This window comes from Octopus bimaculoides, chromosome 5, assembly GCF_046866305.1.
Source record: "Octopus bimaculoides isolate indiv1 chromosome 5, ASM4686630v1, whole genome shotgun sequence".
NCBI lineage: Eukaryota > Metazoa > Mollusca > Cephalopoda > Octopoda > Octopodidae > Octopus > Octopus bimaculoides.
In genome coordinates, this window is record NC_142932.1 from 22944182 (window position 1) to 23016270 (window position 72089).

Sequence of the window (72089 nt, forward strand, 5' to 3'; positions counted from 1 at the left end):
CTTCATTTGTAAAGGCATAGCACAGCGAGTTTAGTATTTTAAGATACTTTGCCCTTTGAACACATTCTGATATAGCTTTTAAAGCAGACATGTACATTGTTAGATAACAGCAAATAATAATGGTGATAATAGTTAATTTTGTAGTTAAATAAAAGTGCTTTATACACTATTCAGTTAAAGGTAATATACGTGTTTTTAATGTAAACAGAATTATATTATACTAAGCAAGGTTTTGTTCACTTGGCTTTTTTGAGGACATGTATATCAGTTGATAAAAAGCTGAGATGTACAGTCAAGAAAAGCCAAATGAAATCTTGGTCTGAATATTATAATCATGTTTACCTTACATTATAATAAAAATGTGTGTTAACCTAATCCATTTGGGTTTCTCTATTTAATGCTAAGTGTTCTCTAAAAAAAATTGTAATTGTGATAATTTGACCTAATTTGTCAAAATATGTGAATGGAAAAATTATATCTAATATGTTAGTATATTTTCAACTTGGTCTAATTCACTATCTACTGCATGTTTTGTATTTATAAAATTTAATTTAAGAAAAATTGCTATGTTATAAATAAATCCTTTTAACTGGAGGATGGGTAACTCTGTATATCTATGTATGTGTGGTTAAGTTCACTTTGTAACAATGTGGTTTTGAATTTAGTCTCCCTGCACAGCATTTTAGACAAGTGTCATCTGCTATGACCTCAGACCAGCAAATACTTTGAGTGAATTTAGTTGATAAAAACTAAAATCTTTTGTATAATGAGATATACGAGTCTGCTTCCACTCTGTGGTTATCTGAAAAATTGTTCAGCTGCGGATGATGTTTATTGGCATTTCTTGGTCAATAAATTTGGCAGGTCTACTCTTTGGAAAGCAAGTGGAATAAGTTTTTGAAAACTAAGTAACAATTAATGACAAGTGCAGCTTACCAGCCCTGGTCTATCCGTCCAACCCATGCCAGCATGGACAATGGACATTAAATGATGATGATGATGATATCCTGCCGATAACAAAAAGTACAAAAAATGCTTTAACATTTATTGATCTTAATTCAGTCTAACAGAAATGGATGCAAAACAAGCAAACAAAATATATTTGGCACAGAAGTAACTTCACATTGAATTCATGAGAGGGAGTGATGCCAAAATATTGATTTGTTTTATCTTTGTATTAAACTCATAATGTTTTTTTGTTTTGTTTTTTTTTCCTGGTTTCAGTCTTTGGACTGCAACCATTCTGGGGCACTGCCTCAAAGGGGTTTTCGTCAAACATTTTTAAGCTTGGTGCTTACTCTATCAGTTCTCTTTTTGCTGAACCACAAAGTTATGGTAAACAAACCAACACCAACTGTCAAGCAGTTGTGGGCAATATAGGCACACGAAGGGCTTTCAATTCCCATCGACCAGATTTGCTCATAGGACTTTGGTTGCCCCAGGCCTATAGAAGAACTTGCCCAAAGTGGCATGCAGTTGGACTAAATCCCAGCTAGACCATGTGGTTGGGAAGCAAGACTGACCTTGTCGCACAGCCATGACTTTTTTTTTTTTTCGCTCCCCTGTATAAATGAATACTCTGCCCTTGAACTAAATTTGGTTCCTCCAGCGATTTTTAGGACATTAAACTGATGATTTTCTCTGAAACTGTTACGAATGTATTGCTTTTAGATTTCTCTTTCGTGGGAGGAAACAACTTTTCAGTGTGGGTATTGGTAGTTGAGTTTTTGTTTTCTCCTGGTTTAGATACTAACATATGAATCACTGGAACAGACTTAGGTATGGTTGTGTGATTAAGAAGTTTGCTTCCCATCCACACGGTTTCTGGTTCAGTCCCAGTGTGTGGCACCTTAGGCAGGTATCTTCTATAGTCTCAAGCTAATCAAAGCCTTGTTAGATTTGGTAGATGGTGGGGAAAAGGAAGCCCATTTTTTTATATATACACACACACGTGTGTGTGTGTGTATACATGAGTATGCTTGTTTCTTTGTCTTGACCTCACTTGGTATTTTAAATGAACAATTTGCAAGTGTTATTCTTTTTTTTTTTCAATCTTCCATAGAAGCTTTTCAAACCATGGGGGAAAATATCCTGCTTGGAAATAGGATGGGCATCCATCTGTAGAAATCTGCCTCAACAAGTTTCATCCAACTATGTCAGTATAGAAAAATGAACATTATAATGATTTGACTGACCTTTCAATTACAAGTCACTCAGCTAGGAACAAACATTGACTATTTCCAGTCAGATAGACTGAAATGGTAATCTGCCAACCAAAAGACAATACAATGGCTGTAGCAAACTTTGATTTTTCTGGCTTTAAGTTTTATACCAAACAGGCAGTATGCTATTTAGAAACAAAGAAGCAAGATAGTCAATATTTTCCCCTAAAATTCTGGCCTGATTGTGAATATAGTATACATACAACTTTGAAGTTACTTCATATATCTGTAATTTGCTCATCTTCATTTTCAAGTGATTGCACCATGTTCTGAATAACAATCCTTTCTCCATCTTTCATATACTTCTAATATATTATAATTGTTATTCATTTAGCTATCTATTCTAGTATATTATAATTATTATTCATTAAGCTATCTATGTACCCTCACAGTATTGTTTATTCCATGCCATATGTTGTAGTAAAATTAAGAAATCCAATGTTCAATTCTCTCATCTATTTTATCTCAAAGTTTTGCTTACTCCAGGCTGTATGTTATAGTTAAAGTTAAGAATGCAAATGTTCAATTCTGTTTCACTCTATAGCACTCATTATAATTATTATTGCTATTCATTTAGCTATCTATTCAGCAGTATTTTATAGCAAAGTTAAGAAATCCAAAGGTAGGTCTGGTGAGATTGCTGAGATGTTTGAACAGATACGTGTAGATTTGTACTGCATTCAAGAAGTAAGATGGAGAGGAGGTTCGCTAGGTTCCACATAGGTATACTCCTTGCTGAAAAATGGGTTGATAAGGTAATCAAGGTAGTCATAGTCTGTGATAGAACACTAAAGCTTAAACTAGTGCTGCAATGTGGATTAGCAACCATTATCTCAGCCAGAGCTACCTGATGAACAGAAAGACCGATTTTTATGACACCCTCTTGCAGACTAACTCGTTGACGAATGATGGGCCTTCTCTTTGTGGCTGGCAACTTCAATGGGCATGTTGGACAACATCCAGGAAGCGTGCATGGCGGCAATGGATTTGGTTCCCACAATGTGGAACGGACCAGGCTCCTGGAGTTCTGTGATGTAAATGATCTTATGATCTGTAATGCTAACTTCAGGAAACCTGTCCGTTGCCTGTTCACCTACCAGTCTGGTGGGTATACTAGACAGATTGACTACATTCTTGTAAGGAAATGAGAAAGATAACTACTTATAAATGCCAAAACATTCCTAGGTGAAAACTCCGCCCCACAACATAGTAGTTAGCGACTTCAGGATCAGGACTAAATGGGTGCCCAGAAGGCAACCAGTGTGGAAAAGAAGGGTCCTCTGAATTGATTGAGATTTAGAGGCATTTGACGAAAAAGTGGAGGATGTAGCATCACAATGTGGAGGACAACTGGAGGTTCCTATGAGACCACCTGTTGTGGGCTACTGACCAGATCGATGGCTGCTGCAAAGTGACTCAAAGGCTGAGGGGTTTTGTGCATTGGCACTTATCAAACTTGTATATTAGAGAGTTCAGAAAGTAATTGCATTCTTTTTCACCACTATGAAATATGAATCAACCAATCACATCAGAACCTAGGTCAAATGGGTGGGAACTGTCTAGAAATAGTAAGTCATCTCTTCTATTTAACAGAGTGTCATTCATAGTTATTTTGGAAATTAACCCCATGAAGGATAAGAACTTTATGAAATAACATAGTCATCATTGCTTGCTGTATGAGTTTCAAAAGAAAAGTACTGCTACAGAAGCAATGGAAAACATTTGTGAAGTGTATCTGGATGCAGTGAAAGCTTCTACATGTCAGCTGTGGTTTAAAAGGTTTAAAAATGGTGATTGTGACATATTCAATAAGCCTTGTTCTGGAAGACAACCTTTTGAATGAGACTGTTGTATCAGATACAGGTCAAAGCACCAGAGATCTGGTGCAAAACTACCCACGAATCCCCTCATGCAAATTGGGAAAACATTCCATCGTTTGCAGCAGTTTTCTAACCTACAATAATAACCTGTCATTTCTGCAGCACATTGTTACAGATGGTGGAAAATGGGTTTTGCATCACAACAGAAAACAAAAGATAGTGGTTATCACGTGATGAGAGCCAACATCAAAACTAGAACTCCATCCACAAAAATCCTTTGTGTTTGGTGGAACAAGAAAGATATTGTCCATTACGAGCTACTGGAACATGGAAGGACCATCAATGCAGATGTCTATTGCCAACAGCTTGATTGTGTAAATGAAAAATTACATTGAAAGTAGTCAGCTTTGGTAAACAGAAAAGGTGTTATTCTCCACATCATCATCATCGTCGTTTAACGTCCGCTTTCCATGCTAGCATGGATTGGACGATTTGACTGAGGACTGCTGAAACCAGATGGTTACACCAGGCTCCAATCTGTATATGGCTAGATGCACTTCCTAACACCAACAGAGTGCACTGGGTGCTTTTTTCACACTACCAACACTAATGAGGTTGCCAAGTCACTTGCAAAACAAGAAAAGAACAAGAAGGGAAAAAGGGGGAAAAGGAAAATGTCTCTTTGACTAAATAATTTGAGAGGAGGAAGAGGGCCAATGGTTCTATGCTAGGTGTTGAGAAACTAAAGTATGACAGACACATGCATGGGTGTCTTGCTATAGAAAAGATACAGGGTTACCTTGCTCTATATAAGGATGGGTGGGAGTAGGTGGAAAGAAGATAAGAGATGGTTGGTGGCAGGATGCCAGAGCATCTCAAGGTATAAGAAGAAGAATTTATAAAACAACTCGAGCTAGAAATTCCAGACATGAAAACAAAACTTGGAACTGAAGGGTCTTAAAACAAAGTTTTAGAGAGAAGGAAGACAGGACTTTTATAGCATTGGGGAAATAGCCATGCTGTTTCTGCAGAAAAGGAGTCAGTTGAAATTCTATAAGATATGCTCAGTGTAAACATTGGACACATAAGAGGTGCAGTGGGACTGCAGGCAGGCTAACAGAGAAGGGCAGATTTCATATGCAGCTGGGGCACCAGGGCATTAAGCACTAAGAGCTCTCGAAAGTAAATTGCCTTAAATTTTCAGATGGCTCCTTTGCAGTAGTTACCTAGGTAACAAAATTAGCTGTGGCGAAAAGTGTGGTAGTCTCTACTGGCAACAATGGTCTTCCTCCATACATTCAAGAGCAGATTATATGGAGCTTTTGTGAAGTACACTGCTGTATTGGCCATGAAACACAGGCTTTGAATGCTGAAAACATGCAGAGACGAGAAAGAAATGAGTTGAGCATACTTTGTTGGATGAACCAGTTTTTGTATATGAATGACAAATTATAAATAAACTTGAGAAACAACCTGGATATAAGAAGAATCAGATGTAGTAAGAAAAGAAGTCTTTGCTGGTATAAACATACAATGTGAATGGAGAATGACATCTCTATAAGTGAATGGTACTTAAGGAAGAGGGAGACCAAGAAAGATTGGGAATGAGATGGTGAAAGATATTCTCAAGACACCACATCTGACAAAAGGGATGACAGAGGACTATGTTGACTGACAGAAGATTTGACCTTGCCCCATAAGCTTGTTAAAATGCCTGATAAAATGGTGAGATAATGTACACTCCTTTCCACTTTCTGCCTATTCTATAGCACTATACCTCCCCACCATGTCTTCTCATATCCACAGCACTTATTCTGTACTCTTTCATTTTCTCAGAATCTCTTCTACTCATCATACACGCCACACTTAATTGGGAAGAAAGAATTCGATCTCTGTATATTGAATCACTCACTTTCCCTTTCCCTATCTTACACTCTTCTATCCCCCCAGCATCTCTTCTCTCCCTCATTGTGCCACGTTGCACAACCTTCCTACCTCGACCACTCATCCTACTACTTCTCTTTCTCCCTTCCTTCAGAATCATGGATGAGGCTGAAAGAAATTAGGACAAAGACATTCCTCTTTGGTAAAGCCTCATCAAGTTTTTCAAGTTTCACTTGAAAAGGAAGGTGAGTGTGGAGAGGGAGTTGCTGTCTTTGAGTGAATCTATCAAAAGGTGGGTGAAAGGTGTGAAAATGGCAAGAGTGGATGGTACTGCTTTAAGTGCAGATCTGTGAGATGGAGGAAAGAAGTTGGAGAGGGCACTTGTCCTTGGTATTCAAGGAGATCTTGGATAGTGCGGTTCCTTCATTGTCCCTATTGGTCCTCCTGTATCAGAAGGACGCCATCATTATCACATTTTTTTCCTTCTTAGTGTTGTATATTATGTATACTACCCTTCTTTTAATATATACCATATATGTTTTTTCTCTTTTTTTTTATCATTCCATTATATGCAACCCCCCACACTTTATGTCTGTCTATGTATTACCCCTGCCTCATTTGCCTAGTGGCAAGTAAAAGAAATCATTATTATTATTAATGTTGGATTTGCAGAATACATCAACTCCCCCCCCTCACTTTCTGGAAGAGAAGCACAAGCACATACACAGACGTATACACACACGGCAGTAACTTCCGCCTACCAAATTCAATCACAAGGATTCGGTCAGCCCTGGGCTATAGCAGAAGACACATGCCCAAGGTGCCACGCGGTGGGACTGAACCCGAAACCATGTAGCTGGGAAGCAAGCTTCCTAACTACACAGCCATGCCCGCGCCTACAACGACCCATAGATATTGAAATCAACCATATATTCAATCATCTGGAAAGGCTTGCCAAATGATACAAACATGTTGTCTGTTGTTTGGTTTTAGGATGGAATTAGTGGAGACGTATAATGATCAAAGACAATACAACCATCACTACTAGTCTTTCAGGCATTACGTATCCAGGCAGACATTATCTAGTCTATCCCTCGATTTTCAAGTCTGTGGGGAATAATTCAAAGCAATTTATTTGCTCTTTGTTGCAAATCGAGCGACTATGTAAAGGTTCCTTTGATGTATGACGTGTATGTATATGTTCCAGTGTATCAATAAAATACTGATGGTTTAAAGATGACAGATATATAAAGATAATTTATGTGAAAACTCAAATATATGATGAATCCGGAATTCGGTTAAATGTTATGGGAATGAATCATAACGTTTCTTTTGATGATAGACTGCTAGAATGATTCAAGGAATGAATTATTTCAGTTGTACTTACAAATGTTAAGTACGTGAATATTCACTTAAATAGAATCCCCGGCTCTTTTATAAGATTGAAAGTTTTAAAATTAACCGTAATCATTTCGTATAGGAAGTTTCCTGAAAACTCACAGATAATTTTTATTGAATTATGGATACGCCCCAGTGTCTCAAAAAAGGTAGAACAGGTTTTCAATGCATCGTACAAGATCTGTTTTCAAAGAACCGAGTTATTGATACTGCGTTAAACCAAGTTAACAAGTTGTAAGAACGACCGTGCGAACTCAAAAAAGAGAAATGGTGACGAATGGAAAAAACAGAGGACTCCTTTTATTTAAACGCGTCACACGGTCGAACACACAAAATATTATATCACATGATGATATACATGATATGTTATACTACGATAACATAGATGACCAGTAATGAAAGACCACAACCGTATAAGATGAATAACAGAGATATTTATTATAGCATTAAAGATGTATGTCTGTGTGAGAGTGTGAATGCGACATATAAGAACATAATAAAAGACAGGCCGTCATGCAAAGAAAAGTGTGTATGTGAGTGATACATGTATGTGTATGTGAGTTATTACAGCAGATAGAAAGAGAGTCAATAACACGTGAGCATTTATACCAGTTCTTGAGTACACAATTGGAAGAGTCTGTATGTGAAGGGAGTTGAGGCTGTGTGTGGCAGAGCTGATCACTAGTTGTGATGTGGTGGCTTCCATGCCGGGCCGTGATTCTTGTTATACAGATGTTCGTCGTTCGTCGCTGGCTGAAATCTCTTGTCTGTTTATTATCGTGGTGAAGCTGAGTCACCTAACAGAATCGAAGAGAGAGATGTGCCGCAGTGGTTTAGTTTGGTGTACATAGTAAGTCGTGTTGACGCTGGTGGTGATTGATGCTGGTTAGTAGTAATCGTAGAATCGTGTTGGTCATGACGATGATGCTGGTTAGTAGTCGTAGATTCGTGTTGCTGAATGTGGCGGCGTCATTGGTGGTCATCTTTGGACGAAGCTGTTGAAGTGGTCGCTGGCTGATTGTTGCTGCTGCTGTCGTGTGGTACACGGAACAGATCTCAAAGAGAACTGAACCGAGACCAATTTGCTGGGTATGAGTTGCTCTATTTAAAACGTTAAGGGGGCTCCAAGACGGTAGTAGAAAAACACTATCACGTGACCTTATTAAGGGCTGTGATTGGTCAGTTTTCGTTCTGGCGGGAACGGTTTGAAGAAGTTGCCGCTTCGAATATTAATCAGTCACGTGATGACAAGGAATGGGTTCTCCGCTACGCCCGCGCTTGTTTATATTTAAATGAGAAGATTGTATGTAATGGTGATAGTAGTTTTGTATCTAATGGCGATAGGTAGTTTCACTACACTAGCCTCGCACCAGTCGGTTTGTCGAAGACAAACAGACGAAATAAAAAAAAAGATGTAGTGAAAAAGACTTAAAGAACTTTTGTTCTATTACTGGCATTTAGTCACCGTTTTTAAGTGAAACTGTGTGAACAGGATCACGTAGGCTGTACAGATCAGAAGGGCTGTATGAACGAATCACGTCGGGGTCACCAATTGTAAGAACGACCGTGCGAACTCAAAAAGGAGAAATGGTGACGAATGGAAAAAACAGAGGACTCCTTTTATTTATACGCGTCACACGGTCGAACACAAAATATATATCAAAGATGATATAAGAAAATATGGTAGTTTCACTATAAAGTTATCAATAAAACATATTGATAGTAAATATGACTAAGAAAAATTCCAACTATAAATGGATCCATGTCAGTAGGGAAAAAGTAAAATGAAACGTCAAACATTTTAGTCTGCAGAATATGGTTTTAGTTTCTGTGCTCTGCAGCATGGAGCTTAGAGTTGGATTTTCATAAGCGTAAAAGACTTTAAACTTCCAAATATGAAGTTTAGAATTAGATCTGAATCAAAAGTAAAAGACTTTACACTGCAGCATAAGGGTTTTGGAAGTGGATTTGCATAAGACATAAATTAAAAGATAACGCAGTTTTAAATATATGTTATTATTTCGTATGTACCACGAATTTCATTTCTATAAAAACAAAGATTCAGTTAATCAATGTAAAGTTTCAACTCGACCCTAAGTAAAAGATATTTCCAATAATATATCATATTTGTATGTATGTGGTTCAGCAGGCGTTCAACAGCCGATAGCCTGTATGACCTCTTGGAAACTGCGTGTGTTTTGCCTCATAAAAGATAACGCAGTTTTAAATATATGTTATTATTTCGTATTTCCCAAGAATTTCATTTCTATAAAAACAAAGATTCAGTTATTCAATGTAAAGTTTCGACTCGACCCAAAGTAAAAGACATTTCCAATAATATATCACATTTGTGTGTATGTGGTTCAGCAGGCGTTCAACAGCCGATAGCCTGTATGACCTCTTGGAAACCGCGTGTGTTTTGCCTCATTTCCCACGTGCTTTTTGTGCTAGTCACATGACCGCCATCATGGCGACATTCTACTTTTGCCAGTGGAGACTATAAAAATGTTACAACAGAATGTCACATACGCTGTAGCTACCAGATAAATCGTTGTTCCGACAGAAACCTATCTCTATGACGTTATATTCGGGATAATAACGTAAAGATACTTAACACTTCACTTGCTAACAAAATTTCAGTAATATTTTGTGTTAGCCTTTCTCGTAAGTCGAATCTCGCCCATCAACCGTTCAGGACAGACTTGTGTCAAGTCTTGGAGGACTTGTGTCATGTTTTGAAGATGTTTTCGTTTTTGTTGTTTAACAAAAACAAATGTTTGGCAGAAATATGTTAAGCTGGTAGCCTATATTCTTCTGCACAAGCCAGAAGTATTTTGTTTTACTGAGTGCCTTCGTCTTAAAGTAGTCGCATTGTGGTTCTACTTAATATGGAACTTCGCTCCACGGAAATATTTACAAAAGAATTAATGTTAACAGAGAAACTATAATACTCGTTTAACTACATTATTCATCAATGTAGGTATTTTTTCTTTAGAAACGCGGTCATTGAACGTTTTTTCTCCCTAATTAGCAAATTTAAACAAATTGGCCATAAAACCTAACAGTTTTATGTTTGCTTTCTTCGGTTTTAAAAACTGATGAAAAGCGAAAACAATTTTTCAGTCGCTCTGAACGCTCCGGTTTGTTTAGAGGTGTTCCATGTTGCTATCAAATAGTTTGTCGACATTAGAGAAGGGGAAGAGGTGCTGCCGTCTGTGTCGACACTATAAATGTCAACATAACGACACGGTCTCCACTAACCGAACAACCAAATTATTACAACAGTATTTCTGCACTGTCGCCTCCAGCCGAACCATCAATTCATCACATCAACAACAGCCCTTCAAACTACCAAGATAGTTGCTACCGGGCGGATATATTTTTCTTACAAATTTTTCCATTCATGATGATTTATCTTATCGTGTTTTCTACTGTTGCTGGTGCCATGGGCCTGGTCGTCTTCATACTGTTAATGATGCAATATCGGTCTTTACAAGCTTGGAGAATTGACCACAATGTGGACCTCAAGAAGGTAAGTTATTATTTTTTTGTTGATATATTAACTTAAAAAGATAAAACAGGCCGAAACTTTTAAAGAATTCTATAAAACCTGTTATACTTCCTCTTACAGTTCTTTGGTATTTCAACTATTCATTTGAAAAAGTTTATAAAAAATAAGACTGTTATGTCGCTTGCTAATTTGTTTCTATTTATGTATATATATTCTCTCAGAATAATTTATGAATTATAAACTGTTGAAACAACCCCTAAAGTTTTTCGTACTGAAAAATAGAACATGGAAAAGTGTTTACTAAATCAACTTCTATTTTTTTCTCGAAGTAACTTCGGTTATTTTCTAGAATTAAAAAAAAAATTAGTTTTCTCTTGTATTTTAAGATAGGCACACACAATCTCTTTCGGCCAATTAATTGTATAAGTTTTAAAGCTACGTATTTTTTTTTTATGTTAGCAGGCATTCAAGCCATGAGAATTTTTCTTTTTTTCTAATGTACCCGGGAATATATTATCCATTGTTTGTACTTTTTTAATGATGGTAGGGTGTGGGTTGAGAGATTTGGCTGCTATTTTTTTTTTTTTTGCAGAGTTCAGCTAAAATGAGCAACATAGGTTGATGCAGCGATATCCTTTACTACACACACACACACTGATGAGACATTCCTATCTGAATATCTTTATTTTTCTTTCCTCGCTTGGATTATTCCTCTTATTGCTTTCATCATTGATGATGGGTGTGTGTGAAAATGCTGTTTCTTTTTTTTTGGGGGGGGGGGGATTTAAATACAGAATTACTCTATGCGCACATCCCCGGGTGATGAAGCGACTGTAATTCTTGGAATTTGTCAAAATATGGTACTAGTTAACGCAAATGGTAGATCAAATGAGTGATATTAATTTTGTGTGTAATTAGTTACGTCTAATAAAATACCAGGAAATAATGCATACTATATCAAAGTATTTTCTTATGACAAAAAAAAAAAAAAAAAAAGCAGAAGCGAGGTTGTACGAATAAACCTGCTTCTCAACCATGTGGTCTTGGGTTCGGTCCCACTGTGCTGCGCTTTAGGTAAGTGTCTTCCACTATAAACCTGGGCTAACCAAAGCCTTGTGAGTGGATTTGGTAGACGGGACTTGATAGAAACTCGTCGTGTCTCCCACCGCCGCTTGACAACCGGTGTTAGTTTACGAGCCTGTAACATAGCAGTTCGGCAAAAGAGATAAAATAAGCACATCTTTAAATAAATACTGGGGTTAATTTCTTTGACTCTTCAAGGTGGTGCTCCAGCATGGTCGCAGTCTAGATTGAAACCAGTAAAAAATAAAAGGTAGCATGTACCGAAATGTCAATTTCTCAAAACTTTTATAGTTACAAAGTGTGTGTTTACTAAATTCTCTGTATTTGAACGATACATTTATTGGGTGATAATCGGTTTCTCTGACTTTTGGTCCTGTTATTTACCATGTTTAGACAAAAAGCACAATCTTCAACGCTTCCTTTCATTGTGTATGTTCAGGAGTTGGCCTCGGTTTCTCTATTTAGCTTTTGTCCTTGTCTCCCAACATTCGAACTCGGAGCAGAGGAAGTCGAAACGAATACCGTAAGATATGCTATCCGACGCGCTAACGATTCTGCCAATTCGTTCGTTGCCTATTTTATGTTTCCACTCAGAATAGTATTTTCCTTAATTTAAAGTATTGCTTTATTTGTTGGCATTGTATTTAGTTATAATTCTTTTCCTTTTTTTCCATTCCGTACTGCACATCTTGTCCGCAGACGGTTCTCCTGAGGAAACCTTGTTAGCACCTCATTCAGCTCTGGAGAAAGGGACGTTGGCAGTAATCTTCCCCCACTCGCGTACCCTATTACTACTGCCCTACGTATCCGATTCAGAGAGAAAGCGAGAATCGACCTTCATACTTAGTCGATATCGACTCTGGGAATGATGACTCTCTACGGAATTTGAACTCTAGTACAGAAGGTGGGAACATGCTGTAAGACATTCCAGCCGTCTCTTAATGACTTCCGGTTCACCGTTTGTAGTCTCCATTGCTTGGTGTTTGCGTTATATTGTAGTGTTGCTATCCATTTGGCAACTAATTTTTTGTATGTGGAGTCCTTTTTCATCCATTTATCCACCATTCCAGACACCATTGATAAAGGGAAGAAAGGCTTGTTCTATAAAAACTAGTAAAATTACATGTTTGGTGGATCGCATTTCTCTTTATATACTGAGTCAACTGCTAACTACTACTGTTCATCTCTTGCATACAAAGGTTTCCTCTCTATCAACCCTGTTGTGAAATAATTTCTTTGCACCTGTATTTTACATTGGATACATAGTTTCTATTCCTTTTCTGCTTATGGAACGTGGCCACATTCCATTAGACAGCTGTATTTTTTTTTTCTTTCGTTTTACTTTTAGACTTCAAAATTCCACGTTAGGAATGTTTCCTTTAATTCATCGACTGATTTATCTGTGAGGACTAGGTCATTGGCATTCTGAAGACACCTGGTCTTAAATTCCTCTGTTATTGATGGAAACTAATAACAGGAGGGTGTTGAGAACCGATCTTGGACACGAGCATGCATGCTAAATATCTAACTGTACTCATTGCTAACTCTTGCATTACTGAGAACTTCTATAGCTCTCAGAACCATTCATTTGCACTAGCTTTCTCAGTGGTCACTAGACTACCTTGACAAAAACCTTCTCCAGTTCAATGAATGCTTGATATATTGGCTTACTCTTGGCAAAGAACTTCTGCAGTTGTCCCACTAAGCAAACATCAATGGCTACTTGCCCTAGGTCTAAACCCAAACTGATTTTTAATTAGCTATGCTGTAGCTCTTTCTACCACTTTTTTTTTAGCTTGGTCCATCAATTTAATGTTTCTATTGTTGCTTCCCAGAGCAGGTGATGCTGTTACCACTATGCCATTTTTTCAGAAAGCACCATCTTGTACTATCTGATTAACTTTGCAAAAGCCAGCACATCCAGCTTCACCAGATATTTTCAATATCTTAGCTACTATTTCTGAAAGTAGAGCTGTCAGCCTAAATAGTTGGTTTCATATTGGGTCTGTTTGGGTGTAGTCCCTCTTTCTCCTGCATATTCCCCTCAATTCAGGAATCTCTCGAAATAACATTTCCCTGCTTCTTTTTGTCATTATGCAGAACATTGGTAAAGCTCATAACTTTCAATTACTCTTTGCTCAATATACTTGACACCTGGCTTTTTTTTTTTTTAGCTACCCAGTATCATTCCCTTACTCGTTTTTCTTCATTCTTTCTTACCTTGTGGCTTTTATAGCTCTATCATATGCCACCAGCCTGTTATTTTTTTTTGTGGTTGGAACTTTGCTCCATTCAAACATATGGTCTGTGGTTCTCTGCTGGTTGTTTCTTAGAAACTCATTTGTCATTTGGTTCATAGCCATCTCCACCTATGGAACTTTGAGTTTACATATGACAAGGGATTTTATCTGCCATATGAGGGTTGTCTGAAAAGGTCATAGACTGACCAAGATACTCCCATGGAATGTGACTGAATGAGGACTCCCTTATGGTCCACTGACTTCTTTTGGGGTTGCAGTGCTTTGATCAATTTGGTGGAAAAGCTTTTCATCCTGTTAGTCAAAAAAGACATCAACAGTAGATGTCATCATCATTGCAATACTGGTTGCCAGCCAAGTTTTTTTTATGTTGGGGAATAGATGAGTTGAACAGGGCCAAATGAGAATAGAGAGCAATTAACATGATCAGAGCCAGTCATACACGGCACAAGGACTTATGTGCTAGAGCATTGTCCCAATGTAATAAGACCTCTTTCATCAGTTTTCCTGGGCTTTTGATCTTAATAGCCAGCTGCATCAGCAAGTTGACATAGTACTCTTCATTGATGGTGTGGCCTTTCTGAAGATAGTCAACAAACACAATGCCTTTTACATCTAAAAAAAGAGGCCATCACACCCCTTGCAAATAAAAACAACATTGGCCTTCTTAGAGCAGGTGAAGAGGGGGGGGTCCACTTCATGGAACTCTTTGGCTGAAAATGAAGAAGCCAGCCCTCATTCTGGCTTAGGAAAATGTTCAAGCGGGATCTACCTCAGACAATGTCAGATTTTCTCATGTGATCAGCCTGGTGTGCTTTTGATCAGGTGTCAGAAAACGTGGCACCTGCTGAACAAAAACCTTTGTCATGCTAAGTTCATTGTGGAGAATATCCTCAATTCTCTCATGGGATATGTTAATAGCATTGTCTATTTGATTTATTGCCAATCACCTGTCATACATTACCATGTGGTAAACATGTTCAGTGTATTTTTGACAGTTGCAGGATGCCCAGACGTCGGGTCATTTTCAAGATTCTCCCTTCCTTACCTAAATTCAGCTGCCCACTTTATGCACTAGTGATAAAACTGGAGTAATGTAACTGTCAGCTTGAATGCCCTTGGGGGCTAAACCCTTTTTCTGCAGGTAGTTAACACTACAATCCCAAATTTTGTCCATTTTGAAGAGAAGTTGCTACTAGTTACTTTTGAAGTCTTCCTTGACAATCAAATGTCAGTTTACCTAGAAAGAAACAATGCAGTTATTAAAAGTTGAAGTTACTGCAAGGTTTCACAGCCTATGAACTTTTCAGCTCACCCTCATACACTCTGTCCCAGTTTATCTTCTATCCCTGAGTACATATTAACTATTATACTCTGCTCACTCAACACTGCTCTATGTACATTCATTCACCAGAGAATGACTTAGTATTCCTAGCCAGTTGTTTGTCCCATTTTCTGGCAAGCATGAAGTCTTTGCCAGAGTGGTACCAATCAGGTGGCTGGCTGGTTTTCTAAAATTTGTTTTGCAAAAGATTGTCATTTGTATCACAGAATACCAGCATCCTTGATTTTTCTTTATTCCTTATATCCAAACCATAGCCTCCATGTACACACGAACTTAGACTCATCATGATATTAGTTATAACAAAGTCACTGTAGTCTTTTATTAGTCTGCAAGAGGACCCTATAGAAATGTTTCTTTTGCTTATGTCAGCTTGACTGTGACTCATTTTCAAAAATCATTGTTACTGCTGTGTTGCCTATGACTGTCCTAATCTTAATCTTTTTAATACTTCTTAAATACCCTTTTGAAAATGTAAACAAATATCCTGTAAAGGATTTAAGAAATTTCTTGGATTATATTTGAGATTTTGACTCTGGGATTTCAATGTTCAAACCCCACCAGGCACTTTACAGTATGGACTGGGTGCATTTTATAATATCAGCATCAGATTGTTCTCGCTATTGTTTTAATTTACAATTACTGCCCTCCTAGATGAGTTGTTTTCTGCAGTTCATAGAATCTTTATTTCCATTATACAATTAAAGCAGAACCATTTTCATGTAATGTTGGGTTTGTTTTGATTGTCCAGTTTTCTAGATAGGTCACTTTCACTACTTGGTGGGAAGGAGAAAGGTCATTGGTAACTGAAAGGAGGCCTTTGCTGGAGGTCTGAGCCTAATGAGTATAAATTTACCTGTTATGGGAGGAAGCAGGGATTCCTTCTAGTAGTAATTTAAGGCTGTCTTCATAGCATTTGTAGATCACAATACAAAAGCCAGTGAGTATGTCGCTATAGGATTGATCCTGCTAGCAATAGAAGCCAAACACTCTTTAAGTAGCCTACTATCTTAAAAGTGAAAAAAACATTCATCATAATTACTTTTCCAAGTTTGCATGGGTCTGACAAAATTCATTGAGACAGAATTTCTACAGCTAGAAACCTTTGTCACCCATCCTCACCTGATTTCAAATGAATAATACTGCTTGTATGACAGTGATACTTATTTACAACTATTATATGATGTCAAACCCATGAAACGTGCATGCACAACAGGTTTTGTTGAGTTTCTGTCTACCACCTGCACTCAGGGCTTTGATTGGCCTGAGGCTGTATTTGAAGACACTTACGCAAGGACTGAACCTAAAACAAACTTCTTTGTGACACAGTTACCTGAAACAGCATTTTTGAAAAGATGTGTTGATCTCAAATGTTTCATGAAAGGATTAAAAATACATTGGATGCAAAAGTGGATTGAGAAAGTGGTTAAACTCCTTTTAAGAGAATAAGCTCTTACAGCTGAGGTGATGCAGGATTGAGATGCATACAAAAGAGTTGTATTACAGATCTGCAATGATGTAAAAATTGATTGTATTGCAGACTGTTTTTGTGTGCAGATAATTTTGTATTATTCTCTTTTGATTCGACTACCACACAACTAGCCTTATGGAGTATAAAAGATTTTGGTAATCTATGTCATATTCATTTCCATATTATTATTATGAATGAGCTCAGGAAGTCTCTATTTTCAGTTGATTAATTACATTGTGGTAATGAGTCATAAACATTTTTAAAGCAGTAGGCTTCATTTTATTATCTAAATTGTAATTGTTGTCTATTGGCAATCACAAAGGCAAGTTTGAATAACTTGTCAGAATGAACTCTTGTTTAACTGGACATTCAGCTGTTTCTGTCTATTTCGAAGTGTTTAGTGGATGGTTTTGAATTAGGTTTTGTTTTTGTTGTCTAGACATTTTAACTGCCAACAAAGAAATGTCCTGTCCCTGTGTAACAGTGGTAACTCTACTTGATTCATTTTACATAGGTTCCTATTTGTTTTATTGACCACTTTTCCATACTTGCATGAATCAAATGGAATTCATTGAGGCAAGTTCTGTGTGGCTGGATGTCGTTCCTGTTGCCAGTCTGCACCAGTTTACATGGAAGATTGGAAATGAATGACACTGCTTGTATGATGGTGTTGCTTGTTTACAACCATCATGTGATGGTAAGACAAAAGGACAGACTCAAACATGCATACACCATATTTCTCTCAATTTTGAAAATGTAAAAGTTAAAATAACTTTGTCCTTATTAATCTGGTGCTTGGATCATAAAATTTTGCTGGAAGGTTTTAATTTCAATTTCTTTAAAACAGGAAGTTTGGATTTGGTAGATGGAAACTGAAAGAAACTTGTGTGTTTGTGTCTGAGTGTTGAATCTCGAAAGTCAGCTTAGGTAAATTGCATGTGTAACCAAGCATGAAGAATAAATCAGCACTACAAAGAAATAAAATGCCAATCCCTTTAAAACAGCAACCACTTTAACAGTACCAGAATTACCATCCTACTACATCTACACATTCAAAGCAGTTTGTGAACGGCCCTTGAGCAGCAACATACTCTGATAAGCTCAGTGACTACTTCTAAATTCAGGCCACAATAGAGGGGATGTTCTTGAAGCTGAGAATTTCAAACTTACGTTGTCAATATTTACATTTCGCCTGAGGAAACGCAACTAGATCTCATAATGCAGGGAAACAGTTTCATAATCAAGTACCTGCACTCCTGGAGAACTACATTGTGTGGAAACAATTGTAGTGATTAAGAAATTCCAATCTTACACCTTCTTGTTGACTCCAATCTTTTCATTTATAACAGATGCCCAAAAATGTTTTCATTTAAAACAGATACCCAAACTCAAACCTGGAAGTATATATAATTCTATTACTGGATAGCACAAGGTAAATCTGAAGGTGGACCAGCTTTATACTGTTTTCGACGACATTATTAACAGAATATATAACTAATATATATATATATATATTATAGGCGTGGGAGTGGCTGTGTGGTAAGTAGCTTGCTTACCAACCACATGGTCCCGGGTTCAGTCCCACTGCGTGGCATCTTGGGCAAGTGTCTTCTACTATAGCCTCGGGCCGACCAAAGCTTTGTGAGTGGATTTGGTAGACGGAAACTGAAAGAAGCCCGTTGTATATATGTATGTGTTTGTGTGTCTGTGTTTGTCCCCTCAACATCGCTTGACAACCGATGCTGGTGTGTTTATGTTCCCGTAACTTAGCGGTTCGGCAAAAGAGACCGATAGAATAAGTCCTGGGGTCGATTTGCTCGACTAAAGGCGGTGCTCCAGCATGGCCACAATCAGAAGACTGAAACGAGTAAAAGAGTATATATCTGTGTGTTTTTGACTCTGGCCATCACCATCGCTTGACAATCAATGTTGCTGTGTTTATGTCCCTGTAAATTGGTGGCTCAGCCAAAAGACTAATAGAATAAGTGCTAGGCTTAAAAAAAAGGCCTGGGGTTGATTTGCTTGACTAAAACCCTTCAAGGCAGTGCCCCAGCATGACTGAAACAAAAGATTGTCATATTTACTAAACAAATAGGCTAGTTTGAGCCAGGTGGCTTCCATGTGTATATTAACAATTATTAGTTATGAGTAGAAATGAAATATAGATAAGTACTGAACTTACTTTGAGATTTACAAGTATATATTTTGGAGATGTACTTGCCTAACAGGTGATGTGTTGAAAGTAAAACAATTACAGCAGGGAAGATGGTCATTAGTTACTCAGAAACAAACTTCACTTCACTTAAAAATTTGTTAATTTGGTGTTACAAATATGCTTCTTTGAAAATATAACCATACCTAAATTTCTCAGACTTTTTTTTTCTTTCAAACTCTGTTTTACACACAATACTCAAGTTTATTTCCTTATTAAAGTCATGATTTATTTCAATTATTTTGTTTATTTATTTTATATCATATATTTGTGAACAGTGATATCATTGTTTCTAACTGGCTAGTCACTTTTGATGGGAAATTGGCAAAGGAGTGTCTGAACAGCTTAAGTGGATTAAATACAGATTCTTAGCAGTAATTTGATGCTTCTACATGCTCATAGTTGTGTGTGTGGGTGGTGTGTGTCATTACCATTAAACATCTTTTACATGCTTGTGTGGATCAGATGAAGCTTATTGAAGCCAATTTTCTATGACTGGATACCCTTCCTGTTGCCAACCCTTGCCTGTTTCCAAGCAAGGCAGCATTTTCCCAAGGTCAAAGACGTTTTTGCAGAATATTGGAAATGATTCATTCACAACATTACATGATGTCAAGTAGACACACGCACGCACGCATACTTCAGTTTTCACCCAAATTCACTTTTGGCACAAAAAATAGCATCCAGTACACTGTAAAGTGCTGGGTATATTTTTACAATAGAGAAAACATTCAGCCATAGAGACTGTTAAAGCTGAGATTGGAGCTTGATGTGTCCCCGTGGCTTGCTGGATCCTGTTAAGCCATCCAACCCAGGCCAGCAAGGAAATTAGATGTTAAATGATGACTGTGTGTGTGTGTGTGTGTGTGTATACATATCGATCATCATTTGTATTGACTAAACTATTGAATATTTCCTCAATTCACTTCCAATTCTTTCTTGATTGCACCCTTCTGTACCATCTTGTCCCAAGTTGTTTAACTAAATCATCTTACTGGTATGGAGTCCTTCTGAGTGGCCTTTCCCGATCTCTTGGATACCACTTGGCCACTTTCACTGGTCCACTTGTTTGAATCTTGGGTATGTCTGATGCAGAATCTTTGTTTTTGGTATTCTGCAATCACAGCAGTCACTTCACTCAATTTTCATCTGACCTCATTTCTGATATTCTGAGCATGGATCTTTCCATGGCTCCTTTGTATTACAGCCAATCAAAGTTCTTTCTCTTCATAGTAGCCCATGTCTTACTTGCATATAAGAGTGCAGGTAGGATGGTACTATTGAAGAAACTGGCATATTGGGTCTTGTACAGTTTTGCTTTGGGCACATCTTTTATTTCAGTGTATATGCACATACAATTTGCCATATTTAGTTCACAAGGCATTGGTTTATCCCAGAGTGTATGGCAGAAGATGCTAACCTAAGATGCTGTGCAGTGAGATGACTCCAGAATTGTATGGCTGTGAGGTGCATTTATTAACACAGCTATCCATGTTCTCTTGCACTTCATTGCATATCTTAGATGCAAAATAGCTAAATCAATATGGTATTCGACTTTCAGATATTATTTCACTTAGCTGATCTAGCTATGTTATCTATAAGGTTGGCATCCTATCAAAGAGGAAATTTACCATTTGTTTTTAACACCTTAACCTTTCTGTTACTATATTTCTGTTAAAATACACCAATCTTTGTTTTAAATAATTTTGAAAATGATTTTGTAAGCTGGTGTTTGGAACACCATAGCATGCAATTTTGATGGAAAGTTTTAATTATTACTTTAAAACATGGAACTAGGGTGTGGTTTTAGGTATGTTGGTATCAGAAGGATTAAGAAAAAATCAAAAACCCAACTTATGGTATTTAATCCTCCCAAATTGCACACACTCCCATTGTCATTTTCACCAGCACGAATTTAGACTTGTGACTAGCCTGTAAGAAATCTATAACTGATGACACCATTATACACAGAAAATAAAGTAAATATCATGAATCGACCAAGTCTTCTTTCTCAAGCTCAGTGCATGTATTGATTTCAGTCAACAGCTTGAAATGATTTTTAAATTTCAGATGCATGAAAGTGAAAACAATCTTGATGATATCACTGCCTTGTATGTTGATAGAAACAAGTATAAATTGATTTATAAGTGTAGCTCTAGTGTATGTAAACATATGCTATCAAAGTGTCCTGTGTTTAGTAAAGCTTGTGTAAAATGTGGGAAAAGGATCCTTTTTACCTCTTAACATATTATCTCTGTTGAATGCATTACTTTTCAGTTAATATTACTCTTTTACTTGTTTCAGTCATTTGACTGTGGCCATGCTGGAGCACCACTTTTAGTCGAGAAAATCGACCCCAGGACTTATTCTTTGTAAGTCCGAACCGCTAAGTTACGGGGATATAAACACACCAGCATTGGATGTCAAGCGATGGTGGGGGACAAACACACGCACATACATATATACATACATATATATATATATATGTACACACACACACATACATATATACGACGGGCTTCTTTCAGTTTCCGTCTACCGAATCCACTCACAAGGATTTGGTCGGCCCGAGGCTATAGTAGAAGACACTTGCCCAAGGTACCACGCAGTGGGACTGAACTCTGAACCATGTGGTTGGTAAGCAAGCTACTTACCACACAGCCACTCCTGCGCCTATATTGTGAAATGATTTTATAAAAAATTTTGATGCAAATTTGAAGCAATTTTAATTTAAATTGCTTGAAATCATGAAATTTGTATCGTAGACTCAGGAGCAGTTTCAGGAGGGCTTACATCAAAGGGCATAAATATTGTGACTTTGACAAGCATGTGTATTTTGTGTGAGCATAAAACCACCTAAGAAATAAAACTGATAAAAGGCAAAACTCCAAAATGAAGTCCTGTTGATTTGATATGTTTTATTAGACTACAGCGGTGCTGGGACACCACCTTGAGCAATTTTTTTAGTCAAATGAATTGACCCTAGTACTTTTTTTTTTTTTTTGTTAAGCCTGGTACTTATTCTATCAATATCTTTTGCCAAACCACTGTTATGGAGATGGAAACAACACCAGTTGTCAAGCAGTGTTTGGGGACAAACACATACTTGCACATATACGATGGTTTTCTTTCAGTTTCCATCTGTCAAATCCACTCACAAGGCTTTGGTCGGCCTGAGGTTATAGTAGGAGACACTTGCCCAAGGTACCACACAGTGGGACTGAACCCGGAGCCATGTGGTTGGGAAGCAAACTTCTTACTACACAACCTCGCAGCATATTTTTATTGGCAAAGTCTGAGAAGACATGATGAATAGTTTTTGTTCATCTTGAACTTGCTTGTTGTTTGTGACGTACTTTGAATATGTGTCATAATCTGATGATGTAAAAATTGCTCATAAGCACAAGATAAAGCACTCCTCATGTATGCTTATACTTGTATATACATGTTTGCTTAAGAGTGTACTTGTAAATGAGTATGTAGACTTGCATTTGTGTGTGCGTTTTCAGATATAAATGTATGTGTTTCAGTGCACGCGTTTGTATATGCTTTGGTTTACTACAGAAGACTGAAAAAAATAAGTGGGAGAGTAGATAAGGTTTGGTCATTGATCCAGTAGTTAGTTATGGTTAAAGAATTCAGGTTTGGAGAGATGAGATAACATTTGTGGACCTTGATGGATGAAACTACAACTGATGACAGTATGCAAACACAATAGCAGCGTCTAACATATTTTCTTCCTTTTGGGAACATGGAATGTTACTTGAAAGAGAAACTGAATGCTGTTGGTTAATTAAATGCATAAAATAATGTTCTTGTGTCTATTTGGTTTTGAAATTACCAACTTTTTTTTGCCATTTAAAGTTGCCAATGGATAATTTCAGCACACTTGATGAGATGGAGGTCAGTGTTTTGTGAGACACTTCAGAAGTAATATTCTGAGCAGTTAGTTGGCAAAGAGGATGGTATTTTGGTGATGGTTAACTAGTTGTGTGGGTTCATGTAGTCATTATATGTTGTTAGGTGTAGTTAAAGAATTAAATTTGTATATTGAGAAAGACGGTGGATAGTCATTTGCCTTTTGTATTTTAGATATTTTGTTTCCTTGGAGGGTTAAAGATTTTTCGAGTTTTTGAATTTAATGTTATGTTTGTAAATGTGTGTACGTATACACACACACACACACACTGTCTGTTTGTCTGTCTCTTCTGACCTGGATTTGGCATGGGGGGCAGAGCTGTGAGAATGTAATTCATTTGACTGTGTGGCACACTGAAAAATTCATATAAAAGGTTTAAAAAGAATCTACAAAGTTAAAAATTTGAAAAGAAATGTATCTTGGTAGTGTGTATGTGGTTCTGTTTTGTAGTCTTGATATTGTACACCAACTGTAAATAATCACCATCATGCAAACAGTGTTGTTTGTTTGTAGTCTTGTATGGAAACCTGTCCAGACTATGGGAAGGCATTATCATTAATGGGAAATAGTGAGGGCTTCTGACAGCAAGAGCATCTGGCCATCAGAAATCTGCTTCAGTGAGCCGTTTGATCTATGGGAGTGGGAACTATTGCTGACCATTATTAATCATTTTAGCCTCCACTCCTTCATGTTAGCTTTTTTGCCTTCTTGAGCTTTATGCTCTTGCTTATGTCGTGTCTCTTCATGAAATGGCAGCACCAAGATGAAGATCCAGCAGATTCATCTTGTACATTCCTTTGTCTGCTAATCTCAAATATTTTCATCTTTGTTGAGACTGTACCTCTTACTTTATGTATCCATAATTTTATGGTTTTCCCCAGTGAGAATTTAATGATTGTATGATGAAGACTTTATTGTTCCATTTCCGTTTTCTTTAATGTTTTCTCCACTCATAAATCATTTTTTATTCTTTTTACTTGGCAGTGGTCCAGACTGTTGCTTAGTTGTCATATTGTTTGGTATATTCTACAACTTATAAATTGTAACTAATTATGTATGTTTGCCTTCTGTTTAACTGCCAATGTGTAGTGTTGTAGAGTAGTAGTGTCATCTGAATTACTAAAATAGTTAGCTTTACATCAGAGGTACTGTCTGCGTGTAACTTACTGACTCACACACACAATGGTGTGTGTGAGTCAGTAAGTTTGGATTTATCTTGCCTTCATGTGTGCTTGTTGGTTGTAAATAATGGCTTCGATGATGGTGCTGCTCACTTGCTGTCCACTGCAAAAGTATGTCCCAGCTTTGTAAACAAGTGCTTCATTCATATGGTTTTTGCTTGTTTCCAATTCTCCATGTAAACATGTCTGGGCTGTTTTTGATAGATTATTACCTTGGTTGGCAATAGGAAGGGTATCTTGTTGTAAATAAAACTCTGCCCCAACATACTCTCATGCAAGCATGAAAAAATACTTAGAAATGACATTACAAACCAATATGATGATCATAGTTCTGGGATATATTGTGTGTGAATTCTAAATGTTGACTTACAAGACTGGGCTTCCAGATAAGACTGGACTTAGTTGTCAAACTTCAGTCTGCTTATTAATAAGGTGTGGAATAACTTTAGGTTTTTTTTTTTTTTCTGCCCCCAAGGTAAAAAATGTCTTGTAAGTCAAGAAATGCGGGAGCCTATAGATATTTAGTCATTTACATTATCGTTTTGGTAAATCAGTGATTTACTTCAGTGACTTTTGCAGGAAGTGTAGTCAGTTAATTGAAGAGACATATTTGCACACGTGTATTAGATAACACATCACAGCAATGATTAAAATTTGTATTGTTTCTAATTAGATATACCATAATGTACATTTGAAATTGTCATATATATATATATATATATATATATATATATATATATATATATATACATAGATATATGTGTGTGTGTGTCCTCTTTTAATGCCCATTTTCCATACTGGCATGGGCTGGATGGTTTGGCCAAAACTAGCAAGCTGGAGAGCTGCACCAGCTTCCAGTCTGATTTGGTTTGGTTCCTAATGCCAACCACTTTAGTGTGTGGTGGGTGCTTTTGTGGCACTGGCACAGGATTCTTGCAAGTCAATCCTCTTTACCAGCAGTTCTGCTGTGGAGGATAGGTCTTCCTGATTACAGCAAGGCATCAAGTATCTTGGTCTTTTGTTTGCAACACACACACAAACACATTTATGTATTTGTTTTGCAAAATTCTTGATGTGAAATCGTTTATTGAAACAGATATTGTTATATTTTGTGATGGTCATTTTTTTTCTTGCCAAATAAACACACGCACTATATAGTCATTCTTATTCTTTTTATGTCTGTTTGGAAGAGGTCAGTTATGTGACAAAAGATTTCCGGACAGTGGACATAAAATAACAAACAAATGTAGAATTAATATATGGTGTGTTTATTTGGTAAGAAGAAAAGAATTCAGGTTCAGTTCTGTTGCTTGGCAACTTGGGCAAACATAGCCCAGGCCAACTAGGAAACTGAAAGCAGCTCTGTGTGTGTGTGTGTGTGTTAGTAGTAGGTTACGTATTTGTCTCCTGTTGACATCATGCAATAGTTCTCAACTAACATTACCACCATACTGTCATTCGTTTGCAACATAATGGAATGTCTGTCCTGCTATTGTACTGTTCATATTCAAAGGATGGGGGAAATATTACCTTGCTTTGAAACGGCTCATCTCATGAGTGTTAATAGTATATTCACTAATCCTTTAGTAAAGAAGAAATTGGACATTCAGTTTGGCATTGGATCCCAAGGTAAACATGTTTATCAACATATCAAAGCTAGGAGCAGTAATCAGACTGTTGTCAAACGAGTATTTTCAGTTAGTCAACACGAATATTGACTCCTCCATTTGTTTCTTGATTGAATATATTGAGAGGATAGAGGGGGATATAAAAGAACATATGAGTATCAGGAGTTAGCAGGAGAGTGCTGCAAGAATGGGTGGACAATGAGGTGTTTACCTGTGGAAGTTGGTATTTGAGGGGTTGCAGGTCATATCCTCGGTGAGGCCTATGAAACACTAGGCATTACATGAATGAACAGAAGAGCCTCAAGACAGAAGTTTCAACTGGAAAGTGGTGATTAGTGGGGTGAGAATGCTGCTTGGACACAGACCTAGATTTGATCAGCTTATGTTCAGGGCACCTGGATGAGGGTGTCCATTATAAGACCCAAAACGCCCATTACCGAGGATATAACACTAACAATGTGTCCAAGTATTACATCTTGAGATATTGAACTGAATGTATTTCTAGTTAAATTTACCACTTTGGAATAAGCTAGTTAATTCATCATACTAGGTCTGATCAAAAAGTATCAGGACTGTTGCTATGGTAATGGAGCTAAAGTATGCCAAGTGAAGCTGCTTGGTACAGATTGACCTTGAACTCTGTTACTCATTCACACTAAGTTATAACATTCTCACTCACTCCCATTGTTTATAGAAGTGCTTAGAAATAAAGTGTGTAGAGTGCAGTAGTATCAAAAAGACTGGGTTACAGCTGGGCAGGATCTCTTTGATTATGTCGAGGAAAATAAAAACTTTTTGAAAATGGTCACAACAGGAAATGGGTATATGGCTATGGCCCTGAAACCAGGCAAAAATCAAATTCCACTTGAAAGGAACAAGATTTCAAGATGTTGAAATTCGAGAGAATGTGACGAGGCAGCTGCCCGCTGTCCACAAAAAGGAGTTCCAGGAATGCTTTCATCAATGGAAACAATATTGTCTAAGTGTGTGGCTTCAGAAGGGGACTACTTCAAAGGAAATTGAATACTGAATTGATATGTATTGTAGTTTTCTTTCTTAGTGCCAGTTCAAATACACTTTGATCAGACCTTGTAGTTCTAAGATTTTTCATCTAAATTGGTTAGATATATGCAATTTAAAATTGAAAAGAGAAATAAGTCTACTGTCAAGATGTTTTCTGTATTGTAAACACAGTAAAGTACTGACTATTTCCAGTGAAATTTTTTTTTAGTAAGAGAAATTTTTAGTTTCTTTAAAGGTGTTACAATGGCTTAATCAAATTGACTTAAAGGCTTGAATGATTAATATATTTGTATTGAAAGACCAGAGCTAGCCCCTCTAGTATGGTATCTGAGTGTTCTAAATTCCAATCTGCCATTATTCAACTTTGTTCAAGTTTCAACATCTCTTTTGTCAGTGAAATAAATACCAGTATGCTAATGAGATAAATTTAATAAAGTCTTATTCCCCTAGCATAAGTAGTCTTGTACTCAAAATAGAAATGATTTCATGCATTTAGAAATTTTTCACAAGTTACTGAGAACTTCACTAAATGTGCATATTATCCATTTAAAGGTTAATTATTTAACATCTGTGGTATGGATTTGGGCATTAAATGTGTATAATTAGAATAAGCTCTTACAGTTAGAGGCTGCTTCTCTGCTGCACCAAACTCTATATGAACCTCCAAATCATAGTTTACTGAAATAGGAACAAAATAATTACAAAATATTGCTGATGATTTCTTGAGTCCAAACATACAAATAATAAAGTACATGTATAGTAAATAAAATGTCCAAGTACACAACTGGTACTAAATCTTTTCACTTCCCCTGTATCTAATGAACTGTTTCAATCAGTTTTTGAAAACAATTTGTAAGGATTCAAGCTGGTATTTAATCTTGTCATAAAATATTCTTCCATAAAAAATTATACTGGAGCCAGTGGGTGAAACTTGAGCAGGTTGGTATCGAACAGTTAAGCCATTTTCTTGATGATTCTCATTACATTTCTGTGGAAAATACAGCTTTTATTTCAATTAATTTTGAAAATAATGAAAAATTTGGTAAAATAACTTTGTCATTATTTAAGTGGTGTGGAACATGAATTAGTATGAAAATCTGGGTTTTTATGATACAAACTTCCTGTGTGGTTGACAAGGTTGCTTCCTAATCATGTGTTATTGGTTGAGTCTCGCTGTGCAGCACTTTGGGCAAGTGTTTTCTATCAGTCTTGGGTTGACCAAACCCTTGTGAGTGGATTTTGGTAAATGGAAACTGAAATAAGCCTGTTGTGTATACATGTCTGTGCATGTGTGTATACCCTTCTCCTGACATCATGTGATTGTGAAACAAGCATCAGTCATAAGTATTATTGTTTTCCAGTCTTCTGTGGAAAAAACATGACTGGCTATGAGAAATACTACCTTGCTTGGAAACTGAAGGTTCACAACAGGAAGGGCATCTGGTCAGAGAAAACCTGTCTCAGTAAACTCCATCTGGCCCATAGCAAAGCGGATGTTAAAAATAGTGACTTTGATCTATTCTTATTCTAGCATATTTTCTGTAATTCTCTGATTTTTCATACATCACTTTTTATTATTGCCGCATGTGCCAGTCACTCATTAACTTTTATTTGAATCGTCTAAGCTATCTTATTTCATCTTCTTTAAATAGGTGTCTTTAATCCTTTAATGGCAGATATTTCCAATGTGTTTCATTTTCAATATAATAAAAATCTTGAGGGGTTTAGTAAAATAGCTGTAATTTTATAAATTAATATACCGTTATTAACGAACTGAAATTTCATGTTCTAATGAGATTGTGATTTAAATAAGATTACTTTATTAAAGGAAATCACAGGCAAATTGGTATTGAGTTAAAGGAAAAATCTCATTCCTTTTAGAATATTGATATTTTGTTTTGACATCTTTTAAATTTTCACTCCTAATCCAACCATTTACGGAGTCAAACCTTTTACAAAGCATTGAAAAGAGACTCGTCTTTCATCCCCTGTGGTAAATCATTATTATTGGTTGAACTTGGGGCATCAAGCAAAATACCTTGTGGTTTCAGCTCTTTACAATCTGAGCTCAAATCTCACTGAGATCAATTTTGCCATACATCTGGAACTTGGGTCTAGTGTAGGCTTTGAGATATGACATGGTACGAGTGACAAAAGAAGGAGGGATTAGTTGGTGGAGGGCATGTTGTAGCAGTGATAGACTAGTTAGATGGAGAAAACAGCATCTGTAGACCAGAGATTGCTGTGTGAGTGAGTCTTTGCTGATCAGATTGGATGTCCTTTATTGTTATGCTTTCTGGAAACTTGTGTATTTAACAGCAGCCCGATTTTAGCTGTAGGGTCAGTATTACATTGTTCGTCGTACTTTAGCTTTGTGGATAATCAGTAGCAGCTGATCAGACTGTTCCCACCAGTCAAATATCCCTGTAATTCTTTTGAAAATTGTTAGTTTAATCATCATAATGAAGGGCCACTCTCAGTTGGAGTGGTTCATATCTACAAACAATGACCACCCCCACCTTTCCCTGTTGCTGCTATTGTTTTATTTGGTGAATATTTGTACTGCAATCTTTTATCATTCGAAAGGTAAAAATTATAGTTTTCTTCCTGTTGCTAATTCTCACACCTTTCCAAATAAGGTAATATTTTTCTATGACCAGGCATGCTTTCATGGAAGATTAGAAACAATTACAACTATCACGTGATGGACACACACATGCACAAAATTCTTTATAATTTTGACAATTTACTGTATCAAATTTGAGATCCATCAATCAATTTCTTTGCATGTTAGGCAAACAAATTAAAAGCTGAGTTATCCTTATTTTTCATGTTTTTCTGAATTTTTCAAATGGTAAATATATTTTATGGACATCCTGTACATATACAAAAGTGGATTCTTTCAGTTTACATCTACCAAGTCCACTCAAAGACTTAGATTGACCTGGGGCTATAATAGAAGACAGTTGCCTGAGGTGCCACATTGTGGGACTGAACTGGAAACCTTGTGGTTGGAAATCAAACTTCATTACACAACCATTCCTGTTTTTGCAAATATTATATATATTGACTTGATTTGAAGTAATATAACAGTCACAAGAAAGCTGGTAATTAGAATTAGCAGCAAACTCATATTCGCTTGATATTGGCAGTCATCCTATAATCCTGTGAAGATTGTTTTAGCCAAAAGTCTTATATCTGATTTAACCCTTTAGCATTCAGATTATTCTGTCGAATGCAGTGCTTAATTATTCACATTGACTTAATTGTACATTATCTTGTAGCTTTGAGATTTTGGTGATGTTGTTGTTTATTTCTTGAATGACATTGTAGGATAAGTGTGAGAGGTTGGATCTGGCTGGTTGAACACAAAATAAGTAGGATATTTGGGCCAGATGTGGCCAGTTTAAATGTGAAAGTGTTGATTCATCAATGTCAATGTATAGGGTGGTCTCAAAGTCTTGTCACCCACAACCGAAAAGTAATAAGAACAATAGAGGAATCTGAAATAGGAAATGGAAACAATATTTACATTTCAGATTCCTCTATTGTTCTTACTTTTCGGTAGTGGGTGACAAGACTTTTGGACCACCATGTAGCTTCCACAATGAAATCATTAAGTATATTTTTTAAATATATTTGTTGTCTGAGAATTTACAAAATGGTTATTAAAGAGAACTGTCTAGTTCAGACTTCAGATAATTTAGCAATGCATTCAGAAAGAATGTTTAACCCTTACAGGCACAACACATAGAGAAGTCTTTAACCTCACCTAAACACTGTTTATAACTTTTTTTTCTTTTTTTTCACCAAGACGCTAATATTGTTTTAACCTTTTAGCTTTCATATTACTCTGTCAAATGTAATGCTTATTCATTCACTTTGTTTTAAATTAATCATACATTATCTTGTGGCTTTATGACTTTCATCATGTGATTACATATTTTCTCGAATGACAGAGTAGGTGTGAGAGGCAGGATCTGGCTTGTTTGAACATAAAATAGGTAAAATATTTATGCTGGATATTGCTGACTTAAATGCTAAAGGGTTAAGGTAGTGTGAAAATTGAGCTTTTGATCTCTGAGAGAACCTTTGAAAACAATGTTGATACCCTTAAAACCAGCAAAATTTTCAAGTATATCTAGTACAAAAACCTCGTGAGTTGGATGTTAATGAGATCCAACTTTCTCTTGCAGCATGCACTGATGGGGCTCTCCCTAATTTAATTCTATCATTTCTGGTCTGCTTTATTCCCTTTCTGTACATCAGTGTCCTGCTTGCTCTTACCTATAATTATGCACACTTTTATGCAAATGATACTGCTAATCACTCCTTGAACTTCCTCATGCATCTCATTTACATGTAGCCTAGACATTATTAGCTCCATAAAATAAAGAGCTCTTTAATAGGGAGATATCAACCTTGTGTTACTCAACATCCTCAAAAGTCACTACACCTATCAAGAACACACTCCTATAATACTTGTACTCCCTAATCACAAACAAGACATCCTTCAAAACTTTCATATTCTTTACAAAAACAAACCTTGAATCTTTCCTGTTGATTACATATTCTATATCCAAGACTGCAATCAAAATATTAGCTTTCTTCTTTGAGGCTAGAAGATACTTCACTTTGTGAGCCTACATTAAGCTAGTGATCGCATAACTACAATGAAACAATGACTTACAACTCTAAAAAGAAAAAAAGCCTCAAACCTTTATTCACCAATATGCTGTATCCCTTTGTCTTTTCTACTATACCCTATAATAGTTTCTATTTCTGAACTAACAAGCTGTGTACTGTTGTTGCTCAAACACACCTAGTGTATGCACCACTCTTTTTATCATTCTTACTGTTTCACAAAGCAGATATTTCACTTACCAGAACTCAAAAACTCTCTCTGGAACATTTTTGCTATCCATGCTTTCCTCAGACCTTGACCTGCAGTCATGCTTATGATTACATATTTCAAGAGTTGACATTTCCTTGTTTTAAGCATGTTTGCTTTTAAAAAATCTTGAAATAGGTTTTGTAGTCAAATATTTCTACTATTTGGTGGAATATTTACTATTGTTTCATTTTCCAGATTTTAGACGGAGAATAAAAAAAAACAATCTCCTCCACCACTTGACAACCAGTGGTGGTGTGTTTATTGTCCCTGTAACACTTAGCAGTTCAGCCAAATAAACTGATAGAATAAGATTGAACCCAGAATCATGTGGTTGGGAAGCAAGCTTCCTACCACACAGCCACATCTGTGCATATATATTCTTACGTTTCAGATCTGGAGTTTGATCAGTTTTCAAATTATAAACAACTTTTATTTTGTATCGACTGTAAAAAGTACAGTAATTAAACACTCAGTATGTCAGCTTTATTTTGGTCATTTCTAACAGATGCTACCAGCATTGATTATATAATTTGATAACTCCCTGTAGTTGATATTGTGGCAATATAGCATCAGTTTACAGACAAGATATAGACAAAAGTCCAAAATCTCTCAACCTTAGTGTAAACTGATAACGAGACCTGTTTATGAAATAGTTTCTAAATATGTTTGTTAATCCAGTTTTATATTATATAACCTTGTCCTACCAAGGGTTTCACTTGTATAGATTTAATCTTAGTGTTAACATCATTGATAATAAATATTTCTAAATTTCTGAAAGAAATTATCTATTTCATTCTCTTGGTAGGAAATGTACTGTCTATATTTATCTTTGATTGAATTGAAGAGGATTTTTATAGAATTATTTTCACATCAGACTTCTCATAAATGCTGATGCATCGAAAGTGTCTATTAAAATATTAGCTCTTTCTTTGTATCAGTCATAAGTTTTTTATTGTGGTGCCATACATCCCACTTAAAAAATGTATTTATCATATAACTGTTTTTTTTAACAAAGAAAATTGGATTTTTGTTGCCAACCTAGCCAGATATTCGTGTTAATTTATCCTGTCATTGGTGAGGCTGCTTTTGTGATGAATTTTCATTTTTTGTGTAAGTTCTTACGTTGTCAGTACTCTGTATTGTTGTCATTAGTTTACTAATAGTTTTTTTATACTGCCTACACATTGAGATTGTTTTTGTTTGTTTCTAGACAGGGCATTTTCTCTTAATACTTCATAATGAAAATGTAGATAATTTCACTTGAGTATGTTTACCAAGTTGTGATGTAATTGCTGTACATAGTATCCACATGTTTACTGAAGCCACACCCTTGAAGTATTTGAAATTAATGTACATTACTATGTAATTTATGTGTGATATTTAATGTGTAAACCATTTTCTGTTGATGTGACCCAGATATACAGTTATTTACAAATGTTTTCTTTTTGAAAACGCTAGCTTGTTACATTATACTAGAGACATACTCTCTACTGTAGAGTACTACGAGTATTTGAAATTCAAAACTACTAGTTTTGTTTCTGGTTGTGTAAACAAACTGTAAGGTGTAGGTGGCACTGACAGCACTAATTTTGGAATTCATTGCATATGATAATTTTCTTTGATATACATAAATTTTATATCTTTTTATAAATGTAGTTTATAAAAAGATTTAGATATTTAAAGTTTTTTTTTAACCAGTGTTTTTTTCTTTTTATTAAAAAAATTTTTTTTTAAAGAACTCAATGTACACATTCTTTATGAATAAATTGGGGTTGGGGAGCATCTTTATTACATATTTACATGAATATAGCACAACACTTTGTGGAAACTTAGTACTATTATTTTGAGCAGCAGGGGTGAAATTAATTTTGAGGAACCTTAAACCCTCAAAATTAATTTCACCCCTTTTCATGGAGTTGTGTAAACAATTTTGGCCTTCTTTAGAAAAGTGGACATGCAAGGGCATAGGCACATGTTTACATATCTAAAATTTTGTCATGAATCCATTTCTGACTTCTAAATTGGTCCATCTTGAAGACATACTTATTTTGATAATCTAACTCCTGATTGAATACCATAATTTGGCAAATTAAGGAGAAATTGAACTGTGAAATATACTGCGATTTCACCTTGGTGAAACTTAAGTTCAGTAATTTAATCCCAAAGCATACTCTGTAATAGGTGTGCACTCTTGGCACCCATGCTGGTGGCATGCCATTACACTCTTGGAGTGGTTAGTATTAGGAAGGGCATCCAGCTATAGAAACCATGCCATATGAGCAGCCCTGGTCAAACTGTCCAACCCATGCCAGCATGGACGTTAAATGATGTAATAACAAAAACAGGCCCATACAGGAAGGTAGAAAATGATAATCTGTATGTTTCAATCTTTTTAAGTGAAAGAAATTCAAATGTATCTCTTTAGTAATTTGGAAAGAATGTTGCAATGGGATGATTGTCATTTCTAGCAATTTTGACGAAAAGAATACTCAAATTGTAGCATTAAACTGCAAATAGAATGTTGAAGTGGAATGTTTATTATAGTTATTGCAGAAAAGGATTTCTGAAAACAAACTTGGATATTTTATTTTCTAATGGTACAGATGATGATGATTGCTCACTTAATATTGGTAAAATGCCTCAATTCTTTATAATTCAAGAGCAAAACTTGAGTTGGTTTTTCATGAATAATAGTCATGTGTACACAGTATAAGAAATTGATCTTCATCTTAATTATTAGACTAATATAATCACGGATTATTTGTCTAATTTTTTTTATGATGGTACAAAACTTATTTACATTTGACGGATATTTGTCCTCATCTTGTTTGTTGTTAACACGTTTCGGCTGATATACCCTCCAGCCTTCATCAGGTGTCTTGGAAAAATTTTGAACCTGGGGTCCCATTCCTAAGGTATTTTTTGATATTATTATTCAGGTTACTGCCTGGAAGTAGCCCGTGCTCTTAACCCCAAGATTTCGATTTCAGGCAGTGGAAAAAGAATGTTATCCAGTAAAATGTTACTTCACTGTCTTAGTGTTCTGTAGTTACATCAAGTATCTGCTTAGCTTGATTCTATTGAAGTGTTGCAATTTAATATTTTTAATTTTTGTTGACTCAAAATGCTGTATTGGGGGGGAAAAAAAAAAAAAAAGTTCAGACTTGTTTTAATTTTTTTTCTTCTGCTATTTTTAATTTTAGGGTACAACACTTACTGCAGTGGAAGTAATGGAACTGCTACAGAAGTCTCGGGTAAGTATCTTCTGTCTATTTGTTTTTAAAATAATTCTTAAAATCAATTGTCCATTTCTTAAATAGCTTTAATTTTAAATGTTAAGGATACCTGTAGATTTTGATAAACCTTTGACATACCCCTTTTGCCATATCCTCAAATTTAGAGGCTCTTCACACTTTACAGTGTGTGTTGGATACATAACTATGCTACAGAAAGTATGTTTTGCACCTATATTGACTACATTTTGTTTTGCTTGAACTTTGTATGTGTACATTTTGCTGTTTCCAATATTATCAATTCTAGGAGTGTCTGTTTTTCCATGTTGGTTACTTCTATAGTAAACTACAGTAAAGGACATTTTACACTGTTTTAATGAGACCACATCGAATGAAGTAGGCATTCTTATGGTAGGTGATCCCCATGAAAATCATATTCTCATTCGTGCTTGTGATAACAACCTAAACGTATTCCAGAGACTCCTCCCTCTTATGATGCTCTCCAGTTTCCTTCTATTCTGTGGAATGGTCAAGATGGGTATCATTTCAATATCCCACATATTGAATTTGCAACAGGAGAGCCAATTACAAACAAAAAAGGTATCGTCAAATGACTTCTAGTCTTACCAACTGATGCTAAGACCAGTGCAATCAAATCAATAACACATGTATCCTGATCTATTTCAGCTATACCTGGTTGATATGTATGCTAAAGTTGAGTCAGCGTCTCCTCTACATTCATAACAATCAAAAGAAGTTAAGGGCTAAAAACTATGTTCATGGCCAAGATAGCCTCAGGACAGATGGTAATATTCAGAACATAGGGCAACTTATAATCCTATCATTCAAAGGTGGTCCTTGATGTATTCACGAAATGAACACAAGATGCTATAACATGTCAAGACCTGGAAAACCAGATTGTTTTGTCACTTTCACTTGCAATCCTAAATAGAAGGAAATAAAATCTAACCTCCTTCCAGTGTTGCATCTTCTGGTATTGCAGCTACTCTTCTTAATGGGTGAAGAACTGCTCATTCCATGTTCAAGCTCTCTCTAATTCTTGCAATGAAAGAATCTCAAATTTGCAACATTTTCCAAAACTCTGCAATGGCAACATTTCTCAACAAACTTGCCTCAGTTTGGGAGAAGTGCACTGTCACATCGTGGAGCTCCAGAGATACTTGACTGTACCCTCCAAGACATAAAAAAACAGCATGCTCATGGGAGGAGTAACGGTTCTTCTTGCAGGAGATTTTCATCAAATGTTGCCTCAGTTATCCCCAAAGGCTCAAAAGCTGATGAGGTCAATGCATACTTCAAAAAATTGTACCTTTGGAGACATGAAAAATCTTCATCTTACAAGCAACATCAGAGTACTATGAGCTTCTTAAGGTTGGTAATGGGATATCATTCAGCTCAAGACGTCAGCTACATGAAATTACATGCAGTCAAATGATACTTTCTCTTAGGGATCTTATGGATAAAGTATTCCCTAATTTATGTCAATTACACTGATGTAAACTAGCTATGTGAAATGGCTATACTAGCTCCAACTAATGAAATAGTTGATAAACTCCATCATGAGCTTCAAAAGTTGATGCATCAGAAATGACTTTTTGATCAATTGACAACAGTCGATCAAGATCTGGTTGTTCAATACCCTGTTGAATTTCTGAACACACTTAAACCCACTGGGATGCCACTGCATAACTTGACACTAAAACTGGGTGCTCTCACTATGTTGCTTAAGAATCTTGGCCCATCTCACCTGTGTAATGGAACTCGATTGTTACTTCCATGAAGCCCCATGTTTTACAGGCAACAATCACAACAGGTAGTCACAAAGGAGAAAATGTCTTTATTCCAAAAATTCCTCTCATACCTACAGATGTTCCATTTGAATTTAAGACACTTCAATTTCCAGTTGAACTATGTTTTAGTATTTCAGTTAACAAATTTCAGGGTCAACCCCTCTCGGTAGTTGGACTTCATTTCTCTACTACATGCTTCTCCCATGGCCAACTCTATCATTATAATTTGGATATTTTAATAAAATATAGGTATTTTGAAATAACTGAGAATATATCTTTATATTGTCTACTAATCTGAATAAGAACAGCAGTAACCCAGGCAACGCTGCGTCATTCAGCTAATGTATATATATATATATATATATATATTTTTTTTTTTTTTCCTTTAAGCCTCTTCCTGTTGATACACTTCAAGGATGGACGCTGTATTCTTTTGATAATGGTACTAGAATATGGTGGCACAACTTTACCATATCTGGTGCTAGCATTACAGTCTTTGCTTCTTTTGGTGGAGTTGCAGTATCATCAATGGTAAGTACAATACTGTCAGCTTAAAAACTGATTGGTTAGGGAAAAAAGAAGAAAAAAAAATTCTGGAAACAAATCTTGTATTCCTTCAGCAAGCTAAACTCTATTGTAAACTTAAGATATTTTCTTGCTTGCATGATTGGAAGATTTTGAAAATTCGGGTGTTATATATTGTTGGAACAATTTGAATTTACATTCAGAGCAAGTTCTCATCCTACTTTCCACCTGTGTTTGGGACTGGATGTCTTTAACAGTTTTAATGCATTCAGGAGTAGTGATGTTCAATTTTGAAGTCGTGTTGCATTATTTAAACTTGGCTCAAACTTACAAGACTTGCATCCATCGTATAACTAATGAAGCATTCACTATTATATTGCTACTACTAATTATTGCAGTGAGCCATTCTATTGTCCACTATCTACTAACAAATAGATAGCAAGCTATTAAAATTAGTGTCTGCAGCAAAGTACATTCAACTTGTAACCTAGAATACTGTTTTATTTTTCATGAGTATTTTTATATAACTTGGCTTATTTGTCAAAGAACTGCATAAACTTTGAAACTAAAAAGAATGGGCCAGAGTCAGATCTAATTAATAATGCGATTAAGATAAAAAATTAGTAAATAGCTAAGTGCACATACAAATTTGGAAAGGATGGACTTGCTCGTTGTGCAAGCAGGGAGTAAATGAAACTAAACATTGTCAACATTAGTGTCATTGCCAACATAGTGTAAACATTAACACTCTGGCAAAAGTGCAATGAAATCTTAATAGGGAAACTTCTGATATTTGTGGAATCTAATTTAAATTCAGCAGTAATTAGGTGTACTAAAAGGTTAATAAATGTAGTTTTGTTTACCTTAACCAATTTGTCTTAAATTATCAATTTATCAAGCCCATTTAACAAATTTTCAAGTTGGTCTTTAAGACTTCCAATGAACCATCAATTTGAATATTTTCAAAATAAGATACAATTATGAAACAAATAATTTTTATTACAATCTTTTTGTTTTCATAATTATTACATTGAAATGTTTTATAGATCAATGTAAGAACATTGAGTGTATCTTAAATTTCTGGCTTATTTAATGTATGCATAATATGTTTAATTCTTTGTTATTTGCAGACTGTATTCCAGGTTCTAAAAGATATCAGCCACACATGGAGTTGGAAGCCTGGTGTTATGTCCACATCGTACATTTTGCGAGGCAGCAGCAAACAGAAAGCTGATCCAAGATCATCACCTTCTTTGTCTTCGAGCACTTATTCTTCAAAGTCGGCTAATTATGATGTCATTGCTGAAGAACATTTAAAGAGTGTATCTGATGGTTCAAAATCGTATAGCATACCTTGCCATCTGCCAATTACTGATACTGAAACTGTGACATTGCAAAGGTGAGTTTGAGTTATTCCAACTTTGAACGGTTCAGCTTTAGGACTTGACCTGTTTACTTCATGCTTACTTAAAGATAAATAATTTGCCAGAATAAATATGCTTGCATTGTAGCTCTTCACAAATTTCACATTCATTATCTTAGTTTTGATGTGCTCTTTTCCATATGTGGTTGTGCCAGATGGAATTGACTTGAAGTAAATTTTCTATGGCCTGATACCTTTCCTTTCACCAACCCCTACTTGTTTTCATGCAAGATAATATTTCCTTGATTGGACATTCCCCCCCCCCCCCCACACGAAAGTTTCGAAATGAATGACATTAGCTGTATGATGTACATTTTTTTTTTACAATTACCACTCAATCTTAAAATGAAGCACACACCCACCCTCTCTTGCGTGTGCATGCACACATGCATGCATGATGGAGGACTTATTTCAGTTTCTTAACTCTGCTCTTTATTTCTTATTGCTGTAATTAAGACTAATTTTGTGACAATGAGTTGTATGGGTTTTTTCCCTAGATATTGGGATTGTGATAACAGTGGAGGTGGTTGGTTATTGGAATCCAATGAGAAAACAGGTGACTGGAAAGTTTATATATTTCAACCTCTCAAAGGTAAATCAATATTTTTTTATCTCTTTAATTCATTGCTGTTCACTCTTTTTTATATTTATATAAAGCTTTTTTAATAGAAAAATTTCATCAGGAAGAGGCAGTGATCACACTCACCAGGCTCTGAGACTGGTGAGAGTGATCTGGTTGATTGAGTTTAAACATTTCAAATTGATGGCTGTGAGAAGACATGAATTGAAAGAAAATTCTCAGGAATTGATATAGGAAGGAAAAAGTGGTATAGTGTTTAGTCAGAGGCTTGGATAGAAGGGTATACTACTAGCTTAATCTAAAGAGCTGGTGGTGGTGGGGATCATTTAGTGACAAAAGAATTTGACAGTAAAGTGACAGTCTGATTGGCAAAACTCAACTCATCAATACACTAAAACCTCTAGTCCGCAGTTTGATGGCTTTCTTTTGGTTATAACCTAAGATGTTATTTAGCAACAGCAGTAACACCCTTTAAGATGTGTGAGCAATACTTTGACTATTAAGCTTTTTAGAAAGTTAACTGATCAGAAGGTGAGGTATTTTCTGATTCTGAATAGGAAAACTAGTTTTCGGATGGTAGTTTTAAGCAATATAGTAAACGGAATTTCCAGGAGAGCTTATCGGAGATTGTGTTCAGTTCTTGAAGCGACTTTGAAGGATGTTTAAAAGTGGAGCAAGCGTTTGAAATTTTTTTTCATGTGCTGAAATTGTACATTTGGGGGTACTTAGAGACAAAATTGGAGAATATTTTACTTAGCCTCTATTCATGGAAGATGTGGGTTTTGACTTGAAGTGTTTAGATTACAGTGGATGGCAGGCACTTTTGGAAGGTTATGGAGGAGTGAAGAGTGGTGTCATCTGCATAGGAGTGTTGGTAGAAGTGTCAGTGAGTAAGATGTTAGTATACAGGAGTGAGGAGGAAGAACGTGGGGAAACGTAATTGAAACTTAAAGTACACCAGAGATATTAATGACTAAAGAGACTGATCAGTGCATGGTGTCATTTGGCAAGAAACTTCTGACACAAGTGATGAGAAATAGATGACTGTAGGTGTGCAATTTAGTTAAGCAGTTTCTCATGCAGGACACTGTCAAATGTAGTGATATTACTCATAACAAACCTGAAATGGTGTGAGGTCTCTTGCAAATAACATGGCAGAGCTAGTCCGCAATAGTTTGGCTTTACAGGAGCCACACTTGTTACCGAGGAAGGCAAGAGACTCAGGATGTCAGATAAAATGATTGTTGTTGCTTGTTTTCACTTTGAGATGTTGGAAGTGAAGGCTATAAGGCTGATAGTGATTTTCATGTTGAGTTTGGTCATTTTTCTGACTAAATATAAGGCCAGTCTGATATAAATTTTTGCTCATGGGAAAAGGTTGTCTCTCTATTGTAAATTCATGAAACCTCAGTAATGCAATACTGTTTCTTACAGCAGTAAAATGTGTCTACCAACAGCAATGTGTTGGGTCATTGAAACTTAAGTGTCTTTGCCAAAGACATAGGACAACGGTCATAATACAATACTTGCTTTGATATAGTTGAAATGACATTTAAAAATAAATTTCATTCATAATTTTTGGTTAAGAAAAAATAAAATTCCCCCCCCCCCCCAGCTTAGTGGAATTAGGAACTCAAATTTTATGAAAATACTTCAACCATTGAATGTGGGGGAATATTTTCAGAGATTTTAAGTTTCTTCAATTTTGTCTCTAAGTTGTGATATTAAGTGAAGTTTCTTACAACTACCATCAGCAATTTGTGTGTGTTTGTGTGCATACGTGTGTTTGTGTGCATACGTGTGTTTGCGTGCATGTGTTGTTGTGTGTGTGCGTGTTGTGTGGTGTGTGCACGTTTGTGTGTGTGTGTGCACGTTTGTGTGTGCGCGTGCGCACGTTTGTGTGCGTGCGCACGTTTGTGTGCGTGTGTGTATGGGTTTGTCTGTTTGTACGTCTGTCTGTGTGTGTGTGTCTGTCTGTGCCTCTGTCTGTGCCTCTGTCTGTCTCTCTGTCTGGGTGGTTGTGCGTCTGGCGGCGTGTCTGTCTCTCTTTGTGTTTATGCATGTTTATATCTACCAAAGGTATTAGTTTCAACATCCAGTATTCCAGTTGTTTAACAATTTAATAAGCAGATCTGTTAAATTCAATTAAGTGGTTGACTATTCCACAGAAATTTGTTACCCTTGGCATAATTGTTATACAGAATCCACATGACATAGTGTGTGGCTTTTCTGAATTTCATTGTCCTGGCCATCTGAAAGGGTATCACAAGATTGCCCACTCAGACATTTCTTTCATAGACATGAATTTTCTTTCTATTTCAGATACTTTCCAGTGCTTGATAACTATTTTAGTACATGAAAAACTCCAATCTCCAATTGCTACAGCTGCCATAACTTCTCGTTTGCTTGGATCTCTTCAGAATTTTTTCTTGTACAAAAAAGTAAATCCACCAACATTTCCATACGTTTTATTTCATGTGGACAATCATAGGATGTTTATGCAGAGGTCAGCTTCCTTCAGAAGATCTGGTCATAGCAAGGACACTAGATTTTTTAATCGATTCAGGTCACTGTTAGAAAAAAAACCATCAGTGAATTCCAAAATGATATTATCTAAAGAAGACCGCCAAAAGACTGAAGATATTCTGCGACCATTAACCTTTCCTTCAGAAGATTTAATGGCTAGTTGCTTAGAAGATTCTACACACAGTCTAACCTCTTCTTCTGCATCATCTGGATCTGTAAAATCTTCAAAAGACACTTTGGATAGTCAGAATAAATTAACAGATCCTGATAAGGATAGCGTGTCAGAAGACGAAGTGGAGTCAAAGACAAATGGACATGCTGTATCTGGTTCACTACCACGCAGTGCTTCAGTTCCAGAAGGTGGCTATAACATTCCTACTAATTCACCTAAGGGTATGTGCAGCAAGTATTTTTTTTTTTTTTTTCTGATTGGATTTTCCAAAATATATATATATATATTGTTTTCTAAGTTAACCAGGCCACTAGTAATTAAGATTTAAGTGTAGCATATATTGGATAGGTGCCAAGTTTGTTTTCTATATTTTTTATCTTAATTACTTCACTGGTACTAACTTATTAACTATGGAATTAATGGTACTCCCTTTCAGTTTGAGTGATTAAATTGTTTAGTTAAGATGTATCTCAAAAGTGCTAGATAAGTTTGAGCTTATTACCCGAAATAAACAGACCAGAACTTGATTACTTACATCATTAAAGAAATAAGCTTTCTTTAATTTTCAGTTTTTTTCCCTTGCCTTACATGTGCTTTTTTTCTTTTTCCCTGGTTCTAGATCATCGATTTGTATTTTACCAAACAGTTGCTAATGAAGCAGCAGCTACTCTCTTAAAAGAGGTAAGCTCTTTCTTAGTTGCTTTTGACACTACTTGTAATGGCTATTACATAAAACCATTTGTGTTATTTGGGCTATTCCTCTCTTGGAACTACTTCCTTTTAACATATCCCTCATTTTCAATATTCTTAGTTTATTTTCCATTGATCAACCATTCCATCCTAAGCTACATCTTAATACAGCATCTCATTCTCGGCACCCTCTCATATTACGTTTGCCATTTATTTCCCCTCTCCACTTTTGTTTGCCACTTACTCTTTCCATTCTTCTGTGCCTCTGACCTCCATCTTTGTCACTGTACATCTCCCTCTCCACTCACTCCTGTTTTACCCACCCATCCCACGTCCTTTCCCCCCTCTTTCCTCTGCAGTTTTATTACACTGTTGCTCTCACTTTTTCTGTACTGCCATTTATTTCTTTCGCTCCTCTCCCAACTTGTTTCCTATCAACCATGCCTCCAACCTTGTTCAACATTCACTTCTGTTACCCCTATCTCTAACCATCTATCACATGCCTCTTTTTATTCACCTTCATGTACCTTGAAGATATGTTCAGACACTTTTGCCATCGTCTTTTTGAAATAGTGTAAGCCTTTTATAAGCCACACAACTGGCTTTCACAGTTTCCACTTACTGCATTCACTTAAGGTTTTGGTTGTCCAAGGCTGTACTATAAGCTGCACTGTTGGATTGAACCTGAAGTCATGTGATTGCAGTGCAAGCTTCTTAACTGCACTGATCATTTTACATGCACGTGTCTTGGGATAATGTTTTATCTGAACTAATAATTTTTTATTTATACACATTATTGCTTAGTGCTGACGTCCTGTAATGTTTTATGTAGTTTTGTATCTGATTTCCTTGTGAAAAAGCTCCTATGTTAATCATTGTGTGATAAAAGTAGATCAAAGGTTGTTGACAACATTTATATAATAAAGTTAATTAGCAGAATGCAACTTATAATATCCTGAATGTTTATCTTTCATCTATTGTACTTCAACTTATTTTCACTTACAGCTTTAAATACTTGTTAAAAAAAATATTGCTTTGATTAAAAAACACAAAAGCTTTCTTGCTTCTTTATGGGTAGAAACATTGTCATTGATAAATTTGGGAGAGTTCCTGTTCATCTTTTACTGCCTGTTTATCATTTCTGTGAAAGTGTTTTGCCTTTGTTTTGATTTTAAAAAAATGAATTTAGTAATCAACTGTCATTTATTAAGCTAGTGTTTGGAACATCAGTTTGCATGAAATTTTGATGGAAAGTTTTAATTTAGACCACTTTGAAATTGAATCAGTAGAAAAGGCATTTTTATTAAATCATCATCGTTTAACGTCCGCCTTCCATGCTAGCATGAGTTGGACGATTTGACTGAGGACTGGTGAAACCGGATGGCAACACCAGGCTCCAATTTAATTTGGCAGAGTTTCTGCATTTGATGCCCTTCCTAACGCCAACCACTCAGAGTGTAGTGGGTGCTTTTACGTGTCACCCGCACGAAAACGGCCACGCTCGAAATGGTGTCTTTTATGTGCCACCCGCACAAGAGCCAGTCCAGGGGCACCGGCAACGATCTCGCTCGAAAAACCTCATGTGTCACTCGCACAAGAGCCAGTCCATGGGCACTGGCAACGATTTCGCAGGAAAGATATCATGTGTCGCCCGCACATGAGCCAGTCCAGGGGCACTGGCAATGATCCCGCTCGAAAAAGCCTCATGTGTCACCCGCACAAGAGCCAGTCCAGGGGCACTGGCAACGATCCCGCTCAAAAGACCTCATGTGTCACCCGTAAGCTGGCCCAGGGGCACCGGCAACGATCTCGCTCGAAAGATTTCATGTGTCGCCCGCACATGAGCCAGTCCAATTCCTGCAACAAAATGGGGTGGTTTTGATCTATGTATATAATGAGTAAAAATCCTGTTGAAGTCGGTTGTGCTTTGCATCCCTTTTGGACCAGTGAAAGAAAGTACCCGTTGAGTACTAAGGTTGATGTAATTGACTTATCCCTTCTCAAAATTGTTCTTGAACCCTGCAGCAGACTAGCATCTCATTCAGGGGGAATGTTGTAATCTTAGTCACTTGTATGCCATGAAAATTAAGTAACTGGCCTCACCACTGCTAGGGCTCCAAGAAGGGGGGGAAAAAAAAAAAAAGCCTTCTGCATCATTCACGCTTGTAAGGTGTGTAAGATTAATTATAATCAGGAAAGTAAGATGTTAACTTTTTAGATAATTGAGAAGTCAACATTTTATAATGTATTGGTAAATACACTAAGCATATTTTGCATTAGGTTAGCTGGAAGCAGAGCAGATAAAGTTAGGGAAAGAATAGCTGTTCAGAATGTTGAACTAATTAGAAACTGACAGGTAGTTATCTAGTTTATGAAATGAAACGGAACCAGTGATGGCTTACTATATATTATGTTTATTTTTCAATCACTTAAGATTGCTCTCTTTCTCTTTACAGCTAACTCTATCCAGCAACATTGATTTACAATCTCAAACAGAGAACAACAATTTGACTGGACGTTGGGTGTAAGTAAAAGTGTTTTGAATTTTGTTATTTAGCTAACCCTAACTAGTTAAAATTCAATTACAAAATCCAATTGATCATAAGGCCAAATTTTCTGTGTAACTAATGACTTTTAATGTTTAACCTTGCACTTGTCTATCTTTTACTTGTTTGTCATTTGACTGTGGCCATGCTGGAGCACCGCTTTTAGTCGAACAAATCGACCCCAGGACTTATTCTTTGTAAGCCTAGTACTTATTCTATCGGTCTCTTTAGCCGAGCCACTAAGTTATGGGGACGTAAACACAAGCATCGGTTGTCAAGCGATGGTGGGGACAAACACGCATACATATATATATATACATATATACGACGGGCTTCTTTCAGTTTCCGTCTACCAAATCCACTCACAAGGCTTTGGTCGGTCCGAGGCTATAGTGGAAGACACTTGCCCAAGGTACCATGCAGTGGGACTGAATCCAGAACCGTGTGGTTGGTAAGCAAACTACTTACCACACAGCCATGCCTGTGCCTGTATGTCTGTATTATTTGTTGAGCTTGTCTGTGTACTGAAATACACCTCTTTCAGTGCAGAACATTTAATCTATCCAAGTTTTGCTTTAAAATTTCATGCATACCTTTGTGGAGGTGTCTGTTCATATATTGCTAAATTATGCCCCATTTTACTTTGCTAAGAATTGTTAACTTTTTACAAGTTTATATATTTGCATATTTTGGGAGCAGTAGGTTTATGCAAAACCCTCAAGAAATATATTATGATTCAACTTTTGATTATATATGTAAGTTTTATATATGTACAAACAAGCATGGCTGTGTGGTAAGAAGTTTACTTCCCATCCACATAGTTCTGGGTTCAGTCTCACTGCATGATACCTTGGGCAAGTCTTTTACTATAGCCTTGGCTTGACCAAAACCTTGTGAGTAGATTGGGTAGATGAAAAGTGAAAGCTTGTATGTCTTTGTCCTCCACCACCACTTAACAACCACTGTTGGTGTGTTTATGTCCCTATAACTTAGCAGTTCAGCAAAAAGAAACTGATAAAATAAGTACCAGGCTTTAAAAAAGGGGAAAAAATACTGGGATCAATTTGTTTGGTTACTATTCAAGGTGGTGCCCAAGTGTGACTTTAGTCTAATGACTAAAACTGGTAAAAGGTATACTTCCAGTCATCCTGTAAAAGCCTCTTTCCCTTTTCTTAAAATAATTTGCTTTCATGCTCTTTCAAATTTTAGAATCTTTCAATCTCTCTCAATTGTTTGTTCACCTTACATCCTGCATCAAGATCACCCATTAATGATATTTCGCTTTCTGAAATACTTTACCCTATGTTTAAGATGATTGGATGATAGAAATACTAGAATGTTAGATTTAAATAGTACTTTAGAGCAGTGCTACTCAGTGGTGGTCCACAGATCGGTGCCGGTCTACGAACAATCAGTTGCCGGCACATGGCAATTTTCCAGAAAAACATAAAATCATCATCGTTTAACGTCCGCTTTCTATGCTAGCATGGGTTGGACAACTTGACTGAGGACTGGTGAAACCGGATGGCAACACCAGGCTCCAATCTAAATTTGGCAGTTTCTACAGCTGGATGCCCTTTCTAACGCCAACCACTCAGAGTGTAGTAGGTGCTTTTACGTGTCACCTGCACGAAGGCCAGTCAGGCGATACTGGCAACGGCCATGCTCGAAATGGTATCTTTTATGTGCCACCCGCACAAGCCAGTCCAGGGGCACTGGCAACGATCTCGCTCGAAAATCCTACGGAGGCCAGTTAGGCGGTACTGGCAACGACCACACTCAAAATGGTACATCTTGTGTGCCACCCGCACAAGAGCCAATCCATGGGCACTGGCAACGATCTTACTTGACTTGCCGGGTCTTCTCACGCACAGCACATTTCCAAAGGTCTCTGTCAGTAGTCATCACCTCGGTGTTGTTTACAAAATAAGTATAATATAAAAAAAAATTGTCAACTTTTATATTAATTATTGTTTCCAGTATAAATTAATATTAAGAAATATTACCAGTCCCTGGCACATTGGAAAAAAAAACTGCTGGTAGGCCACATCAGATAGTTTGAGAAGCACTGCTTTAGAGCATTTATCTGTATCATTTGGTTCTAGATCCATAGCTATGTGAAGTTATGTAATGGGATTAAATGACTGACCAATTTCCACCACAGATTTGTGTCTTTGTGGGAAGATCAGATGAGTCCTCGTAATTCTAACTTGCATGGATCAGACGGAATTTGTTGAGGCAGATTTTTTACTAATGCCTGACCTCCTGCCACCAACCCTCACCTGTTTCCAAGTAAGATATTTCCCCAGTATGCATGAATGATGGAGCCCAGGATTATAGCAGAAGACACTTGCCCAGGGTGCTATGCAGTATGACTGAATTTGAAACCATGTAGTTGGGAAATAAACTTCTAAATCACTCAGCTAAGGCTATACCTTTTGATTTAACATCTGCTTTACCATGCCTTCATGGGTCAGACAGAATCTATTGAGATTGTATTATTCACAAAATATTCAGTTTCTCCTGACTGGTGCAGTATGTAAAAATACTCTTTGTTTTCATACTGAATGACCATAACCTGCCATTTTTCTACTAATTAATATTTATGATTACTCATACTCCCAGTACACCCAAACTCCTCCTTACACCTAAACTTGAACTTGTAGACCTCTATTTCTGTCACCATTGTCCTCCTTCAGTCGTTCTCATCACCAACACCCAAATTGCAGTTTATTACAACAAAGCTTCTCAACTTTGATCTCATTAGTTATTTAGATTTGCTGATTAGTCATGTCTTTGCATCTGGTATCTTAATTTTTTTTACACCTGTTTGGTCGTTGGGCTGTGGTCATGCTGGAGCACTTTCTTGAAGGGCTTAATTGAACAAATCGAATCTGGTACTTATTCTGTCAGTTTCTTTTGCCAGACCTAAGTTGTAACAATATAAACAAACCTACCAACAGTTCTCTCTCACACACACCAAACAGACACGCGCAAGCACTAAACACACACCAAACACCGCACACATCTAACACGCGCACAACGCACACGCACACGTCCACACCAAACGTATACACACATGCATACGCAGACCAAATGCGCACGCACACACCACACACTTTCTGCTTCCCAAATTTATAAGGCATTGGTTGGCCCAGGCCTATAGTAGACAACGCTTGTCCAGGGTGTTGCACAGTGGGACTGAACCTGAAACCACATGGTTAGAAAACGAGCAAGTTGCATTGCCTAAAATTTGACCTGTTGTCACAAATCTGTTTACTTTGTTGTGCTACTTTAGCTCAGCACTTCATTTCCATAGTAAATATTTTCGTTTCTTAACATTGATTACTTCAGCGATTACTTGAAAAAAATATACTGAAAATTAGTTTTAAGCTAACGGTAAATGTTTGTAACTACATAATTCATAATGGATACCATTTTTTAAAAACCCTTTTAACACCTCCTCTTAAAGACATTGATTCAGACTTCTCCAACTTGATGGAAACTGTTTGTAGATAACTCCGCAAATGGGCAAGTTAGCTCTATCATATAATGTAGTGAGGCAAAAAGAAAGAAAAAAAAAAGGTTTGCTTAACAATACAAGATAAGTTCAATGAATATTTAATCTTAGGTAAATAAGGGAGGCAACTCCAGACGTTTTTGGTTTTATTAAACTTGCGTAAAATACTGGCTACGAGTAGTTAGTTGTGAAGATTGAGTAAATATCCAAACACACACACACTGTACAAAACATTGATCAGTAGATTAGTGCCATCATACTTAATGAAGTTGAGCAATAAAATCTAATTATTTTGTGTGTTTTTATTTCTACAACTCTCTATTATTGTACGTAGTATTATTGTATATACTAGTGCATATTGTACATATCTATGTAATGATTCTTTTATTACTCATCTGGTATGTATGAGGTTATGGTTATACTGAAGCATGTAGAGATGTTGGCTATACCAAGATAGCATTTAATATTAATCAAGTCAGTGATTTTTTTTTACCTACCCCATCATCATTTTCATTGTTCATTGTCTGTGTTCTGTACCAGCAGGGATTGGACAGTGGACAGGATCTGATGGGTTTGAGAACTGTCATACTCCAATGTCTGCCATGGCATGGTTTAATGGTTCAATGCTCATCCTAGCATCAGTTACTTCACAATGTGTGTGTGTGTGTGGGGGGGGGGGGCACGCGTCTCATCAGCACTAGTGAGTTGCCATGCAGCTTGCCTGACAGATACTCTTTAACTAAGTGGGGATGTAATAGTGATTTTATGCTAGGAGACGAGGGGTTGAAGTATGAGAGGAGGACCAAAACTGAACAGGTCTCTTGCTGTAGAGGAGTTACATGGTTACTCACATTGTAGGAAAGGCTGAAAATAAGTGAGGCGGAGCTTGGCTGGAAAGAGATAAAATAAGTGGTAATGAGGTGTCAGGGTGGAACCTCAAAGTAAGAGGCGAGTAGAAGTGGAGACAGGAGAACAAGGATCAGTGGATAGAGGTTGCATAAGTGTATGGGATAGTGAGAAATGGTTAAAAATGGGGGATGTGTGATGGGAGAATATAATGGAAAGGGAACAAGTGTTGAATACATAAGTAAATAGATTAAGCAGGATTGAAGGATGGGTGTAGTGGGTAAGTGGTGGTTGTGGGGTGATCAAAGATACATATGCATATCTTTTACTATCTTTTATCTCTTGCTTGTTTCAGTCATTATTGTGGCCTTTGCTGGGGCACATCTTAGAATTTTTAGTCAAATGAATTAATCTGAGAACTTACGTTTTTAAAGCTTAGTATTCATTTTATTGGTGTAGAGACATAAACATGCGAAAACTAGTTGCCAAGTGGTGACTTCTTTCAGTTTCCATCTACCACATTCACTTATGAGGCTTTGGTTGACCTGAGGTGCCACACTGTAGGACTGAACTCGGAACCATGTGACCAGATTCACTTATGAGGCTTTGGTTGACCTAAGGTGCCACACTGTAGGACTGAACTCAGAACCATGTGGTTAGAAAGCAAACTTCTTACTACACAGCCATGCTATATATTAATGCAATTTTTCCTTCTAGTTACATTATGACAGCACTAACTTGACTTGTTATTCTTCATGTGGATTTTGTCTCCATTGTCTCTTAAAATCCTTTGATTTTAATTCCATCTTCAGAAAATGCTTAAAGGAAATTTACAAATGATGATTATTTTCCTTTGTGATGCACATAATTTTGAGTTTAGAAACCTGTTGTAAAGATAATGTTTGGTATAGATTTAGTGTTGTTTTACTTGGATTCATCTCTGACATAATTTGTAATGATAGAAAAATTTAGAGGAAATGCATTATTACTTTTCCAATTGAATGAATAAAGAGCACAGCCATGGCCATGTGTTTCAAGAAGTTTACTTCTCAGCCACATTGTTTCAGGTCTAGTCTTGTTGTGTGACACCTTGGCAGGCTGAATGTTATAGTGTGAGGCTAGCCAAAGCCTTGTGAGTGAATTTAGTAGGCTGAAAGAAGCACACTTTATGTGTGTGTTTATGCTTGCATTTTACAAAAGACGCTTGCTACAAGTGGTGCTGTTGCTGTAACTTCTGTCAAGAAATCGTCTCTTTTCTTGAAAAGCAGGTGAGAGTTAGTGACAAGAAGGGCATATGACTGAAACAATGCTTCAATGATGTACTTAACCCATAGGGAAAATAGATGTAGAACAAAAAATGAATTTACAATGTATTTTTACATTTTCCTTTGTTTTGTTTCCTTGCAGGTTTTGTGGCTTAGATGATGAAATTGTCATTTTACGAAAAATCCCCGAAGAAGGTAGTTCTTTACAAAGGTATGGAATATTGATTCTTTTCTCTCCATTTTAGCAAATATTCACAGGAGCAGGGTTAATTTGTGGAATTGACCTTATCTTATGTTAAGTTTACTTCAGGACCATGTTGTTCAGGGTTTGTTTCCACTGCATAGCACAAATGGCTGGTGTTTCCTGCTTTAGCTGTGAGTTGAACAATGCCTTATGAATGAAATTGGTTAACAGAAACTTTTGTGTATTTATTTGTGTGTATATCCTTAAGTCTTACCATTGCCTTGACATGTTGTTTGTTTGCAAACATCTGCAAAAATATACCTGTCCATTGTTTGTTCAAAAGGCTGGGGAAATATTTCCTTAATTGGAAAAATAGTTTGAGGATTGGTGACAGGAAGAACATCCAGCTATAGAAAGATGTGATTAAAATAATTGTTTCTACTGGTATACATTTTATTGATCCTAAAAAAAAATAAATAATGGAGAAACTTTAAGTTTAAACCAGGATGTAGAATTACACTCTATATTTAGAACCATTTAATCTGATAATTTGCTTTTTCTACTCTTTCACTGCTTTTAGAAGGAAAAATCCTTTTGATACCAACCTGCTTGAGATCATTTTGATGTAACTTTCCTATTTTAAAATGATTTAAATTAAAACTTTTTATCAATTTTATGCTAATTTATATTCCAATCACCAGCTTAATAACTCTGGTTATTTCACCAAATTAATTGAAAAAAAAAAAAGCTGTATTTTAAAAAAAATGCTAAAGATGTTGAGTTTGATTGTAGAAGTGTCTATTGTTTGAAACTAAAAAATTTATTTAATGTATCCTTTTATTTCTTCTAAGGACAACCAGAAATGAACTACAATATGGAATTATTTTTCTATTTTAATGCTCCCTTTTAATCTTAATCCTCTAATTGTGTGTTCCATTTTCACTTCAGCTACATGGGTAAAGGTATAGTCCAGGTGCCTCCAAAAGTCGTATGGGACACAGTTCGAAATCCACGAACAAAGTTTACTTATGATGAGAGTCTTAAGGTAAGAAGTTTTGAAACTTTGCATAGTGTGGTGATGCATTTGCTTAGCGTAGTGCCTAAAGGCTAATTTACTTTTGAATTTTATGAATCTGATTGTCATTTCTAGCTTTCCTGAGAAATGGATAAACCTTGTTAATAAAGTGCCAAACTTTTGGCTTTTCAGATTCTAAGGCCTCTCTTCCAACTCTTAACATACCTGAAACTGTTTCATAGTTTTCAAAATTTAAATTCAAATCTTGGATTAATATCTCATTATATAACATTAAATTTCAATAGATAAGCATGTTTATTAATTTATTTCACTAAACCTCTTATAGTCCCTGGTTATTTTGGTACTTTGGACCTAAAATGACAGTATATTCTTTTTGGAAATGTGGTCACAGTGAATTCAATTTATAATGGTCATTGAATTGTCACAATGGGGTAGTCGAACAAAGCTAAGTGGGATGGTGGTTAAGGTAATTTGAGAACTGTTTTAAAACGTATGACTTATTTCCCCTTGTAACTTCTTGCATCCGACTGACAGCCTGAATATACTCTGTAGATGCTTCTTGATGCTTCAGTCTTATCAATTTCTTTAAATCTGTTTAAGATGCTGTAAAAATAATTTTGTTCATTTGAGAATATATTTTATTAATTCAGTCTGAAATTTTTAGCTAAATGCAATAAAAAAAAAAAAAAAGAATGTGAAATAGAGAAAGAAAGAAAAAAAATTGAGCATAGTTCTTCAAACTGAATATATACCCGTCAATTATCTAGCCTTTTTTTTATCTACAGCAGGCTGTAACTTTCTATGCTATCCTTTTACAGTTGTTTAACCCCAGGTCAGTCCTGATCCAGCTGACATAAGTTTTTTTAATTTTTTTTTATTTTTAAAAACGTGTATTACCTAGAATTACATTATCCAGTTCATTCTTTTAACACTGTAGGTTCTGATTTGAGGAGGGTATCCTGCTATTTTTAGCATATTTAAAAATTTCATACAGGCTTTCTCACTAGCTCCTTCATTTAGTTATGTACTGGATGAGTGAATGAAAAATATCCTTCTTCCTCAGATACGTCTCCCAGCTCTTAATATTAGAATTATTGACCCTTCATCTACATCCTATAGTCTTAACCAGGTTTCACTTTCAGATTTTTTTTTTCTTTTGCACCTTTTTTTTTTCTTTTCAATATTGAATGTAATTTCACTGTTACAACTCTTTTTTGTTTGTATTTCAGAAAGTTGATGTTTTGGAATCATTTCTTGAGAGCCTAAAAATTGGTAAGATTCAGTAAAATGTTATTTTTGCATATTTAAGATTTAATTGAGGGAACCATATTTCTTTAGCTCTGGACCATTCTTTGTCGTGAATTTGTCATTAAAAAGTTACAAGTTAACAATAACACAACAGTTATTATTGTAAAGATACAACCAGGAGTTGCTGAATGAGGAAAATGTGTTGGAAAATGATTGGTTTACATAAAGTGTCTAATAAATACTGGCTATTAAGGTTGTTGTAGAAAGGGACATTAAAGTTATAAAGACAGGGAAAGCAGCTGCACCATGTTGGATAGTTGAGATAATTATAATATCCTGATTGTCAATCAGGTAATATTAGAGGTTTGTCTCTAATGACTAATGTAGCATTATCATCATGAACTGCCACAATGGTAAAGGAAATGCTTGAGAAAGAAGCAATGATTGGAAGAATTAAACTGTTGGATCAAGCATAAAAATGTTCAAGGGTTAGCAAGGAGATGCATGAAGGATGGAGCACAAGTGTACTAAGAGAGAAACTGTATCAGATGTGTTTGTTGTGGAGCATAAGAGAGGAGATTGCAATGGTATAGATACGTGATGGTTGGGTGCGGAAGTGCCAGATGATACATTTAAAGCCTAAATATGAGAAAGATAGCAGAAGCCCTTTGCTCCCTATTGAGCATAGAATATTTTGACTTTTCTCTACCTCTCTTGATTCTGGGCTGTCTTTTCCAGTTGGATCCCTACTTTTTTGGCTCTGCTTTAGTAAAATCTGAAAGGAAGGCTGGATACTATTTTGCATCATGTGCTTTCCTGAGATAGAGAGAGAACCTTCCTCTCCCAGATCTTGTTGGTTTTGAATTGTTATTTGGGTCTTTTCTAGGTAAGGGTGTTGGCCCTACATTAAACCTATTTCTCAACTCTGGAAAGAGGTCTATTTTAGTCTGGCCTTTATCCTTTGAGCTGTTCAGTGCGAGAGCCAACCAGGCTCTTATATCTCACTGCTATAGCTTGGGGGTGGGGGTGAATAAAATCTTGTAAAAAGGAAACTGTGTGGAAGCCTTTCAGAAGGATGACATATTGTTGGCAATGACTCGAGTTGCCTATATATTTTTTCTTTTCTGTTTTGCAGTATATTTCTACCATGAAGTGGTTGCACTATTCCGTAAAGACTGCTGTGATGCTTGTGTTGTTTTGAGTGAAAGATTGGAAAACAACCGCTTCATTTTATCAATGCAGTCAGTAGACTATGAGAATACACGGAGAGACAAGGATGCTACAAAAGCAATAGTTAGTTGATCCTTTTATTTTTTTTTCTATTTTTTTAAACTACCATTCACTTGTTACCCCACTCCCTTGCACTACTGTTACTATCACTAACATTTACTACTATGGAGACAACCTTCTGCTATCACTTTTTTTTTTCTCTTACAGTCACTACCATCATCATTACCATAACATTTTCTATGTGCAAATAAGCCAAGTGCTGTGATTAAAGATGTTTCTAAATGTTCTTTACTTTGGTAATGTAGTTTGGTCTTTCTTGTAATGGTTAATGTTTTAGCCATTACACGGTTTTCTCAACATCATACATTCTAGCTATTAACAGCAATAGACATTCTAGCTTAACGATGGAGGTAAAGAATATATACACCATAAAGCAATCTGTTAATAAAACCCAAGATGGTTGTGTGCAGTTTGATTAGCATGGATATAATGATAAATAGCTTAATGTCATTAGGAAAGTCGAATGAATTGTTAGTATGTTGTTTCATCCCAGTAAAGAATTTGAAAATGACCGAATTCTATTTTACAGATTAAGCCAAGTGGTTGGATAATCGAGCCATTGGTCAAAGATAATCGGCTGTGTTCTATGGTTACATATATAATGCAGGTAAGTAAAGAGATCCTTGATTCCTGTTTGTAGTACTCTACCTGAGTATTGAATTTAAATTGGACAATGCATTTGAAGAAAACTAGCTAACGTGTAACTTTAAATAGGAAAAAAAACTGAGCAAAATATAACTGAAAAACTTCATGGGTGGGGTATGTTATTTTTCTTTAATTTTGCTTAGTGTTGAACACTCTGTTGATGATATCTTCCTTGTTGCAGACATGCTGGTCATAGCAAGCTGATGTGACAATGAGTTTGTGGATAAAACCATATTCAAGCTGTTACTCTCACATTTAGTTGAATATGTGCTAGAATATATCTACCTATTCTGTGAATATTTCTTGGAAATTTTGTATGAATTTCATTAACTTGACACAGGCTCATTTTTGTAGACATGGGATATAGTTAACTGAATAAACCTCAATATATTTTTGTCAGTTATTTTATTTGCTTTAAAAGATGGAAATTCGAAGTTCACATTAGCAGCAAATGAGCTCACATCTAAAGCATCTTGGCAAATATTCATCATCATTTGAATTAAATCTATCACTTAAAATATGAAAGCCACACACCCTAATAGGTGGCCATACTTTTTTAATGCTCAGACAGAACAGGAAAGGGTCTTTATGCACACATGCACTATAACCTTTCCATTTTACCATTTGCCAAACCTACTTGCAAAGATTTGGTCAGCCTAATGCTATAGTAGAAGAAACTTTCTCAGTGCCTTTTAATAGCTGTGCCTGAAACATATTTAGGAACCAACTTTCTTAACCATACAGCCATACCTAATCTGTTTTTCTATTGTGAATGTTTTCATTTAAAAATAATGAGTTGACAGAAATGGCTAAGTAGTTTGTCAGTTTCCTTCACAATGATTTTAAAGTCCTTACAAGACCAAGTTTTCTTTTTTCTCACTGTCCTGTGATCAATAAATTAAATATCAATAATGTACAAGGATAGATTCCATTAGTTACTCCTACCCACCTGCAAATTGGACTGATGCTTAGTAATAAAATCTATGATTGATGCTGGTTATCTTGTAACCTCTAAAAACATGTTTGAGCAGTGGTAGTTTAAAGTTGGTAGTAGGGAAGCAGATTTAATTTGTTTGCCTGGTGGTAGGAAATATCAAGGTGTTGAAAGAAATTGTTTCACGGTAGATTAACCTTTTTGTTAGATTATTTCTATTGAAATACTCTGCCTTTTGTTTTAATTAATTTTGAAAATATTGAATTTAATCAAATAACTTTATCATTCCTAAAACGGTGTTTTTAAATGAAATTGATATGAAATTTTAATGGAGTTTTTAGATCACATAAAACAGGAAGTTTGTATTATAGAATCATGGACAGTCCTATGCAGGTTGGTATCAGAAGGTTTAAGCACCCTATAATTCTTTTGGTTGCTTGCAAACCTTTATCTTGTAGGGATTCAAGGGAGAATATACAGGAACAATTATCATTTACCTTCTCCAGACTTCTGAAATATTTTCCACTCAGTAATTCAAGTGGTTCATGCATTAGAACCGGTTCCGTTAACTTGACAACTGTAATTGTCTTCACATTAATTTTTCTTGGAATTGAATATTTTTCTCTATGTAATTTAATTTTTGTTTTCAATTATTTATTGCAGATGGATTTTGGTCCTCCAAAGACAGCCACTGATCGATATCCATTCGAGGATCTTGTAATCCGACAACCACTCAGCATTGCAGATTTACGTCGTTACTTGCGATCGGCAGTGGTATGGGCTCGTCATCACACATCTCCAGCACGTAGCTGAACAAATTCTGCTGGATATACAGGTTATATAAGGTAGGGTGGGTGGGTGTTACCTCCTTTGAATTGCTGATTGAACAGATTTGCACCTTCAACTGAGATTTTTTTTCCTTCAAACATCATCTAGATAACTTACATGGATAATATGGACTCACTGCTGAAGGAAAAGCAAAATTTCGTCCTGAAAACAAGACATTTGGAATTTTTTTTTTTTTTCTGTTCTTTATAAATTTGTTTTTATAAATATCATTTTTTATTAATGAAATAAAATTTGTGTGTATTTTTTAGAATGTTTTCTGAAATTCATTTTTGTCTTCGTTGCCAGTTTTCAAATATCTTACAAAACAGTGCCACCTCTTTACATCTTTTTCTAAACTTATTGAGGTTTACTTTAGTTTTTACTGTTTTTGAGTTGATGAAATAAATACCAGTTGTGCTGGATTTAACTAAGTTAATTTTTTGATATCCTGTGATATCCTGCACGCGTTTTTTATGTCCCCGTAACTTAGCGGTTCGGCAAAAGAGACCGATTGGATAAGTACAAGGCTTACAAAGAATAAGTCCTGGGATCATTTTGCTTGACTAAAGGCAGTGCTCCAGCATTGCCACAGTCAAATGACTGAAACAAGTAAAGGAGAGAGTATGTGTTCATGTTTCTTTGTATTAACGGTTGCAAATCAGTGTTACTGTTATGTAAATGGTACAGTTTTCACCTGTGAAAACATCTGATCAAAAGACAATATTAGCTTGCTTGAATATAAGCGTAGGTCAGTGATATGAAGGGCATCTGGTTGTAGAATCGTATCTGATCCATGCAAGAATAGGAAAGAAAGTGGATATTGATATGATCACATAGCATTAATCAAAATTTGAAATAACTACTTGACAGCTGAGTTGTTCCATTTATCAATTTACTAAAGAGTTTGTGTTAAACAGTTTGCTCTTAACTTTTCTTGGATGCTAGATAGTTGAAAGTGAGCTTTGAACCAAGGTTACTGCTCTTTTATTTATTTATTTTTTTTTTCAGTACAGTAATGTAAAAGGTTGGTTGTGCTAATCCAAACTCATTTAATCTTTTAATCTTGCTAATCCTACATAAGACAGGTGATTCTAAATTCACATTTCTGTTGCAGTGCTTAAATCCTTCTATCTGTCTCTCCAGGTACTGAGTGTGATAATATATACATGTGTATGTATATATATATATATTCTTGAAGTTGTGGAATCAACCTATACTTTTACACAAGTATCCATATAATTCACTGCTGATCTTCAATATTTTGGTGCTGAAGAATAAGACCACTGATACTAACTGCTCTTCTAAGTGTCTCATATCATTAGAAGAAAAAGTAAGCTTTGGTACCAAATTTTCATTTGAATTCCATTTACTTTACCTATTTTTAATTTTGGCACAAGGCCAGCAATTTTGACAGAAGGATGTCTATTACATTGATACTGGTACTTGTTTATCAACCCCTGAAAGGGTAAAAGCAAAGTCAGCCTCAGAATTTCAACTCGGAATATAAAGAACTGGAAGATATGCTGCTGAATTATTCAATGTTCTAACAATTCTGCCAGCTTGTCACCTTCAATTCCTTCCTCTTGTGTTGGTTTTAAATTTTGATAGAAGGCCAACAGTTTTGGGGGATAGGGTTAGTAAATAACTTCAACCCCTGTGTCCAACTGGTACTTATTTTATTGACCCCAAAAGGAAGAAAAGCAAAATCAGCCTCTGTAGAATTTGAACTCAGAACATGACAGACAAAATTCCACCAAACATAATCTTATTAAAAGCATAAATAACTACATAATTTTCCTCTTTAAATTTATCTTGTAATGAATTAAGAAATTAGTTACCATTTAGCTGATGCTGGTGCCATGTAAAAAGCACCCATTACACTCCTAATACACCTGTAGTAGAAAGGATTATTATCATCATAATAAAGCAGAGCTGGCAGACTCATTAGTGTATTGGAAGAAATGTTGCTCAGTAGTTCTTTCAGCTTTTTACCTGCTGAGGTCAACTTTATCTTGCATCCTTTCAGGTATGATAAAATAAAGGACCAGTTAAGCACCAGGACTGATGTCATTGATTTACTCTCACAATTTTGCTAATGTGTGAAAATTGGAAAGAATTATTGTTAAAGTGGCGAACTGGCAGAATCGTTAGCACGCTGGGCAAAATACCTAGCAGTATTTCCATCTGTCACTACATTCTGAGTTCAAATTCTACTGGGGTCAACTTTGCCTCTCATTCTTTCGGGGTTGATGAAATAAGTAAGTTATGCACTAGGGTCGATGCAATCTACTTAATCCCTTCCCCCAAATTTGAGGCCTTGTACTTCCAGTAGAAAGGATTAATATTCTTGAGGTGCCAAGCTGGCAGAATCGTTAGCACGCCGGGCAAAATGCTTAGCGGTATTTCGTCTGCCATTACTTCTGAGTTCAAATTCCGCTGAGGTCGACTTTGCCTTTCATCCTTTCGGGGTCGATAAATTAAGTACCAGTTACGCACTGGGGTCTATGTAATTGACTTAATACCTTTGTTTAGCCCCTTGTGGGCAATAAAGAAATAAGAAACGTTAGCATGCCGGGCAAAATGCTTAGCAGCATTATGTCTATCGTCTTAATCCGTTTGTCTGTCCCTGTTTGTCCTCTCTATGTTTAGCCCCCTTGTTGGCAGTAAAGAAATAAGCATTATGTCTATCTTTAAGCTCTGAGTTCAAATTCCACTGCAGTCGACTTTGCCTTTCATCCTTTTAGGGTTGATAAAATAAGTACCAGGTGGACATTAGTCAATGTAATTGGCTGACCACCTACCACTGAAATTACTGGCCTTGTGCCTAAATCTGTAACTATTATCATTATTATTGAAACATCGAGCTGTCAGAATTATTACTACAGCAGACAAAATGCTTAGCATTTCTTTTGGCTTTACATTCTGAGTTCAAATACTGTCAAGGTCAACTTTACCTTTCATCATTTCAGGGTTGATATAATAAGTACCATTTCAGCACTGGGGTTGAAGTAATTACCCAACCCCTAAAATTCCTGACCTTGCACCAAAATTACAAAAATTATTACTATTATTATTAGTTCAAAATTCTACTGAGGTCAGCTTTGCCTTTCATCCTTTCGGAGTCGATAAATTAAGTAGCAGTGGACTACTGCGATCAATGTAATTGGCTTAATCCCACCCCCAAAATTTCAAGCCTTGTGCCTATAGTAGAAAGGATTATTATTAATCAGCAGAATGTGACTCAAGGGACGGGGGTCATGTGAAAAATGTATATTTTTATAGTGTAGAATGTTCCCAAATTTTAAACCAGATTGGTAAGTGCCAAGCATCCAACTCTAGGCCCTTGAGTCACTCCCGTAACTTTCTACTGATTAACGCACACGCACGCGCGCGACCAAAATTTTTTTTTTTAAGCCAAATGTGTGTGGTGTAATATTGTCTCTTTGTTGATGTCTTGCAAAAATTTCTCTCTCTCCATTCATTTAAATATTCTGTTGCTCCTCAATAGACTAGTGTGAACATGCTCAGCAAAGATTACTTATTTTTGATTCACTTTATTCTCCTCATTAGCAGTAATTATTAATATTGCTAATAATCTGTTAATTACTTTCAGGAGGTTACTGTGTCACACTAGTACTTGTACAAAAATGTTTATTGCTTTAAATAACTTTATTCCAGCTAAAAAAAAACCATACGTACTTTCTAAACAATGTACCCACCCCTCTTACTCCATTAGGTTTTGGAAAGCCTGTATAATGCACCCTTTTGGAAGTTAGCACCATGACCTCAGCTTTATTCTGAGGATGCCTTCACAGGATTTCTATTTCCATTCATTCATTCATTCATTCATTCATTCATTCATTCATTCATTCATTCATTCATTCATTCATTCATTCATTCATTCATTCATTCATCCATCTATCTGTCCAAACACATATCCATACAAGCATACAAACGCATCCATGCAGACACACATACATGCAAATATGCGTACATACATACATACATACAAACAAACATGCATACACACATACATACAAACATGTGTACATACATACATTCACACACAAACTATAATATTTTGCTTACTACTGTGTTCATGTGTGGAGGCGCAATGGCCCAGTGGTTAGGGCAGCGGACTCACGGTCATAGGATCGCGGTTTCGATTCTCAGACCGGGCGTTGAGTGTTTATTGAGCGGAAACACCTAAAGCTCCATGAGGCTCCGGCAGGGGATGGTGGCGAACCCTGCTGTACTCTTGCACCACAACTTTCTCTCACTCTTACTTCCTGTTTCTGTTGTGCCTGTAATTCAAAGGGTCAGCCTTGTCACACTCTGTGTCATGCTGAATATCCCCGAGAACTACGTTAAGGGTACACGTCTGTGGAGTGCTCAGCCACTTGCATGTTAATTTCACGAGCAGACTGTTCCGTTGATCGGATCAACTGGAACCCTCGACGTCGTAAGCGACGGAGTGCCAACAAATACCTTTGCTGTATCCTATAGCCTCTCTCTCTCTTTCTCTCACACCACGACTATGTTCATACATTCGAGTGTTAAGCTTTCAACAACCTTAACTATGGGTTGAAATGTGTCTCTCACTTAATATATGCCTGTCAAGTCTCCAATGACCTTTTTGATATCATCTCAACTTTCTATCACTTATCCTGCTATTCATTCAGCTCTCATCACTGTTACACATGTTTCATCACTCAGCCCTATTATACACATTTCATCACTCAACCATATCACTCATTACTCAGCCACTCACCTCTCTATCACTCATCATCTCTCCACCAACCCCCTCTTTCAGTCACTGCACAATATTGCCCATCTACTGGAGATGGTACTAGATTTGTCTGACCTCATCTCTCTCTCTCTTTCTCTCTTTCTTTCTCTTTCTCTCTCTATTTCTCTCTCTCTCTCTTTCTCTCTCTCTCCCTCTCACGTACACACGTATGCATACTTGCAATTGTTTATTAGCCACAAAATCTCACATTGATGGAGATGAGAAGCTGTACCCTCCCATAACCTCCTCAGGCCTATTACAAAGGTAAGTTAAGAGATTCTAATTGGTCATCAAAAATCCGGTCTTAGGCTGTTGACTGAATAATTATTGCTACATCAGAATGCATCTGCATGTACACACACATGCATGGATGTGCACACATACGTGTATGCATGGACACACCTGCCTTGGTTTTAAGTGACACACATGCAGTTAGTTAACATTTCAGACACACAAAAGACAACTACATTTTATACTTTCCTTCTATTTCTAGATCAATATTGATCCCTTGGAAGGGATTTACATAACTATATTATAACTTTAAAACCGCTACTTATCTATGATTTGAACATTCCAGTATGTGATGTAATCCTCTTTTCTAATAGGATTAGGGATTTACTAATCAAGTATTAACTGACAATATTTAAATTTACACGTCCACCATCAATCATTTAATTCAGAGAATTCAAATCACAGCTAAATCTTAGCTAACAGCAATTTTGTTATAAGTTGTCTGAACACAGAGTTGCATATAAGATTTTTTTCAGCCCCTATACCTTGATTTCACATCATGGTACTGATGTTGCATTGTGTTTTTGTAAATCAGAGAGTACTTAATTCCAACCTACACAATTTTTCTTTCTTTTCTTTCTTGAGTTACTTCAATTTATATCTTAACAATCAAGTTGTGGCTGCTATGTTTTATTTTGTATACTGTGCATATACTTTTGGTTTTCATTGCTGTCTTTCTTTCCTTGACTTATTGCCGCAATCTATCTCTAATAATCTAATAAGGTAGTGCATCAGCTAATAAGGTAGTGTCCCACTTCTTGAGATATAGATGTCCTCAACCACCATAAAATCCACTTCCATCCTTATACTTAAACAAACAGTGGTACCAGCAAGTGAAAGTGCAGTTGGAAGCTATACATCAAACTGTCATATTTTCCTTAACCCCTTAGCATTCAGATTACTTTGTCAAATGAAATGATTTTGTAGCTTTGAAATTTTGGTACAATTGTGTATTTTTAGAATGACATTATATGGTAGGTGTGAGAGACCGGATCTGGCCAATCTGAACATAAAACAGGTAGAATATCTGAGCCGGATATTGATTGGTTTAAATGCTAAAAGGTTAAACTGATATCTCGTTTGAATGCTTGCAACAAAGTGGACTCTATTTAACCCTTTCGTTTCTCTATTTCTGTTGAACTACATTGCTTCCGTTTCAATTAATTTTGAAAATAAAGAAGATTCTATTAAAATAACTTTGTCATTATTTAGCTGGTGTTTGGAACATAGATTAGCATGAAATTTAGATTGAGGGTTTTAATTCAAAACACTTCAAAACAAGGGTAATCTCAGGCAGGTTTGTATCAAAATGGTTAAGGAACTAGAGGGCTCTAGTTGTGGAAAACTGGGCGATGAATTAAGTCCAAAACAAATGTTTTTGTGCATGTGTATATCTACACACACACACACACACACACACGTGTTACACATGTTTACACCAATGTGTGTGTGTGACAGTGTACTTTTAAAGTAGTATATCATGAATAAGTTTATAAATGTACAGTACATACAGATAATTAGGTGATTAAGACACCTATGTTATTAGTTGCCCATGAAAGATTAACTAAATTATGATAAGTTCTATGTTATAAGAGGCCCAAATGGTAAAGATTGATAATCATTTATAATTTTTAGCTTCTACTGACTACACTTTAAGCTACAATTTGGTTGCTCTTCACTCACAGCATTGCAGTCCTCTGGTTTTCTTGTTTCTTATACCATATATTGATTCAATTTTATTTTCCTTTCAGACAGATGCTTATAAAATTCAGCTCACAGTAACCATTATTCAACACCTCTCAAAAGCATATGAATGTATTAATTCTCATTGAAAAGGAAGACTATTTGGTCTTTCTTTAAGAGTTAGAAGAAGTATATGTATTTTACAAGTGATATTGCAACATATGTGTGTGTATTCACACACACACACTCACACACACTTACATGCACACACATTTCTGAAGAAAGATAGAAACTACAGTGAGTTGGTTGAATTCTGTGAAAACAATGGATGAGAGACAATATGATTCTTTGTAGAGATAGATGTCAGAAGATTCATTGGCATCAGGGTTCACTCGATGTTCAGGAGTTTTGGACTAGCTACGAAGGAAAAAAAGATGCTGCTAGGAAATTGGTCAGAAGCTGCTGAGAAAGTAAGCCATTACATTTGGCTCAAGTGAGATGCGTTGTGCAGTGAGTTCAAACATTGAAGATGACTCTGACCCAGAGTCACAATATCTAAGTCAACAAAGCTTATGCTGTTGTGTGGAAGTTGCCTACATCAGTGGGTGGTCCCTGGCAGCTCTGATGTTACAGTGAAGGGGCTGACACCCAGAGAACTGCTTCATGTATATATATTCGGTTTTGTGTCATGAAGAAATACTTAGCTAAGAGTAAGCTGTTGTACCTAGCATTTATTAACCTGGTGAATGCCTTGAACAGAGGACTCCAGTTGGTGATCTGGTAGGCACTGAGAAAACTAGGAATTGACAAATGGTGTGTGAGGGCCATACAAGCCATGTACATGTTGCTGTCAGTAAGGTGAGAGCTTGCAACAAGTACAATGATGAATTTAGTGTGTAGGGAGGGGTTCACCAGAGCATAGTGCTCAATCCCCTTCTTTTTATCAGTCCTCCAGGCAATAATGGAGGTGTCCATGGAAAATCTTATATATTGATGAACTCATTCTTATAGCTGAGTCTATTATAAGATCAAAGAAGAAATTCCAGGCATGGCAGGAAAATCTGGAATCAAGGTTAACTCAGCGAAAACTAAAGTATCAATAAGAAGGCAAACTGATACGACCATGACACCATCAGGAAAATGGCTTTCCTCAGAATGTAGTGTACTCTATCTAATGCCTAAGTGGGAACAAAAAAAAAAATTCTTTCTTTATATTAATAAAATATTGCTGTACAAATCTTGATAAAATGTTATTTTGAGAGGCTGGGGAAGAGAAATAAATACAGACTTTATGAAATTCATTTGAAGATAAAATTGGGAATTTCTTTAGATTCTGGAGAGGTTCAGGGGTAAGGTAGGAGTCGAGACATCTTGTGGTGAGACAGAATCACTTATAAAACTGTTAACCAAAATGTAGATTCCACATTAGGTAAACAACTGCATGGATTTAATCCCATATGATATAACAAGATTGGAATTAAGGTCACTGAAATTAACACAGTGAGTTATGTTGATAATAGAAATCCCCAAAAGATATTTAACGATTATCATATCATTATCGGACAGGGAAATAAATCCTTTGACTATCTTTAACATCAGTTAAGATGATGTGGGATGAGGTGGTGACGGCTGGTCTCAGGATATTGAATCTCAAGGAGGAGATAATAAAAGACTAAGATAGATGGCCGGCAATGTTCAGTGCTCAAGAAGACCTACCTAGATATGCTAGCACAGAGTGACGAATTCTGAAAGCATAATATGTACGCATGCAACTGAAGTTATGGAAACGTGTATGCACACCATGCATGCAACTAGATCCCTCATCCAGTGTCCTGGTCAGGTCTACAATTGTTTCTTTACTTCTCTTCCCTTTCCCCAAACAACTGGATCCCTCCCTTGAACACTCCCTGTTGACATACATTCCTCTTAGTGACAATCATCACTCTCACCTGTGTTTACCATGATTTGACTATTGTCTACCCCAACCCCAGTTTTATCAATCTCTCATCATTGACTCATCTATCTATCTATCTACACACACACACGCACACGCACACACCCACACACACAGAGGCTTTACACATAATCTGTAAACAACACATGCATACAGGTGCATATACACTTACGTAAATAGAATATAAATAAATATCTCTCTTAAGTATGTATACGTGTTTGTGTAAGTCAGAGTGAATGTATATAACGTAAACATTCGGTGACAAATCCTTCTAATCGTGATATAGTAAGTAAAAAATGACAATATGGGAAATCTTTGCCAGATTAAATTAATCATTTACGAAGTTAATGTGTTGATGATTAATCTGTTTGTTTTAAACAAGGTTGACTAGGATTTGTGAAAGACAGGTAATAAAACAAGGGAGATAACTCTTAGAGTTAATGTCTAACCGTTGTCTTCTATGAATTGAGTTGGTCGTTTTAATCTTTTTTTTTTGTTGTATATTAGCCAAATAATAAAAGAAAATATTAACTCTATTTCAGAATATCTATATATGAAGAGACACCCACACACACACACACACACATATATACAAGCAAACGAAAAAAAAAGATGGGATGCGATGTTGTACAGAGGACCCATCTAACTTTTACTAACAGAAAATGATGGTTTCAACGACAATGATGTTGATGTGTGATGGAATAAGTGGATAATGTATATGTGTGTGTGTGTTATGTATGTATATATTATGTATGTATTGAATTAGGATTTTCATGTTAAAATTAATTTTCAAATAAATGCAAACAAATGCAATTTGAAGCAAAAATTGTCATAGCCCACCTAATGAATGATTCCTGTGAAGGTTTATTTAGGCACGTTTATCAGTCATAATATTTAGATCTGTGTGTGTGTGTGTGTATGTAATTTATGTGTATATGTATGTGTGTATTTGTGTGTGTATGACATAAGTTAGTAATTATTTTACTTAAACTGGGGGAAGGCGTTTTCAATGTATCCAGTAATAAACTAGTTTCAATTCTAATTTTTATATACTTTACTCCACTTTCATTGTTAATAGTCTCAGCCATGTTTGCTTTCAAGAATTTTGACTTAAAGAAGAATTTAGCATAACTTTAACATTATCATTATTAAGAAGATATTTGAAATATAAGTTTGCATAAAATTTTGATAGAACGTTTATTTAGATAATATGAATTCTTTGTCCAAAGAATTTCCATAAGTTTGTCCTAAATGTTCATGTTCGTTTTCAAACATTTTTTTTCATATATTCTGTGTGATATAAAGCTTTCTTTCAGAAATCCCAAGTTACTCTAATGGTTGGAAAAAAAAAATGTGAATATGTATCATATGTGTTGCATGGATACCAGAGAAATGTGTCCAGCATATAATGTATGAATACATAGGAGAGGCAAAAGGTTAAAGCAAGAATTCTCAGGTGGATTGGTAGCAAAAGGGTTAAGCTTAAATCTTCTTTTACAGCTCTATTGGTTCTTGAAAGAGAGTGAGGTCTTGAGCATACTGAAATCATGGTGTGTATTTACTCTTTAATCTCTGTGTGATAAACTGAATAATAAAGTTGCAGAGAATATGGAATAAATGCTTTAATTTCCTAATATATAACTCTGTAAAGTGACTGGCACCAGGAAGGGCATCCAGCTATAGAAATATACCAAAGCAGACAGTAGAGTTGGTGCAGTCCTCTGGCTTGCCAGCTCTTGTCAAACCATCCAACCCAAACTAGCATGAAAAATGAACATTAAATGATGATGATGATGACTTAAACACTTTTCCACAAACCATATATCAACATCTAGCCCAACAGATAACCCACCATGGTATTCTAGGAAAATTATTCTTTTGGTCAACCAATACAAGACAGAATTATTTCTTTCTTTCCATCGCTTTTGTCATTAAAAAATTATCTTTGTTCAAACTTAAACAGTATCTTGTATTTATTTTTTTCACTAAACCTATTCTGTTACTTTCATAATCTATTTTTTAAAACTTCTGTGACCTGTTACTTTCTTTCTTATTTAATGCTTTAGATTGATAGACACAGGGGAAGAGGTAAATGCACAGAGGAATGGTTGTAAAGATAGATATACACAGACATAGAAAGAGGGAGAGAGAGAGAGAGAGTATAAGATCAGTGAGTAGGAGTGGAGAATGAGAGTTAATGAGGATGGAGCAGAGAAAGGGAGGTGGAGACAGAAATTGATAGGTAAATAGACTGATATAAGAGAAAGAGAGAGATAATGACAGATAGTTAGAGAAATAGAGAGAGAGAGAGAGAGGGAGGGAATGAGAGAGACCTAAGTAGATGGTTCATTTGAAAAAGAAATTAAAAGACATGTAAAACATTAGGCACATGCATGTGAGTTTGTGCATGCATGTGAGTTTGTGCATGCATATGTATGTATATATGTTTGTATGCATGTATGCATGTATGTATGTATGCTATATATGATGGTGGTGGGAGTGATGGTTGTAAAGTCATGCAAGGCTAAAAAGAGAAATATGTGTTGGTACAGTAGTGGAAGACTCATCTCATGCAAGATTAGCTTTTTGCCGACTTAGTTCATAGGACGCACCTAGCTGATCTGTAACCTTGAAATTTATCCTCACTATCAATCCATAATCTCAAGCTGGCTGTTGTTTATTACATCCACAGTCTTACTTATTCTGTTCACAAATACAGACACTATATTTCTAGCATTTAAACCAAGTAGACCCACACACATACACACACACACACATACATACACACATATATGTATATATATATATAAATATATATATATATACATATTTTCTGAAAAAAAAAGGGCTCATAAGGAAGTCGGAACATAAAGTACATAAGGATACATTTGTTTGAAGGCCCGGAAGGAAAAAAAAAATTGCCATCATGGACAAAGATTGTAAGTATTTTGTACTGTTTGTAAGGTTTTACAGTGACATTTTGCCTTTTATTAAGCATATGGTCGCTCACTGATGTTCTGATACATATGAATTTGTGTAACTGAATGTATGATATTTGTATGAGCATATATGAATCTGTGAGTAGATAAGAAGAGGTGTGGTTTGAAGTGTAAGTGCGTGTATCTGGGTGGATACTTCTTGCCCATATATATATATATATATATATATATATATATATATATATAAAAGAATGAGATAAAGTGACCAATGGCATAAATAAATTTATATTTTATGTAGAATATAAATTTACTTATGCCATTGGTCTATATATATATGCTGTTGTGTCTGGGAAGTCATTTTCTTTTTGTGCCTTATAATTTAACACACTCACCGGTAAAATTTCTACTTATTCCTTATTTTTATAAATAAAAATAAAATATGGAATACGTGGAAATTTTACCGGTGAGTGTGTTAAATTATAAGGCACAAAAAGAAAATGACTCTCCCCAGACACAACAGAATATGCTTCAACACACAAACTCACATAAAGAATCTTGCAAACCAAATCTAAAAACGAAATATATATATATATATACAAATAATAAATGAGTATATGCATATATATGCACATGTATGTACATACATCTACCTGTATATATAGATGCATATCTGGGTACAGGACGTTTCAAAAAAAAAAACGTGGACAAAATGATAAACAGAGTACAGAAAACACAATGTATAACAGTGTAAAAGTGTAAACTACAGTGATCTCTAAAATACATATATACAGTATGATAAAAAAAAATGTGGCAAGACTTGTATACATATGCATAAGTGTGTATTTATGAATATGCATTGGCTATGGTCTCTCTCTCTCTCTCTTTCTTTCTACTCCTCTCTATTTATCTCTTTATCTATCTGTGTATATATTTGTGTGTGTGTTTATATATGTGTGTGTCTGTGTGTATGAATATGTGTGTGTGTGTGTGTGTGTGTATTTATATATATATATATGTATACATATATATATATATATATATGTCATCATCATCATCATCCTCACAATCATCATTCTATATTCTTTTCCCTATGCTCATAAGGGTTAAACAGATCTTCTCCTTCATAATGTCTTGGCCACATGATGTGGTCCTTTGTCATCATCAGCTTTCAGATTCAGCAGACCAACATGTGTTTTCACTACTTCTTTCCATGTCTGCTTCTGAAAGAGTAATCTTGATTTGTATTACTCAGAATTTCTTCATTCAATTGGCATCCAAAATGGGTATCACATGTCCCTACCAGCACTCACTCTCTTCAACATTGCAGCTGATTCCTTTTATGCCAATATTTTTACTTCCTTAGCTCCTGTATGTTCAGTTATGCATACATTGTAATGATACACAATCAAGGGAGCATTCTTAATTCCTTTCTTTTCAGATTTTAATATGCAACCCCTACATCTAATATCCCATGTTTTGCTGCTATGCAATATCACACATGATATACAAGTGTCACTTAGAGATGCAATGTCTTTGTGGTCTTCATAAGTAATAGATCACTTGACTTTTTCTACCTGCCATTACCTTGTCTATTATATATTTGCAATTCCCACCACAGCTGGTGATTAGGCCACCAAAGTAACAGGAGCTGTCAACTAAAACTAGTGAGCCTTCATTATAAGAGGTAATGGTATCTAATTGCCAACAGTTTATATTAGTGTATAGTATGTGTGTGTGTGTGTGTGTGTATATATATATATATATATATATATATATATGTATATATATATAAGAAGATGGAGATAAATCAATTAATAAGTATATTTTTTAACTGCAAAAATAAACAATCTCTTACAGCTGTTTTGATTCATACTTTAAAGATTATAATTGTGATAATTAAATCATTTTATAAAGCAGAGTCTCATCAGAGGCAGAAAAAAAGATATATCACTATATTATCAGGTGTTAAATATATGGAACATTACTATCCCTTAATGAGGCTTATCCAACCTCTAATTGAATATATATATATATATATATATATATATATATATATATATATATATATATATATATATATATATATATATATATATAAACCACAATGCATGGATTCAACTAATCCGATGGTACTCACAAAAAATGTTCCTTAATGTAACATGCTACAAAACACAAAGGAAAACATAACAAGTGTATAAAATTATAAATAAAGAGAGAAATATACTATGATAAAAATTAATTTTATTATTGAATATTCATATTTAACAGCGATTATTTCACACCTTAATAAGCATGTATAAATAATTTATTTTATTATATTTTATAATAAATGATAAATTACTTACATATCTCTATTATTATATATGCAATTTTTAAATTGATGCAGATATTAAGAGTATAAGAATATATATACATATGAAATAGTGATTTGATGAAGACCTCAAGTCTTTGCTCTTAATGGCTTATTCAACTACTCTACCCTTTATGTATGGAGCCCCACCACCAGTAAATATGTTTATTCCTTTTCAACAAGTTCATTAGCAATCATGAGGTTTCAATGAAAGGACTATATTACCAATGAAGAAGTTCTGCTTTAGGCCGGACTGCCCAGCATTGAAGTTAGCATGACACCGTCAGGACATCTCATATGTATGTCTCAGGCGTGTCTCCCTGCCATCACCTTTTTGTAGAGTTGGCCTCAGGCACCAGACCATATGGAGGCTCCCAAATCCGTTTCTGAGACCAGCTCAAGGCCAATCTCCTCCACTACTCCCTTGACCCAAATACTTGGGAGACAGTGCCAAAGTGATGGTATGTCAGACTAAATGAAAAATAACAGATGTCAAGAGGCAAAAATGCAAAGATCGACTTGCACATCCTTGTCTCCTGCCAACCCCCCTCTGCGATAAGTGCTCCCACCACCAACTCTTCTATACTGTCCTTGGCCTAAACAGTCACCTCAGACATTGGCATACTTCACACCCATCAGGATGAAGTGGTTCAGTTACTTGCTACAGATTAACTACACGGATATGAATTAATGCCGACAACAACGATATATATATATCTGTGTGTGTGTGTGTGTGTGTGTGTAACCGTAGAAACCATGCCAAATCAGGCTGGAGTCTGGTGCAACCTTCCAGCTTGTTAGTCCTGGTCTAACCCATGCCAGCATAGACAATGGACGTTAAATGATGATGATGATATATCTCATGGTGAGGATCATCAGCATGTAACATCTATTTTTCCATGCTTGCATGGGTTGGATAGAATTTGTTGGGGTGG

The 72089-nt window shown here is 35.9% G+C and overlaps 2 protein-coding genes across 2 annotated transcripts in view; both read left to right on the forward strand.

The window, feature by feature from the left end:
- Positions 1–9768: 9768 nt before the first annotated feature.
- Positions 9769–57419, forward strand: LOC106881316 (uncharacterized). The gene is made up of 14 exons (XM_014931660.3): positions 9769–10856; positions 35050–35100; positions 37281–37421; positions 38546–38814; positions 39336–39430; positions 41741–42337; positions 42736–42797; positions 45263–45330; positions 51126–51194; positions 52116–52212; positions 53433–53475; positions 54587–54744; positions 55271–55348; positions 56984–57419. The coding sequence occupies exons 1-14, from the start codon at positions 10728–10730 to the stop codon at positions 57131–57133; spliced, it is 2007 nt and encodes a 668-aa protein (XP_014787146.1). The 5' UTR covers positions 9769–10727; the 3' UTR covers positions 57134–57419.
- An 11137-nt stretch (positions 57420–68556) lies between these two features.
- LOC106881308 (tetraspanin-6) overlaps positions 68557–72089 on the forward strand; it is a 42458-nt gene continuing 38925 nt past the window's right edge. The window contains exon 1 of the mRNA XM_014931645.3: positions 68557–68804. Within this exon, the coding sequence (XP_014787131.1) occupies positions 68792–68804 (13 nt within the window). The 5' untranslated portion in view covers positions 68557–68791. The remainder of the gene's footprint in view (positions 68805–72089) is intronic.

What these genes read in the sequence shown, in the direction of transcription:
- LOC106881316 (XM_014931660.3), top strand. Translation starts at nt 10,728, where the DNA reads ATGATGATTTATCTTATCGTGTTTTCTACTGTTGCTGGTGCCATGGGC. An exon ending in AACTGCTACAGAAGTCTCGG is followed by an intron (nt 35,101 to 37,280) that starts GTAAGTATCTTC and finishes TTTTCCTTTAAG; the next exon opens with CCTCTTCCTGTTGATACACT. An exon ending in TATATTTCAACCTCTCAAAG is followed by an intron (nt 39,431 to 41,740) that starts GTAAATCAATAT and finishes TTTCTATTTCAG; the next exon opens with ATACTTTCCAGTGCTTGATA.